This window comes from Tenebrio molitor, chromosome 4, assembly GCF_963966145.1.
Source record: "Tenebrio molitor chromosome 4, icTenMoli1.1, whole genome shotgun sequence".
NCBI lineage: Eukaryota > Metazoa > Arthropoda > Insecta > Coleoptera > Tenebrionidae > Tenebrio > Tenebrio molitor.
The window spans coordinates 12,933,834-13,005,922 of record NC_091049.1 but is presented as its reverse complement, the minus strand read 5'-3'; the positions used below and the strand labels follow the sequence as shown (position 1 = coordinate 13,005,922).

The 72,089-nt window shown below is 37.4% G+C and overlaps 3 long non-coding RNA genes across 3 annotated transcripts; 1 reads left to right on the top strand and 2 right to left on the bottom strand.

Annotated features, from left to right (window-relative positions):
* Positions 1 to 17,950: 17,950 nt before the first annotated feature.
* Positions 17,951 to 19,473, bottom strand: LOC138128953 (uncharacterized). The gene is made up of 2 exons (XR_011158966.1): positions 18,518 to 19,473; positions 17,951 to 18,465 (listed from the first exon to the last, which is right to left on the bottom strand). It is a non-coding gene; the product is annotated as an uncharacterized lncRNA (long non-coding RNA).
* A 9,856-nt stretch (positions 19,474 to 29,329) lies between these two features.
* Positions 29,330 to 30,993, bottom strand: LOC138129162 (uncharacterized). Its single transcript, XR_011159126.1, has 4 exons — positions 30,959 to 30,993; positions 30,335 to 30,911; positions 29,912 to 30,279; positions 29,330 to 29,855 (listed from the first exon to the last, which is right to left on the bottom strand). It is a non-coding gene; the product is annotated as an uncharacterized lncRNA (long non-coding RNA).
* A 2,099-nt stretch (positions 30,994 to 33,092) lies between these two features.
* LOC138129951 (uncharacterized) lies at positions 33,093 to 35,095 on the top strand. The gene is made up of 2 exons (XR_011159442.1): positions 33,093 to 33,907; positions 34,324 to 35,095. It is a non-coding gene; the product is annotated as an uncharacterized lncRNA (long non-coding RNA).
* The last annotated feature ends 36,994 nt before the right edge of the window (positions 35,096 to 72,089 follow it).

Below are 72,089 nucleotides of genomic sequence, written 5' to 3'. Positions count from 1 at the left end.
ACGTGAGTTAATTTTAACCATTGGAGAACTCGCCAATTCATGAAACTTTTCTCTATAACATTTTTACGGAAAAGCTTTACAAATTGATTTAAAATTGGGAATAAATTAGCCATCAAGGTGTATACTCGTCTATGGGTAAGGGCGAAAATTTTCTGTTGTGCTAGAAATGGAGAAGTTATATAATTAAAATTTAAATTCTTATCTTTGAATACTTTTGCGAATTTTGCAAAATGTTATAGAGACAAGTTTTATAAATTGGCGAGTTCTTTCACTGGTTAAAATTAACACAGGTATTTCAGATACACACTGTATGTATTCACACTCAAATATTCAAGTGCTTGCTGCAAGGCCTTGCAAAACACTTGCCCTGAACTTTCTTCGAATATAATTCCAGATGTTGTTACATCCAAGCAAAAATTGATTCAGATATTTTCGGCATATTGTTTTTAAAGGCTTTTCGTTACGACTAGGACTAGCAGACCGTTTGTGATTGAATGTTGCAAAATGCAAATTCACGATAGCGATTAAAATTCTTCCAAAAAAAAAGGGTCGACATCGTTAGCAGGAAGTTTTAGAAACAGGAGATCTCTTCATTCATTACGCTCTACCAAGAAGTCCTATGGTTTTAAAGCAAGCCCTCTATCCCTCTGTCCCTCTATCTGCACCATGTAGACTTGCAAGGTTCAATAAATGAATAAAAAAAATCTGGAAAATTGCAGAAATATGCACTAATATGCATTTTTCGCGAAAATATGCTCAAGATGCTTCAAATATGCAAAATATGCATTTTTGAAATGACGTAATTTCATTCAAAATTTGTTAATATGCCCAGAAAATCCAAAATTTTGTCTATATACGCCATAGAAACAAATATGCAATTTGCATAGAATCCGAGCTTTATATCATGATACATGCAGTGAATATACTATTAATTTTTACGTAATTTAAGAGAAGTGACCTCAGTGAACATTATTGCTGTGTATAAAAAGGCATGAAGAATCATATTCGAGTTATATGGACACATAAATTATTTTACAATTGCCCAAATTTACAGATTATTCTTAGGTATCTCTTATGTATTTCTTATATCTTATGTCCATTGTGAATAAGCACTAATGAATGTATTCTAGTGCATTTTGTAGTGTAGTGACTGGACGAAGTTTACTTGCATTGCTAGAAGAAAATCTAAACATTCTTCTTCTAACGCTTTGCCGAACATGTTGAGGTCGGGTTCAGGGTTGAGGTATTGATTTAGAATTGGATCCACTTGTCCACGTTTTTTGTCTCGATTGATACTTCTACTGTCTTTTTTAAACTTATGCTAGAAACAGTTGGCAAGTCGTCTCCACTACTCTCATCGTCTGTTCGCTACCAGAATCTTCATAAGGTTCATATTCAACATTATCCTATTCAGAATCACTGCAATCACTTGCCGTATCGTAAAAGTCAGGTGCATTTATTATTTCCTCAAGTTCTTTGTTAGTCATCTATTTTCAGCCATTCTTATTTTATAATAAATGTTATTTGTATTAACTACATGACTTCTACATACCGGGACATTTTTTTAACTCTGAACATAGTCCATACTTATTCCCTATGTTCAATTTTAAAAAACACAGATCAATGCATTGTGAGTTGCTATGCAACTAACTATACCGAATACCAGAGATTTTGAAATAATGTTAAAAATTGTTCCGATTGATGGAATTGGTCTATCATGTGTTGCATTGGAAATGTCACGCACATTTCTAATGCTCTGATTGGCATAGAATAACTGCAGTATGTGTATTTCTTCATCAAACAACTTGACCATTTTGTTAAACTGTCAAGTACTTATTTTCGTTACCTTGGTTACGTGATTACATACATGCATTGACCTGTGTTTTTTAAAACTGGACATAGGGAATAAGTATGGGCTATGTTCAATGTTAAAAAAATGTCCCGGTATTTTGTCATATGGAATTGGGTATTATGTTCGGGATGTTTTATGTTAATGCAGTTTCTGTTTTATCCTCGTATGAGGACGGTGTAGTAATATTAGCACTGTTAAAAGAAACTGATGAATTTACATTTTTGCTGCTGAGTGAAGCAATACATACTGTGACGCAGTTATCGGTCGGTAAAATCGCCCGCTAACTTGCGCCCCCACTACCACCATTTCCCCCCTGCAGAGCGCCAACGCAAATCGCAACGGTACGAGCACAGAATAACTAACAATTGTTAGTTAACTAACTATTGTTAGTTATTCTGTGGTACGAGTACTTCCTCTTTTCCTCGCCAAAGGTCGACCGAACCACCTCGAGTACCGTTTTCGCTGTGTTGAATCAGTGTCCGGACGCTCCTGTGTAATAGCGTCCCGGAGGCGAAGGTCCATCGACCAATAAATCGACCGGCGAAAAGCCAGGGATCGCGATCCACTGCGGGATCGGACTGGATAAGGTCCAGAGACGGATCAAATACGGTATTTCGCGACGCAAGTAAGTACGACCTCGAAACACCAAAATGGCGGCTCTCGCAGCTAGAAAATTTTTCATTTATCACGCAGGGCCACCAACAGGATTCTTCTTCAGGATTTTTCTCCGACTTCTCTTCAAACTTTCTTCGGATTCTCCTCAGATTTCTCCCGGATTCTCCCGGTCAGTCAGATACCAGCCCCGCACCACCTCGTGGAGGCACCACAGGGCACCACGCCGGCCAGGGAGGAGGCGAGCCCCGACTCCGGAGGAGCTCCGCCAGGCGGCCATACCACCAGCCAATACCTCCTCGAGTCCACTTTTCTCAGCCCCACTAAACCGAACCGACAAGATCGAACGTCCGAGCGAGGAGCGACCGGGACTCAAATTGTACCTCACCCTGCAAGGTGCCGGAACCGGGCAAGCCGCTCCTGTAAAAAGGACCAATAAATGTTGTGTTGTCCCCACAGTTTTTGGCGTCTTTCTCTCCCATTCCCCACCCCGATCCGGACAACTGAAGTTTTCTTTATGGCCGGCCCCTTTGGGTCGTATTGTTTCTTTCGTTACTCATTTGAATTTACTACATATTTTCTTGGCATAAATATACCAGATTCCGAATGTTTATTTGTGTACTTGAAGGGCATATTTCCAAGCAGTAGTTTGTTTATAAATTCATCCTGAAATTATTGCAAATATACCTAAGTATTTTAAGTTTATTTTTGTATATTTGCAGCTTACCTCTTCTCTTAACTTGATTTTTTGCTGGCTTGAGCTTTCTTTTTTTGCATGGATTATTCTCAAGAAAGTCGTGAGAATCATCTGTGTGATCAGAAGCTATAATGAATGAAGAATAAGGAAAAAACCACTTGTTTACGCAAGTGCTGCTACTGTGAATTCACCACCGTTATCACTTTGTAATAAAATATATGGGACATTAAATTGGAGGAAGATTTGTAAAATGTTTAGTTGACTGCAAAAAAAGTGGAACATCAACATCAGTCTCTTGATTTTTAATGTGAAATGACCCTTATCTGTTTCTAACCCTACTTTCAATTGATTGACGTTGGCATTAAGTATTGTAGGTGGTAGGGAATGGGTTTAAATAAGCACATAGTGAATATTTATTTAATGCTAAGTCCCAACCAAAATCCAAATGGAAGGACGAAGTAATAAAAGGCCTGGAAAAAATTGTAAGCACAAATTGGAAAAAGAAAACACAGGAGAGAAAAGCTTGGAAGAAAATTGCCCCAAAAGCCAGGAGCCAACTGGGTCCGGAGTGCTAATGATTTACATAATTAAAAACTAGGTAAGAAATTTAACAAAAGCATTAATAATAATCAATATTTCGTTAAGCCCCCGTTCGCATCGATTACTTTGTTGAGTCTGTTGGACATTGATAAGCACAGATTAACATGGTAGTCTTGAGGTAATGAATGCCAAGTTTCAGTAATGGCAGCCAAGCGCTCATCCCTATTGTGAAAAACTACTTCTGGTCGTTGTAAAAATGTAACCGAAAGTCCCCACATATTTTCAATAGGGTTGACATCTGGGCTACAACTAGGCCAGTCCAGGACATTTATATTATGGTTCTCGCACCTTTCCACCACCCTGCACGTTGTATGAACTGCACAGTTGTGCTGCAAGATGAAATTCTCGTTGCAATAAACAGCTTCCACAGAAGGCAGCATGATGTTTTCGAGAACCCAAATGTAAACATCGCTAGTCAGCCTCTCGTCCACATGGATCATTACCTCAGGACTAGCAGCGCAAATCCATACCCACATGTTGACGGAAAAGCGACCGCTACATTGGATAGTCTGAACCTCGGGTTCTTCAACCCGACTGTTCCTGGGTCTATAAACTTAAGCGCAAGATTGAAAGACCTATTCGTCAGAAAAAACAATCTGTCTCCAAAATTCTTCCTGCTGGGCAACATGCTCAAGGGCAAACCCTATCCTCATTTCTCGATGCAATGGGGTGAGCAACGTAGCTACGTAGTTCAATTTTACTTTACCCCCAAGAATTTTCTCACACTTACAATTCTTACTTCTCTCGAGCTTATCGGAGTAACAAAGTGAAATAACATATTTGCCAGACACGTGTTGTCGGGAGGATAATACTATCTGAGTTCGATGCACCACCTGTCGGCGGACCACGTGGCCCGTACCTGTCCGCGGCGAACACGTGTCACCTCCGCGACTGATGTTTCTAATCCGATTACAAAATTACCACAATACACTAAAAATACCCGTTGGGCAATTAGTCACAATAACACTCAAGGCCCCACTAAGGCAATCAGGTGATCTTTTGTAAACACGTCCACACAATCGAAAAACTGAAAATCGAGTGAGTGCATTACCCATACCAACAGGAAACAGTCAAATCCCATCGTCCTACTCCCCCGCGGCTGGATCTTCCCGATGGTTTTGCGCGTCTTCCTGCACTCCTAGTTCCCTTCCGTTGTTTCGAGAGCGGCAATTTAAATTCAAATTGGTGTCTTACAAGTGTTGGCGATGATTTTTGTTTTCATTTTGTCGAAAACACATTTCGCAATTTAATAGTTATTTACATAATTAGTGGGATAATAGTTATTTACACAATTAGTGGGATAAAAGCATTATTACAGGATTCGAGTGTGAAGATTGCAGATGACGAGGGCGTTAGCCCGAGTTCATCTGTAATCACACGAGTTTCCTGTAATATGCTTTAGCCCACGTGTTATGTACAAAATTTTATCTAAGACCGCCCCGAATTAAAAAAAAATGGTAAATCTTATTTATTTCCGCCAGTTTCATTACACCACTCAGTGGAATAATGACTTACTTATCCCACTGAGTGGGGTAATGAAGCTCACTCATCCCACTGAGTGGAGTAATGAAATGCGTCCGGTAATGAAGTTCCTTATTCCACTCAAATGAGTGGGATAAGTGTCATTTATCCCACGGGATTAGATAAAAGCAATATTACAGGACTCGAGTGTGAAGATTGCAGATGACGAGGGCGTTAGCCCGAGTTCATCTGTAACACACGAGTTTCCTGTAATATGCTTTAGCCCACGTGTTATATACAACATTTTATCTAGGGCTGCGAATTATTATTAATTAAAAAAATCAATTTTTGGCAAAAACGTCAAATTTGACATTTACAAAAATATATTTTGATAATTGTTAAATGTCAGTTTCAATCGTTTTAATTCAAAATCAAAGCAACAAGATTGAAACAATTTGCTCAATACCAGGACAACCAGCTAATTCTGTTTGTAAACAACGCGTTGTTTAAAATTTTTCATAATTGAAAACCGGGTCGTTTACGTCTTATCGCGGCTCTCGGAAGTAAAGTGACTTCGAAAAATGTACATTGGGGTTACTCCGACGTCAAGTGAGAAAAGTACCAGAACCTGGAATGGAAACGTGTGTGATCCTGTTTCGAGGACGACCTGGAGTGCAAGAGACGAGCGTCTCTGGAGGTGTCACTGCAGTTTGCGTCGTTTTTCCAGTATGACGTGTATTACAAAGTGGTCTCTTGTGCGAGTAACCCAAAAGAGAGTAGTAGATGATATTATTAAAAGTGGAAGTGAGTCTTTTTTGCCAAGCCCAGAGATTGAAGAACGAAACGAAGTCGATGCCGGCTACTGGGCGAACAAAATGTAAGGACTGTGTTATGTGTTTACAATAAGTACCTAGCTTTTCTTTTGTATTGTTCTATTTCAATAAATTTTGTCTGTTTGCTTCTAAATAAAAATGCGTTACGTAATGAAACCAGTGCGGTAATGAACTACATTACGCAACTCAAATGACTGTAAATGAGTGTGGTAATAACGACTTATCCAAGCAGCCGTAGATAAAATAATAAAATTATATACAGGTTAATCCAAAAGTATGTAATGGGCGGTTTATTTCCGTAAATATGAACTTTATAACAAAATGTCTTTAACAAAAGTTTTTTTACTCGTTTTTGTATGTCAACGCATTTCCATGGAAACGTATTTTTTTTAATGGCAAGCAAATGATTGTTATTCCACCTACATTTCTTTAAATGACTTTATATTTTTTCCTATGCTTTAATAACAAAATTTTAGAGAAAATGCTCATAATCCTTTATGCACTCAAATAATATTTAACTCAAATTAAATGTTCAAACTGAAAATCCCTCAATAACCTAATCAATCACAAAAATTACGCAACGAATTTTGCAGCCAATTAGGTGGTATTTCTTCAATCTCATGCCTGATTCTGGCTTCCAGGTTTTGCAAAGTTTGTAGTTTTTCTTTCTAAATTTTATTTTTTAAATGACCCCAGAGGAAAATATCTAGGGGACTCAAATCAGGCAACCTGGTAGGCCATTCAATAGATCCCCGGCATCTTATCCAACGACCTGGAAAGATGTTATTCAGAAATAGGTGAACATCAACTCGGTAACGTGGTGGAGCGCCGTCTTGCTGAAACCAAACATTGCGATTTGGCATTCCTTGTCGATCTTCATCCGGAAATAAAAGTACAATGTCAGGTACAATGTGATCAGTGATCACGCAATAGGTTTAGATCTATTTGCTGTCAAATTTCCATCTATAAAGTATGGACCTATTATGTGGTGCTCAATAATATCAGCCCAGATTTTGTGGATGCTATATATGGTGGTCCATCATCTAATGAAGATTTTCACTGGACCAGGAGTGACAGTTGTGCCTGTTTACAAACCCATTTAGACAAAACGTGGCTTCATCAGACAATAAAATGTGGTTTAGACAGTTTGGATTATTATTGGTCATTTCCATCATTATTGCACAAAAGTGCATTCTTCTGTCAGGGTCATCTTCGTTTAGCTCATGGAGAAGGTGCATCTTGTAGGGTTTGTGTTTGTTCTTTTGTAATGTTCAAACAACCGACGAATGACTAATATCATCATCCAAAGCAAGTGGCGTGGTTGACGTAATTGGATCATCCATAACACTGAGTAATACATCAAGAGATTGATCTCGATTTGTGGCTGATTTTGAACTTCCAGACCTTGGGATACCTTTTACATTTCCAGTTTCTCTAAATTTTCTAACCAATTTAGATACTGTGGATTGTACAATTGGATTTCTCTCCGAATGAACGTTATTAAAAAAATGACAAACATCTTGGTGTGAACGTTGTCGATCTCCATAACCAACCATCATTAAAATTTAAATTCTTTCAGTTTCACTAAGTTTTACCATGTTTACAAATTAAAATGAAAATATTCTTATTAAATTAACCTGTTGAAAGGTACTTATTGAAAGGTACTTCACAATGACATGAACAATTACATTAAGAAAACAGAGGCCACTATCATTTTTTGTAGAATTATCTTCACATGAATAAACAGGACTATTAAATACCGCCCATTCCATACTTTTGACTAAGCCTGAATATCTAAAGTAGACAATTTTAATAGATCTTTTTTGTACTCTTTCAGGTGAACAAAGAAACTTAAATTTAGAATTTCTCTGCTAGCAGGATTTGTATTGATAGAATTCAGGCATAAATTACAATGGGTAAAATTATTTTCAATTTCATGCACTAACGAACCTAATAAATAATATATCGAAGCCTGAACTTTGTCGGATAATTGTTCCAGATCTGCTGCCAAAAGTTTAAAGATACTTTCATTTGCATCCACAAATTGTTCTGCCAAATTTTCAGAAGTGTTTTTTATGGATTTGCAATATCGTATGAGGTATTCACTATTCACTGTCAGATTGGGAGTAACTTCAATGGCGATTTTGTGTTTCAAACTGAGATAGGGCGATTAATCGAAGTGCTCCTTTAAAGTCTCGACCATCGGGAACTGCTCTTCTACATCTTACATCAGAAAAGAGATTTTCCAGGGCATCTTGAGTTAATCGCCCTAGCAACATATATTTGAAATTGTATTTCTCTAAATATTCTTTCTGAAAATTAAGTGCGGTTTGCGTACACCTGTCTGAAATGGTTTCTACGCACCAACATTGAGTTTTCTGGTAACATCCATAAAACTATTTAGAAAAGCTATGGTGTCCTGCCATTGTTTATCGTTGTGTGACAGACCAAATGTATAATGTCGGGTAGTCATTATTTTAAACCATTTCTGCATGAAACCATGCAGTTGTTTCATGGTATCTCTCAATGTTGTTGCGACTAATATCAAACAATATAGCCGCTGCTACGTCATGGCTAAATAACCTCACACTTAAGCGGACAGCTGCCACCCGACTCTAAGTCACTAGCTAACCTACCTTCGTCCACGGGCTCATGGTGACAAAGTTGCTCCGACTAGCACAGCCATCGGTCGAGGTATCGATGTAGAGAATAATCAGCGCGAGTGGCCAACAGCTTTAATAAAAATGAAACACAAAAGAAATAAGGGCGCCAAGGTCCTATCCCTTTCACTATATACGTCGGGCCTAAACGTACAGGGTAGACCGCGTTCGGAATACGCAAGCAGAGCTGGAACGAGTGAGTATAGCTAATTGAAAACTCTGGAGTCAACAGTAACTGGAATTTAATAAATATGAATCACAGTTACTAACTTACTAACTTAAAATGAGACTACCGTACCTATACTTCTGTTCACGGAAAAAGCATAAAAGTCTTGAGAGAGATTTTTGCAATTTTTTGCCTGTGTAAATTTACTTGATATTTGTTTTCATGTTTACCCATATCATCAGGTACTTACAAACCAATTTTGATTATGCTAGACTTAAAAGAACCCTGTAACACTGTAGTGCTTAGATATGTTTATATTTTGAGGTCGAAATTCAAAACCAATTTAGATAGGTATATACAGGTGTCCCCAAAAAAAAGACAATTCCATAGCTCCCTTATTTATAGGCGGATTTTAATTATCTATACTTCGAATTAAATGGTTGTGAATAGGCTACAAAATGGCTTAATAAATCACATATAGCCCCAAGGACCTTAAGGCTAAACTGTCAAAATATTTTTTTTTCAAATGGGAACACATACTTTTTTTTTAGTAATTCTGATAGATATTTTTATTCTGAAAACAACAGTGTATCACAAGTATAACTCCACATAAGAAGAATTAAATAAAAAGAAAAAAACACTATTTAGCATTGTGTTACAATGCAATAACCAAATTAAGTTAGCTGAAAAAGCAAATTACAAATAATAATCGCATAACTTGTCAAGTTCAACTTAAAAAATTGCTAAAATGAACGAAGAATATTTAGACATGCTTCGAGTTTATTTTGAGTGCGGTCATAATTCTTACCAAGCTTCACAACGTTATCAGCAGCTCTATCCGAGCAGAGATCATCCAAATCGATGCAAATTTCAGCGGTCAGCAAACAATTTACGGAGATATGGGGCCTTTAAGAAACCGAAGCGGATTCGGCGTCAACTACGAGATGAAAACGTAGAACTTAACGTACTTCTAAGTGTTGAGGAAAAACAGTGGACTTCCGTCAGATAGCCAACAATTTGGAAACTTCAAAGAATTCTGTTCAAAGAATTTTGAAAAAATAAAATAAAACCGTATGTTCCACGCAAAATACATGCATTAGAGGCTGGTGACCCTGTCCGCCGTTCGACATTTTGTCTTTTTTATTTACACAAAGTTCAAGAAGATGTCATTTTATCAAAGAATTTTGTGGTCCGATGATTGCAGTTTTTCCAACAACGGTATATTCAATCGACACAATGATCGATGTTTGGCTCAAGAAAATCCGCATGTAATGGTAGTAAACAACTTTCAACGTAGATTTTCGGTAAATGTGTGGTGCGGTATTTTACATAACAGACTCGTTGGACCAATTTTTATTGATGGTAACCTAGACCAATATAAATGCAACACCATTCTTCGTGAAGGCGTGGAAAATTTTCTTGACGTGCTACCCCTAAATGAGTTTCGAAGAGTAATTTTTCAACAGGATGGCGCTACCCCTCATAACGCCATTCTGAACAGGGAGCTTTTAACAAGGAGGTTCGGAGATTCTTGGATTGGAACATATGGACCCATACCTTGGTCGGCACGCTCGGTAGATATTACCCCAATGGATACTTTCTTTTGGGGATATTTTCAAGATCAAGTTTATGCGCCACCTCCAGAAAATGAGGCTCAATTAAGAGATAACATTATCGAGGCGGCTTGTCGAATACTTCCTGCTGAAATGTTGTCCAGTGCAACATATGGGGTTTCGCAGAGATGCCGCCAATGTTTAGCGCAAAATGGAGAGCAGTTTGAGCATAGACTATAGTAGTGTTTTTTAACTTTTTTTTTTTATTTTTTGGTTATGTAAGTGTATACTTGTGATACGTTGCTGTTTTCAGAATAAAAATCTCTATTAGAATTACTAAAAAAAGTATGTGTTCCTATTTGAAAAAAAAATATTTTGACAGTTTAGCCTTAAAGTCCTTGGGGCTATATCTGATTCATTCGAGCATTTTGTAGCCTATTCACAGCCATTGAATTTGGTGTATATATAATTAAAATCCTCCAATAAATAAGAGAGTTATGGACTCGTCTTTTTTTTTGGGACACCTGTATATTTTAATACTACTAGAACAGTCCAGTGGACGTGGAAGGCTCTAAGACCACCGACAAGCCATCAGTCAGGGTGCGCAAAGCGCTTCACTAATCGTCTGGTAAACCTCGGATTTTCTCAAAATGACCCCGGGTGTACCTAGTCGGTGGTGCTGTCTTGGGTGAGAAAGCGAAGTGTTCTGTCTTCTGGTCGAGGTGTCGCAGATCTTATAGGGGTGGATCCTCTTGCGCAGCCTAGAGAGTCACAGCGGTAGGCTGAGGGTAGCGCGTAAGCAGCTACTCTGACGCCTAAAGTCGGAACTACGCGTACGGTGGTTACAACGTCCCCTGTCAGAACCGCCAGGCGTCCCGACGGCGGTTATGAATCTAAGCTTGATTCTTGCAGGGGCGTCCACGGCGTCGTAGAGGCATCACTGGTTCGACGGAGGTATTCGTGGGCTCATACTTCTGCAGGACGAAGGCGTGATAGGTTCCCAAGGGTTGTTGTGGGTTGTCCTGAGCGGCAACTTCGAAAGAGCAAGATCCCTTGACGGTGAGAATAACATAAGGACCGTCACGGTTAGGGGTGAATTTTGCGGTTTGCCCCTATTTAGCTTTACTGAGAAGGTGAGTTTTTACCAGTACAAGATCCCGGGCTGGTACGCGGGGGTTTCTTGACGGGAGCGGTCGGCGTAGACTTTTTGTCGATCTTGCTCCTTTTTGTGGCATTCCTTGGCATCCTGAAGATGTTTAACCATCTACAGCAACTTGGGACTGTTCTCGGGAATAAAATTCTCTCTTTGGATGACCGCCCCAATATCGTGCTGAACCTCGAATGGTGTGCGTGGGCTTCTTCCAAACGTGAGGTAAGCGGGAGAAAACCCAGTTGACTGGCAGCGTGCAGTGTTCAGAGCCGTACGGATGGCAACTTGTTTGGCCACTGCGTGTGGTCGGTGCCCACCAGGACGGCGAGTAAGGTCTTCAGATTGCGGTTCTTTCGTTCCACCATGTTCGAGGACGGATGATAAACCGGAGTGTACTTCTGTTCCATGTTCAAACAGAAACAGATCTGCTGCATTATACCACTAATAAATTGAGTCCCATTGTCTGAAATAATTCGACGGGAAACTCCATATCGTAGAAATACTCGTACTTCACTAATGAGTCGTTGAGCACATGCTTCGGACGTGGTTTGGAGAAGAGGATATTTCTGTCCAATCGGTTGCAGTATCTTCGATAATTAATACGCATGTTTTTCCGCGTAGGCCCTTTGGAAGTGGGTCGAACAAGTCGATGGATATTGTAACGGTCCGAATAGGTTCGATAAATTAAGAATTTTTATTTTTAAAATAATTTCAACGAAATGTTTTAAATAGCGTTTGTTTACGACGGAAATGCTGGTCAGTTGTAAATTTTATTAATGCCCTTGTCCGCAAGAGTGGTACCACATTCCTCAAGTGAAATCTGCCAACCTTTCTTTGAAAATGCAGATACGCGCCCGGTCCGAACACAACACAAAGATAACAGTTTTCATGGGAAAAGAAACATTGTAAAATTTACTCATTCGACAATTTGGGGAGTCCAGTTAAAATCAGGGGATAATTGAATTAATGAATTTGATGTTAGCATTAGGTTAATTTACCTTTTTTAGCATTCTCAAATTTGTGGCAGATTTGTAATTAAAGGGCGAGAATTGCAAATTAGAAACAGAGCGCTTTATGGTAGAAAATAACTAGGATCGTTTGCACCTTTAGTTAGAAAAGTAACAAGGCAAAGTAGAAAGGGAGTCGGTAGAAAACAGAGACAACAGGGTAACGGTAAAGCCAGGGAGTCGTAGAAATCAGAGGTGTGAGGTAGAGAGAGAGAATGAAAATTACGAATTAATTAGAACAGTTTTGGGAATCAAACCAATGTAGAACAATTTTTAGAAGTAGCAGGTCAATGGAATTTAATTGCATGATATGACACTTACCTAACAGCGTTTCAAGCCCAATTTTCGTTTCAAAATAAGGTTAATTTGTTTCATTTTAATTCTGTTTGTGTCATTTTAGTTCTGTTTGTTTCATTTTAATTCTGTTTGTTTCATTTTAATTCTGTTTGTTTTATTTTAATTCTGTTTAATTCTTGGTGTTGATTTTTATTATTGTATAGACTCAGGAATTCAGTGTTCTTGTTAATTCTATTTGTTCCATTTTTTAGATTGTGTTTGTTTCTTGATGTTGAGGTTTATTATTGTATAGAGTCAGTAATTTAGTGTTCTTTTTCAGAGTTCTAATTCAACAACAAATTATGTACATTTGGTCTGGTCCTAACAAAAGCCTAAATTTCAACATTTAAAATAATGGTGGAAAAGGGAAACTGTAATTTCAAAAGTTCTAGAAATATCGAAAAGGTGTCGCGATCGACGTAAAGTAGAACCGAGCTGTTTGGTCACTTTGGTCAAGTAGGGGTTGCGAAAGTGGGGTGCGCCAGAAATGATAAAACCGAATGCGGAACGGGAAACAAGGCTTTTTTGATTCACTCGGGGTTTGATCTCCAAAGTAGCCGGAGGTACGTTCAGTACTTCCAGCAGCCATTTTGTAACCACGTGCTTAACATTTACAAGGTAAATTATTTCTCTAATTCTGGTACATTAGTCAAACAACGTGGGTGTAGATCAGCTCTTCGGTGTTCAGTTCTGACCTTACGCGGTGGGGCCGCTAATCCGCAGTCCGCGCTTGGGTCTGGAATTCCTGAAGAATCGTCGCTCCAGCGACTTCACCACGATACCACACCAGCACCTACTGCACTCTAAATCACTCCCTTTAGGACACCCATAAAAGCCTTTAAACAAAAGGTCGTAAACTGTCCTGCTCGTCGCTGGTTCCTTCTATTTTTAAGTTTCCTCCTCTCTCTCCGCTGAGGTTTTTGGCGGAAACGGATACGACTTCGGTGGTGCGATGGAGTTCTAGCACGTTCTAGAATATTCGCAAAGATTTTAAAGCGCGCGGCAATTTAAATCGTAACAGTACATACTCTGTCATATTTTATAGCGGATGTTCGTTTTTTCTAAAAGTTGGCATTGAAGAGTCGATCGTAATCCGTGGTGCCTTTACAATGGACTCTTCAACGCCAGCTTTGAGGAGAAATTTAAATGAACACCGAAAATAATAAAGAATTCAAAACATTTAGGGCGAGTTGTTCGTTTACAAATAAATCACAGTTATAAGGTTTATTTTTTGGAAGTGTGTTGTTCGTTTAAAATCAGTAGGCTTGATCCGTCATTAACTTGAACTGTCAACATTAGCCGTTTAGTACTTGACGCGGTTTTCGCTTTGCAAAAGTTTTAAATAATATAGAGAAGAAAAATTATTTTTTATGAAATAACCGAAGAAATGTAATAATTAACCATTTTACGAAGTGGAATGATGCAGAATTTAAACAAAGGTTTTGATTATCTAAGCCAATAACGAGATACATCATCAACAAAATTTCTGGAAGAAATATGCCTTCACAAAGGTACCATATGCATGCTTTATCAGCAGAAGAGATAATGTTAACAACTTTGATCTTCCTAGCTACAGGTTCATTTTTAAGGGTGATTGGAGACTTAGGTGGACTTGATAAACCTACAATCAGTCGAACAAGTTAGAAAATAATTAAAGCTATTGCGAGACTTCGCCAAAAGTTCATATGTATGCCAGGTAATGAAGAAGAGGTTATTGAAGTGAAGCAAGGATTGTATATAACACCTAAATTTCCTAATTGTATTGGCGCATTGGACTGTACTATGGCGGCCAAAAAATTTTAGCCGCTATTTTCTGTAACTTCAAAAAAAAAAATTTGTAAACCATACTTTATTGTCATTATGGTTACCGTCTTGATTATAATTGGTATTTTTTGGGTGGTAAGTTTCAAAACTCGAAATTATTTTGTCATTTTCAACTACACAAGACGTTTACCTCAGGTTATCTATGTACGACTGCTCTAATTTTGTTCATTCATGTCGGATTTTTGAAATAACTTAGCTTTCAACAGTTTAAATTGATTGTCAGAATAACAATATACATGTCAAAATGACAAGAATCGAAAGTGGGGTTCCGGTTCGTAAAGGTTTATTTACACTTTACATGAATGTCAAGATAGTGACGGCTAAAATTTTTTGGCCGCCATAGTACGCACGTAAAAATCTTGTCACCCGGTGGAGAAAATGCAGAATTATATAGAAACCGGAAAATAGTATATTATATCATTAAGAGTAGAAGTGTCTCTTTTTGTGCTAAGCCCAGAGATTGAAGACCGAAACGCAGTTGAGGTCGACAACTGGGCGAAGCACAAAAAAGAGCTCCTATTCTGAATGATATATACTATTTTATCTTCAAGCGAACTCACTTATTTATTTTTCTTTTCCTGCTGTTACAATCTTCAAATTTTGAGGCACTAGTAATTTCTATTTCCCTTGTTATTGGTACTTGAAGTTTCGATGATAGGTATTAGTAAAGTCTACAAGGCTGTTCATTCTGTCTGATGTACTTTCTGCAAATTCCCACGTAAAACTTTCCAAAAATGGTGAATGATCGCGATTTGTAATTTTTAGTATCCTGAACTTTTACTACGATAGCAGAGCCCAAATCTTCGATATCTCTCATTGTCAAATTGATGATTTAATTGCATCGAAAGCGGTCACACTTAGTGACACTTTAATAAGACCTAACCTACAATAATAATTTATCATTCTTTCTCTAGCAAACTAGAAATTTTACCTATGTAGCCAGAAACTTTTCATCAGGAGCAATTATGTATAAATCATACACTTTTCGCCCGGGACTATGGTCGGATTAGGTCTACGTTGATTTTGCCGCGCTCTACATCAATTTTGTAGCTGTCGCAGTGCATTTAGTTTTCTTGCAGTACACATTTACTTCAAATGTTCGCTAAATGCAACAAACGTTATCAAAACGATTACAACTTACAACTGTGTACTATTGGGGACAAATTACTTTGGTCGTCAAAGTCAGTTGACTGACATAAAGTTGTAAAGCAAGCATTAGGACGGTTAACCTTATTTTTTACTACTGTCAACCACTGTCACTGTCAAACTCATCATTGCAAAATGTTAAATACCGAAAAATGGACAACTGAAGGAGATATTCCTAGGAGGAAAAATTGAAAAGGTTTCCACAAGGCAATTTGGCCCATGGGCAATCCCCCAGAAACAAGGGAGATGATTCTAAATTTTTGAATGGTGGAAGGTGCCATATTTTTGACAAGAGAAAAGTCAATAATTTGAAATTGTCATCACTATTGACTTGACGTTAATGCTTGGTTTACATTAATTTGTTTTGAAGTGACAGCAAAATGACGACCAAAGTATTTTGTCCCCAATAGTACCTATTAACACTGAAAGGCAATCTTGCGCTATTTTTTACATTTGTTTGACATCTGATCTGACATCCATGAACACGCCAACAAGTCGCACAGCGGGCGGCTCGTCTTTAGTCACAATCGAATCGGTTAAATATTGGATAATAATTTCGTTATTTCGCTTTTTTAGAGGCTTTATCTTAATTGAGATAATTTATTTATTAAATATTTCGTGTAAGTAATTGATAAATAAATCGTAACAAATACTTCAAATGACCTTACATTTGACCCGGTCGAGCCGCCTGTGGGACACTTCTACTCCTATACTAAGGACAACGTAACATTTTATCTGCCCCGCCCATTTCATCTTCTTAGTTACCAATCAAATAGGTTGTTAAGACGATCTGATTTACACCGTAAAAATTTCTGACATTCAAATTGTCTTAATTTTATTTTTTAGAACCTAAAACAATAATTGTGGACTTGACAGCAAAATTCTAACCTTAACTTTTTTACGTGGCAAATGTGATGAAAAGTTGTACAGATTGAATCTGGCTTTGATTCTGATTGGTCAATTTTAGTGGGCGGAGCAGATAAAAAGTTATAACGGCAATACTATAGGACTTGAAGTACTTCTACTCCGTTCAGAAAAAAAATGACAGTTTAACCGTCTCTATGGAGATACACAAAGGGGCGATTTTCGAACCGCTTGAAGATAAATTTCTTTTTTCTAATTTTGACATATAAAGTGACACTTTTCAAAATTAATTGACGTTTGGAAACGTCACACTTTTCGTAACTGGTTACGAAAAGTAAAATCTTTCCTAACTGGTTAGGAAAAATTTATTGTATCACCAGTGGACACTGTCATATTTTTTGTTTTTAAGCAAAATAACCGTGCCTACTTACCTACTTGATATTTTAACACAATAATAATTTATTATTAATGAAATTCATTACTTCGTTTAACGTATGAAGAAACTTTTTTTTTGTCAAAATTAGAAAAAATCTTGTATGTAACACGTTAGGAAATGCAATTTTGTGTAACTCGTGTGATTTTGCGGGATCTCGCTGCGCTCGTCCCGCAAATATTCCACTCGTTACACAAAATAACGCATTTCCTAACTGGTTACATAAATAACGTGCCTTCAAATAAATTTATATTTGGAGCAACCTATGGAAGTTCAATTGTTTGCAACATTTTTACAGCGTAGAAAATGACTGGTCTGACATTTAACGAAATAAAATTAGGTTAGAAAATATTTTTAATTTTTGTAGTGCATTCATTCCAGATTATTGAAATTCACATTAATAAATAATCCAAACATTATTCCAATCACAAATTTTTTGCTAACTAATGGCTTTTCGCCAATATACGGAAGATGATGTTTCAGCTTTCGAAATCTTTGTGAGGCATTGCTGCAAATTTTAGTTAATCTTCGGGAGAAAAATACCCCAAATTCGAATGGAAAGTCGAATAAGATCGCAAAATTTCAAAAGCACCAAAGTTAAGTAACCGTTGACATAAAGAGAACAAGTAAATGGGATGTTACACGGTTAGTTCATATTCTCCATTCGTATTTATATTGAATGAAAACTGAAACTGAACATGGAACTAAACAGACAGTCTGAAAGTACCCACCTTAAGGAAATTGACAAATAGTTAGTCATATCAATTCATTTATTTCTTTAAACCATAAAAGAGAACATAACATTAACATTGCTGTGAACACTAATAAGAATTGTAAATTAAGTATTGCACATAGACATAACCTCACACAACAGGAGATAACAATTTTATACATAATTTAGAGTAAGTGTTGAAAATGTGCACCCTGTTCTTGTAAACACAACCTAGTCCTTCATCTAATTGCATTAGTTACATTTTCTAAAACAATAGGATTTCACTAATTTTCTGTGTTATCCTATTTCGTAGTTCTGCCAAATCATTTATGGGTGTTGTGTGGCCACAAGAAGAAATCACAAGGAGTGAGATCACATGATCTAGGGGGCCAGTTGTTTGGTGTATTACGGCTTATAATTCTATTATCATAAAATTCGACCAAAAAATCTATTGTAGCACCATCCTGCTGAAAGTAGCCATAAACTAACTAATCATCATGTAGCTGATTTAAAAATGGAGTGAAAATTTCATTTCTGTATCTTGCAGCATTGATATTTCCTAAAAAACATTGATTATTATTTAATTACTAAAACATTATTACAATTGTTACCTTAAAAAAAGATTGGACCAATAATTCTGCGTTGGCTAATAGCAGCCCAAATACCTACTTTCTGGGGGTACTGGGGTGTTTCAATGAAAAAATGTGGATTTTCTGAACTCCACATTCTTGTATTTTGAGAGTTGACATATCCACTAAGATGGAAGTAGGCTTCATCAGTGTAAAAGGTTTTATCAAGGTGAACATCTAAAGTATTCAGAAACCATTGACAATATTCTAATCTTTGGGGGAGATCAGCTGGATGTAATTCTTGAACAGATGTGAGACGGTATGGAAATAGGTGAAGATTATTTTTCACAATTGAATGACAGGTACCAACAGACACACCAAGTTGTTGTGATAAATGTTCAATTGAAGTGCCTGGGGCTTCTTCCATTGCTTGTCTCGCCTCTTCAATCACTTCTGGAGTTTTTTTCTTTGGCCTGCCGCTTCCAGGTTTTCGTCCCACAGATCCATTTTCTTGGAAATTCTTTAAGGAAATGTTTAAAGTTTGTCGAAACTGCGTATATTCCACTGCAATGTCTGGGAATTCTCCAAACTCTTCCATACATAACGCAAGGGAATACTGCCAAACTCCATCGATTTTCACACAATTTCGAAATAAGACATTAACATGAAGACTTTATGTTGTGCCATTGTTCACAAAAATGTCGGAAAACAGTAAAACACTGACGCAGATTTCGTTTTAGTTCCGACAAGAACTGATTTTTTGTACGCAAGACGAGGAATAAAACGAGTAAAATCACAAACACAGCTCAATGTGAAAACGGGAAAGAGAACGAATGTCAAATGTCAAAATTTTAATATGAAATTGGGTAATTGGGACAAAACTTACTATGTAACCTGTGTAACTCCGGAGAATAATTGGTTGCCTACGAAATTATCTACACTGTTAACAAAATTAAAATGTCGTCAACGCCTACTCTAAATATAGTTATTTTTGAAGGCACCATGCTATTCTATAAATGTTCAAGCTGTATGCGATTCAAACCTAATTATCAAAAATGTAGTCTGCCGATGGCCTGGATGGTCTCACGACTATACAATATTTCGAAACTCGAGACTGAGGGCATATTTAGAGAATCGAATATACGGCGAAGGCAGTGTTGTTGTGGGTGACAGTGGCTATAGATTAAAAAGTTATAACATTACACCACTCGCAAATCCAAGAACTGCTGCAGAGAACCTCTTTAAAGGAGAGATAAACTTTGCAAAAGCGATATACCGGTATTACATTATTATAATAACACGTTTTATTGTGAATATTTTCGCGAAAAAATTTCTCGGTTATCCTAAGTGATAAGAAAGTTATAAATTTATTTGTAAATGGCTGCATGTGCGAGTGACGTCACTACTACCCAAGCATCGCTTCGGCTCCAGCTGCCTTGCCTGCATTTAGTTAGTGCATTTGTAGTCTGAATCTATCTTGTTATGTTAGACATACGGCTCGTTACAGTAATTGTTTATCATATACCTATTGATATTATTTTAATTATGGCTACGCAAAAACCTTATCAATATGAACCAAGATATGAAACTGAAGAAGGCCCTCAAGATATTGATAATACCGAGGCGATGGGTAGTAATCGAAAAGAAGGATTAAATTGTTGCAAATGTGGCTGCTGTGTGCTGATGTCTTCAGAGGCTGAATGTCATTGCTGCCAAGATTCAACAATTATTTCAAATAGGATTGAGCCAAATACTACCTGTATTGTTCATCACAGCTCTTTTGAGAACGTGGTTATAAATATTGAGGTTCTCAACACGGCCCGCCATCATATGATATTACACGAGAAGGATGTTATAAAAAAGAAAATTTACATGGAAACCAACAACAGAATCTGGCGGCACGTAGCGTATAAACAATTCGTTTATTGGATTAATTCTTGGGTGACTTTAGGAAAAAATAATAGAAAAGTAATACCATCATGTGTAGTTCATGTGATTAGAGAAACATTTCCTGATGAGGAAAATAATTATACAGGATTTAAGCGGTCTCAGGCTACTAATGGTTTTGAATATTTTGATTAAGAAAATACTTATACCTATAAACACTTTATTGTTATTATTTTACATAATAGATTGAAGAAAACTCTTTGTACATGTTGATTTTTACAAGATTTTTACCAAGTCACTCTTAAAAAATCTGGAGAAGTTTGCTTCTGCCGAATCGCCTTCCGGTTTTGGTATATCATAAATATTATCAGGTATATCCAGTGGAAGTCTAAGACTATCTCGGAAAGCAGGTATTGTTATCTCTCCTTTCACATACAAAACCACTGTATCTACTAAATGCATGCGCCAATCGTCGTAATGAACATATACATTTTTTTAAACCCACTGTTTTGTTGATTTGGAAAAATTCCAATAAGAATGCATTACTTGCCTTTCGCTATTTGCATTAAAATTGTGGTCTAAAATTGCAATTTCAGACCTATAAAGCATTGAATAGTAGGAAAAGTGCAATCGTTTGGGCATGTATTTCAATCGCTTATTATGGTAACTCTCTAAGCTTCCAGTATGACAATAATTTTTTATACGATCTAGGTCTTTCAAGAACATTTTATTGGTAATAATTTTGTTTAAAATAATATATTCCGGTGAAGTTTTCTGTATCCACTTTGTTGTTTGAATTTTTTCCGCTGTAAATTCACCGTGTGCACATTTTTTGAATATTTTTTTGGTGGAATCATTTTCCCATGAATGCTGATTAGAGTGATTAGTTATGTGATACAAGATCGAAGTAAATTTTTCAATAAGAAGCTCTCCACTTCCTTCACAACTTTCAGCACACCACCACCATAAATGGTTTATAATGCTGCATTTCCAAGCACCAATCACCTCATATTTTTTTTTCGAAGAGCGAAGGAAGACTTGGAGGACCTCTCCGCTTATGCGGGCGGCGTAGCCAAATAGCGACGTTACGTAGGATCAGTCGGCCTTCCTCCTTCACTAAAGAAGGGAATTTTTTTTACTGTTTCGCCGGTACTCGTTCGTTGAATATCTGGGACCCGGAGGACCCTCCGAGGAGTTAGGGTTATTCAATTTTGTACACGCCATAGGGCTAGTCAGGCTTCGTTGTTTTCTTTTTCATTATATCATTATTTTCATTGTTGACATCTGAATAAACGATTAGTTGGAAGATTGTGTATCATTTCCCGTACTCCGGGCTGTTCTCACCAATTTTTCAGCTTCAGTCGGCGTTTCTCGTGGTTCGCATTGTAAACCGAGTCGAAGCCACGACTTGTTCGTTATACCCCTGAACATTCCGGATTTGTAACCGGTAACAGGGTTGCCCAGCTTCGGGAGCGTAATTTATAACGTAACAGTACGTATATGCACCATACAGGTACCTACCTTTATTTTTTTTGCTAAACTTTTAGCGAGATGCCATACATCATATTCGTGAACGATATCCTTATAATTCGTTCTCATCAATAAACCGATACCGCGGTGGCGATCGGTGACCAACATTTTGACAGAAACATTATCTTCTATCAAACGACCTAGAACCATATTGCAAGCTTGCTTTTCTAGATCACCAGTGACAATTTTTTTCTGAAGTAGAACAAAATCCACATTTTTGTTGGTATTGACTTCCATTAATGTATAGCAGAGATATTTTGCACAATGACCTGGTGAATCAAATTGGCCGTCACCACAAAGCCGCAAGTCATAATTTTTATTTTCCTGCAATGTTCCTATGTACTCGTCTCTTTCATTATTCCATGTGTCATGAATTACTGGAGCCACATATTCGTTGATAATTTTGTAATACGTTGTGTGTGAAATAAATTTTAGTTTTAAACATTTGGCAACATTTTGCATTGTTGTATAACTGGAACCTATAATAATGAGATGAATAATAAGCTGCAAATATTTTAGCGTCGATTAACCTGATAGTAACATCGCGCTTGCTAGATTTATGTTGCCCAAAGGTTGTTTCCTAATATAAGGCTGCGATTTCCAGGCATATTTGTGATTATTTTCGCAGATCGAAGTAATGGACAAGGCACTGCCACAATGTCTCTTGTCAATGTTTTTAATAATGGACCCACATTTCTGACATAATTGAAATAACTTGACAATTTCATCCATGTAAACCAAATATACTTCAGAAGTGTAAGAATCCTCGCCGTTTCGATGTTTCGGTTCATTTTTTCCCGCACTAACTCTGATGTTTTCATCATCGATATCATTCTCCGAATCGCTCTGATTCAATTTAGGTGTACACCTAGGATCCTTATTACGGGGTGATCAAATAGGACTGTTTAAGTTGGTAACACTGAATTGTATTTTAAATCGTATAACAGGAGTAACTTTCGGTTGTTGATGGCTTGTCGTTGTTAATGCTATACCTACATCAGATATTTGTCAAATAAACCAACAAAACATATCCGGTTGCAGTGTTATAAATAACCGAATTAAAAATTTTTCTTAATTGTACTGCCAACTTAAACAGTCCTTCTTGATCACCCGGTATTATTAGTATCATCAATTAGCTGTTCAGTATCTGATGCTGATGTACTCATACTTTCCTGTATCAAAACGGTTTTAAACATTTCGACACCTAATTCACATTGAATTCCAATATCCGTACAGAGGCTGACATCACTTACGGCAGTTGAAACATCCTCAAACGTTTTTTTTTTTCGGGAGTTTTTAATAGTGAATCGAGAAAGTTTTTCCTCACATAATTGGACGTTTTTCGTTTTTTATTAATAGTTCCGGTTCCGGAAGTCGAAGCGGTAGTTCCATCATGTTCTTGCGTCTCTTCTTGATGTTTAGGTTTCAATAATAATGTTGGGATTGCTGCCTTTTTTAGGTGAATTTTATTAACATTCAAAAATCTTTTTTTCAACACGGTTGTCTCATCAAATTCACAGGCGGCAAAATGTTTGGAACAAACACAGGCACTTTTACTAGGATAGAAGTTTTTTCGATTAATTTGTTTAAGCCAAGTCTTGAATCTTTTCGGCGACTTTTCTCTATTGGGAAATTTATGATAACTCACAGTTTTATTATTATCTGGCTTATTATTACACCCAAAGACAGAACATTGAGGCATTTTGCTCAAATCAACACTTCGCACACTAGACCCACCCCGGACGTAATAAATATCGAAGCCGACAAGCAGCACTGAAGAAAAGCAAGAAGTCGGCTGGGTAATTATGACGTCAGCGCTGTGATCCCAATATTTAAAAATCTCGTGAACGGCTTTGAATTTTTAAATACGCTTTGGACCTATGAAAATCAGAGTATATAGCGGTAATAACAAGACACTTAAAAAAAATCGATTTTTAAAGTTTATCTCTCCTTTAATGAGTCTTCAATTCGTACACGAAATCCGATTGAAAGATGTTTTGGTTGGGCATTCGATTAAATTTGGAAAAAAGACGAAGCAGTAGTTGTAGCAACTTTTATCAGCGATGAAGTTTCCCAAGTAAATGAAGAGGAATTAGCAGCTATCAAACTCATAGAAAATGTTAATGTGCGTAGAGATTTAGAAAAAAATAGAAAATTTATTAATTCCATCTTGGTTTCGTGTTCTCTTCTCAATAACGTTATCTTTTCTTGAGATTCTAACTCTAACAACTGTGCTCTTTTCTCATGTTGTTCTTTCAGAAATTATACTTTTAATGAAAACTCCTGTTCTGTAAGAAATATTGACTTGTCATGTTTCTTCTCAACATTTCTTAATTTTGTGGAATGTTCTTGCAAGAAAGTGTCCTTTTGCAATTCAGCCAGTTCTACCTTAGTGTTTCCCCAGGTACCCAGTTTGGTTTTAATACTAAAGTCTTTGCTGTGCCTTTTGCGTGTTGGTTCTTTATTAGAATTATTTCTACTTTCTGAATCTGATTTCCTTTTAAGACATCTGAGAGGAGTAGAAGGTGGTTGTTGAAGTTCTGCTGGAGTATAATCACTCCAATCATCAATGATGGCATTATCGGTACCTTGTTCTTTAGCTTCAATATTAAGGCCCATTCACAATGGCGTTAACGTTACGTCGATGTTAAGGCCCATACACAATGGCGTTAACGTTACGTCAATGTTAACGTTAGATCTAGAAATTCAAAATTACATGTATTTCATTGTGGACCGTTCACAATGACGTTATGATGAAAATGAATGTTGCATGATATTGTTAGCGTTAACGTTAGTTCTAGAAATGTTCTGGACTCTTAACGTTACGTTCTAACATTAGCCAACGGAAATAATTTATGAAAAGTACTGAAATACATGTAATTAGATCTAACGTTAACATTAACGTTTTAACATCGACGTAACGTTAACGCCATTGTGAAAGGGCTGTTAAAATGTTAATGTTAACGTTAGATCTAAAAATTCAAAATTATATGTATTTCAGTGTAAACCGTCCACAATGGCGTTATGATTAAAGTTAATGTTACATGATATTGTTAGCGTTAACGTTAGACCCAGAAATGTTCTGGATTCTTAACGTTCCATTCTACCATTAGCCAACGGAAAAATTTAAAAAAAATACTAAAACACATGTAATTACATGATATTGTAGCGTTAACGTTAGACCCAGAAATGTTCTGGATTCTTAACGTTACATTCTAACATTAGCCAATGGAAATAATTTTTAAAAAATACTAAAACACATGTAATTAGTTCTAACGATAACATTCTTACCGTTTTAACATCGACGTAACGTTAACGTCATTGGAAAGGGCTGATGATATCGGCGGGGGTGCAGACTCAGCAGAACAACTCAATGCAATCGCCGAAGAGCTGACGGCGATGTGTAAAACAGCGTGCTTACCACTTGTAAAGTGGAAGACCCATCACCCAGACTTTATCATGACATCCTCAGAACCTTCATCAGAACTTTCTCACTCTTTTGAAAATCTCACAACAAAAATATTAGGAATCTCATGGCAATGCAAACCAGACACATTCACATTCAAAGGCAACCTCAACACGCACAACACCTGTACCAAAAGAGCCATGCTCTCAGAAATTGCTTAACTGTTCGATCCTCTCGGTCTCATCTCACCTGTTGTTATCCAAGCAAAGATCCTCATGCAACAGTTATGGGACGACACACTCACACCAGAGATCATCAACAAATGGCAAGAACTTCGCCAAGATCTACAACGACTCTCTCAACTTCAGATACCCCGCTGGCTGAAATTGCATTCAGAAATCTCGTCAGCACAAATTCATGGCTTCTCAGGCGCATCTCAACTGGCAATGGCTGCAGTAGTATACATCAGAGTAACAAATCAAGACTCATCCATCGTGACATTAGTATGCTCGAAGACGAAGGTAGTCCCTCTGAAACGTCTCACAATTCCTCGGCTGGAATTATCAGCTGCAGCGTTACTCGCAAAACTTGTGAAACGAGTCCAGGTCACTCTAGAGCTGCAAGAAGTACCCGTATTCACATGGACAGATTCATCAGCAACTCTTGCTTGGATCAAGAGCAATCCAATGCGTTGGAAAGAATTCGTCGGCAACGGAGTCTCATTAATTCAGGAAACATTGTCTGAAGCTCACTGGAAGTTCATTTCAGGGAAGCAGAACCTGGCTGACTGTGCGTCACGGGGTCTCAGTGCATCTCAACTCATTCATCATCCATTATGGTGGACAGGACCTACGTGGCTATCTCAACCGCCAAAATTCTTGCTATCTAGGATACCCCCAGAAAATCTCCACGACGACCTAGAACAGAGACCAGGCCTCTCGTATGCAGCAGTTATTCCAGGATCACCTGCAATTTGGGATCTCATTGAACTGAAAGAAGTCAAGACTTTCAACAAAACACTCACGAAACTTCTCAGACTAACAGCGTGAGTGTAACGTGCCTGCTCATGCTTCAAAAGGATTCCCAACTCAAAACAGTCCATCTCACCTATCAACCCAGCGGATCTAGAAAATGCCAAGCTTCTTTGGATAAAGACAACTCAACAGGCGTATTACTCATCGGAATTCAAGACTCTTCAAGTTGGAAAACGTCTTAAGAAATCTCACGCATTGTCAAGACTGACTCCAATCATTGATCATGCAGGCATCCTGCGTGTCGGTGCTCTACTCCAAAACTCACATCTAGATGCAGACAGTAAGCACCCAGCTATTTTGCCCAAAGAAAGTTAACTTGCTGAACTCATCATCTCCCATGCTCACTCCAGAACAATGCACGGAGGTACCCAACTCACCCTCTCCCTGATCAGAAAAAGTTGTTGGATCGTAGGAGGCAGGGCTCCTGTAAAGTCATTCATCCAGAAATATCTCACCTGTGCTCGTATTCGTGGAGTTCGAGCTCAACAGTTAATGGGTCAACTCCCTGCATCACGTGTCACACCTTCACCAGTATTTGAAAACACAGGAGTTGATTACGCAGGACCTGTGTCGTTAAAATTCAATCAAGGTTTCTCAACATCAGCGATTCATTTAGAGGTTGCAACAGACTACTCATCGGAAGCATTTATCAAAGCGTACAGACGGTTTATCAGTCGACGTGGAATTTGCAAAACCCTACACAGCGACTGCGGATCGAACTTTAAAGGTGCTGATGTACTGCTCAAAAAACTTTTCGATCAGTCAACGCATCAATTCAAGGAACTTCAACGTCTTCTCACCAATGATGGGACAGGGTGGATATTCAATCCTCCAGGTGCGCCCCACATGGGAGGCAAATGGGAAGCCGCCGTCAAGTCGATGAAACACCACCTTCGACGCACAATCGCAGATACTGTGCTGAGCTATGAAGATTTCTCAACATTGTTGGCCCAAGTAGAAGCGATTCTCAACTCACGACCTTTCAGTGCACTCTCAGATGACCCAGAAGACATCTCAGCACTCACCTCAGGGCATTTCATTCATGGTGCTGCTCTCACCACGATTCCAGAGTCAACTCTGACTCATTTGCCAGACTCACGATTTTCTCAACTTCAGAGGATCCAAGCAAGACTGCAAACATTTTGGGACAGATGGTCCGCAGAATGTCTGCAAGCTCACCAGTTAACCTCAAAATGGAAACACTCTCACAGCGACATCAAGCAAGGCTCATTAGTTCTCCTCACAGACGAGCGGTACCCACCGTCCAAGTGGCCGCTTGCCAGAGTAACTCAACTTCACCCAGGTGTGGACGGATTAACTCAGGTAGTGACGATCAAGACAGCTACCGCCACGCTAACAAGACCAGTAACAAAGCTCGCTTTGTTACCAATTTCTGGAAAATCATCATCATCAAGAAGAACCAGATGTCTCATAGCTGCAAATCATTCCCCAAACCTGTTGGAGAAGGAGGGGAGAATGTTTGAAATTCCCGCTAATTTCAATTGGCGCGGGCTAAAAGACGGCGTCGGTAAAACAGATACCATTATCATTATCGACCCACAAACCGATCGAAGAAGACAAAGTCATCAGAAAATCATCATACAAGGCAGTAATCATAGTCAATCATCATCATCAGTAGTTAAAAGAAAATCATCATGCAGTAAATCAGAGTGTGTGTAAATAGTGTAAATACAGGTGTCTCAGTTAAGACTTTCGAGCCCAATATCTCGGTTATTTGCCAACGGATTCTTATGAAATTTAAAATGCAGATATTTTAGACCGTGAAGGTTAGTAATAATAAAATTGCCTCAAGTTAAAAAATGTAATTTTATCTACGATCATGTAAAAAGTAGGCACTTTTTGCACTAAAAATCGTTGCTAAAGTTGACGTTTAGTGAATTGACGGAATCGTGCCATAAAACTTTTAGTCCACGATTATGTCAAACAAGAAAATAGTGTTATAAAATTTTTAGTGCACGATTATGTCAAAAAAGAAGAAATCTGTAATAACGATTTTTATATTTATCATGGCCTACTAAATTTGAACTGCGCTGCGCTTATTACGGCCGTAACAAACTAGCTGAATGATTGATTCGGCTAACCTCAAAAAATCTACCCTTAACTAGCGCCATCTCTTTTAAGATATTAAACTACAAATCAACTAAATTGCCACAATAATTTAAATTTCCTAGAATTTCATCAAGGTTGAAGTACTAACATGGGAAAATAGTGTGTTGCATGTGGAGAAAATAACAATAGTTATTTTCAAATTCCCAACAACCTCCAAACCAAATCCAAAATTAATAAAATTATTAAAAAAAACTAAAGGAAACATTTCACTGTAATACATGTTTCTTCTTTATTATCTACAGCAACTCCAGGACCCTTGTTACGATTAGTTTGGCTTCAAGACCGTGGGGTCTGTAAATTTGTGGGGCGTTTAAAAGACTTGGCTAATATTGCCACACAAATTTTATCATATTTAAAACCACTGGTTACTACTTTGCATCCACATTTAATACAGAATTCCATATTTACCTGTGATAAACACAAAGATAAAATTTGTAGTTATTATCCAATTAGTAATGAAACCAATTTTAAACATTTGTTTATAAAAAAAACAGATTACATAAAAACGAAATCCATTCAGAATAAACTCACAAGTAGGAAGGTTCTAAAATTATAAACTTACGAGAAAGGTATTGTCTTCCTGCAGATAGATAGTTTTACTTTTAATTTTTCTACTGTGCTCTATCCATTTTCAGATTTTGCAATTCCATTTCATATACATATAAATATTATGTTTGATAATTTGATTATTGTAATTATTAGGTATTCTTACGTTCATGAAACGTATTCGTGAAAATTTATTTTCCGTCAAAATGACAAAATAGAAAGTGTTAACCTAACAAAATAAACACGTTATGTGATTGTGATAGGATAATTTCAATTCAAATTACATTTTTCTTTTCCATTTCGCTAACAGATGGAGTTGGTTAAGGGTAAATTTTTTGAGGTTAGCGGAATCAATTGCTCCATTGAAAATCCGAGCTTTGTTACGGCCGTAATAAGCGCAGCGCAGTTCAGATTTAGTAGGCCATGTATTTATTTAATATCACTGACCTCTAGAGGTCAGTGATTTAATATACAGAGTGTTGGTATTAACAAAACATAGATACATATTTACTATTAAAAGAATTAATTCTTCCCTATATGTACATCCACTTTACAGTTGGTGCAATTTTTAACAATAATCTTCGGTAAAGAGTTTGGTACTTGAGGCTGTGAGGATTTGGCAGTGCTTGGCAGTTGAGAAGATGTACCCATTTCATTTTCCGCACGACTAGTAGAAGAAGTACTAGGCTGATTTTCTCCTATCCCCAAAATTTTATTGGAAATGGAAATCTTATTTGCTATGGATTCCTCCACATACGACTCTGCCACGGTTGTACTCTTCCATCCTCCATGCCTCTTTAGAGATAATATGTCTCCTCCAGCATCGACAAGGATGGTGGCAGAGGATCTAATGATAATAGTAAATAATATATGAGTGTATATATACGAGTTTATAATAATTACCTTCTAAAAGTGTGACCACTATACTCATGTGGATTTGTCAAGCCAAGATATTTAGCAATGTCACTAGGTATTTTTCCAAAGGTATTAATCCCGACTGGTTGGGTGGAACATTTTCCATTTCGATAAAAAACAAATAATCGCTCATGTTTTGTATGTGAAGGTCTAAGGGAGACATATCTTCTATAAATTTCAACCATATTTTTGATGTCATGATCTCTTCCATCAATGACAAAAGTTCGGGGTTTATTGGTTTTCGTGTCAGGTATTTTCACTACTAAGATAGAACCAGTGTCTTCTATATCTTTAGTGCTCATCTTGAGAAACTCTTCCCTTCTACACGCGCCTGCAATTCCAAAAATAGACACGACCTGCAGTTTTAGAATATTATAATTAATTGAAAATAATTACAATGAAGTTATTTACCTTCATCATCAAGTATGTTTCGTCTGGTGCTTCATTAATAAATTTGTAAATTTGGTCCTTGCTGAATACTTTAGACTTCTTACATTGATAGCCTGCCGATTGCCGTTTCATAAACGCAGTTAATTTAAAAAAATGTTTAATGTCGATGTTTTTTTTTATCAGCAGCGAAGACCTTTCCATAGAGTATTCCGACCAAAGACTTGATGGTTTTACATGTTTAGCTCTGTCAGCAAAATAAGCTAGACAGACATTTTCCGTTACATTCATTTCGACCTTGTTCCTAATGCACCACTCATTGAACTTCTTGAACACCAGTTCGTACTGTTGGCGAGACTTTTGGGGTAGTAAATTTAAAGTAGATTTACGTGCAGCTTCAAGTACTTCCGGGGGAATATTTTCTTCATTGTTTTCACACATTTTTTCAAAAATTTGTTTCCACTTTACAAATGGCGTCTTAAATTCGTACACTTTGTTTACAAACTGGGTGCTAAACAACGCAGGTAGCACGTGGCGATCAACGCACGCTGATGTAGTTGTCACATTGTCACAATTTAAAAAATCACAAATAAAATAATTACTAAAAGTAAAAGGTTATGATCGTAGATAAAATGTTGTAAGACATACGTGTAAAAAGTTCCTTTGTTGCACTCACATTCTTTAAAATACTCCCTCGTACCTTGGTCGTATTTTAAACCCGTTCGTGCAATAAAGGATAACTTTTTACACTTATATCTTAAATAACTATTAACACATGTTTCCTTTATCAAAAATTATGCGCCATTATTATTAGATTGTTAAACATTAAAAAATAGGGGTCTACACAAACAATTAAGTAAATCACTTGTCTGATTCAACGAAGATATTAGATTTTGTCGTTAAAAATTTAATGTAAAATTTGAAGGTATTTGAGCAGTTACCTTTTGAAACAATTGATGATTAATTGACAAGCAACATTTTGTACACCCTTTAAAGTCTGTCAAAATTGGGCGCGCTTTATTAGAAACGTCAAATTGTAAAAATTTATTGAAAATATAAAAATAGACTACAGCGGCAGAAATTTCAATATGGTTGAAAAAGGAAAAAAAAATTGCCTATGGAGAGTGTCGTAAGAACTTCAATGACACAGTTCGTTTTCTCGTGGAACACTATCCAAATGTAGGCTTTACAAAATGTAAGGTTAAGAGAGTCGTCAATTTATCTGAAGACACAGGAAGCGTACGTGAACTAAATTACCCTGCTAAAATATCTTGATCATGTTTTAGTCCTTTATGGAAGAATTAAAGCATCCAGTATAATAAATTACGTCCAAATGTTGCCTTTAACTTCGTAAGTGTTTGTAAGGTTAGCAAGATAAACGTCAAATAGGTATGTCACCTGCATTTATTGCGAAAAGGGGTGACCAAAATTCGGCGATAGTGCGCGTTTGTTTCATACGCGTCTACGTTTTTGCATTTGCAGCCACGTTTAACATAGTTTTTTGCTTTTTTCTTGCAAACCAGACGTCTTTCAAGGACGAGTTTTTCCCTGCAGCATTTTTTATTGACGATCAATTTTTTATATAAATCTTAATTAAGTCAACATTTTAAAAAGGCATGTAAAAATTACGTTTTTAAGACTTAGGTGATTGGATTATTAGGATTTTATTCTTCACCGTCTAAAATATCTGCATTTTAAATTTCACAAAAATTCGCTGGCAAATAACTGAGTTATTAGGCTCGAAAGTCTTAGCTGAGACACCCTGTATAGTAGTGACTGAAATAAAGACATTAACAAAAAATTTAAGACTTCCAGCCACCTTCCGATCCAACAGTGTTAGTAGATCCTAAACATCACTTCCAGTTCCAGCTTTTCCTTCTCCCAGTGCACCTGCATGGTTCTTACATCCTCTCTGAGGCTCCTCATTTCTTCGTTGTTTTGACTGATGTCGTTTCTCATTTCCTTTACTTCTCTGCTCAACTCTAACAGTATTTGCTTGATTTCCTCCATGTTTTGGTCCTTTATTTTTCCTTGTTTTAGATGCGTTCTGTCCACTTGGGTACCTCCTCGGAATAGTTTCTGTTCTGTTTCTGGTGAAGAGTCGTGATCCGGTTTGTTTCTTTTGTTATTATTCATGGGTTCACTCGGTTACACGTTAACCCGGCTGTATTCTGTGTTGCCTACTAGTTTTGTTTATCTTCGTTCTTACAGACTTTTCTTAGCGCGAAGCGATAAGCACCTCCTTATCGCGGAGCGATAACGCCCCCTCCGTATCCGTCTCTCTGTGAGTCGGCTCTTTTTTCACGATGTTCTACTTTATATTATATGGCTATTTTTGACTTGAGGCTTACAGTTTTTGGTTCTGCGGCGTATCTTGTCTTTCCCTGAACAGTTACTTGGTTTATTCTTTGTGAATGTCCTGTTTTTCTCGTAAAACCACGGAGCGGTACACACTCGTTGCCTCTTTGGCAAGCTCACTTCACACTCTCTGACCTTACGATATAATTAATTTATATTTAGGTGAAATAAATTGGTCCTGTTTTAATGAAATGAGCAATCTTGAGGATTGCATTTGATACTTTTATTCAATTGTTAACTCAATCATAGCCAGATTTGTACCAATTAAGATAAAAAAAAAAAACAACAGATAGCTTTCCACCCTATATTAATAGGTACCTACACTAGATCTCTCATCTTGAAGAAAAAAGTTCTACATAAGCAATATAAAAAGTCAAATTCCATTAATGACTATATTAGATTTGTAAATCTTTGAAATCAATGTGTAAGAGAGAGATAGAGTTGTCCAAATCACGATATATTAATAACATTGTATTAATAGGTACTGTTACGTTTTAAAAAATTCCTGATCACACCAAATTGAATAGTTCGCGCAAACCCAAGCATTTCCCCCGACAACTCCTTGCGGAAAGCGCCCGCGCGTTCGAAAAGGAATTTTTTTTTGCGGGACTAGAGAGGTAGAGTTGGTGCCAAATCTCATGACAAGCGAGATGAATCTGCGCACAAGACCAAACGTTAGAGCGGGGGTTGTTCGTCTCAGGCTACTACCTATACTAATAAAGTTGTTACTTATCGTTAGCCGCTCGTAGTGCTAACATCTCTACTAGGTGCTGGGATAATACAAATATACTACAAATAACACTAAAGATTAGGTTTTTGCTGGAAGTGATTTGCCTTTTACCGAAATTTCAGAATTACAGGTAAATTATTTTGTCACAGAAGTAACTTTCCCGCTTTCTTGCAAGATTGGACGACTTTTTTAGGACAGTATTGCGACCGATCGGTTTACCCGATTGCTACCGATTTCTCTCACTAGACTCCGCCTTCCCGCATCTCGCGTGTCATGAGGTTTGAAAAGTATTCTACGCGAGTTCCGTTGAGAAGTCGAGAAGCCGTAGGATCAGAGGGTGAAGGTTGGTGCGGTCAAATAGGGGTGTCGTTTTCGGTGCAGTTCGAATCAGGTAGGAACCACCCCGCTCGTCACGGACGGTGACGGATAAAGAGACCGCGCCGCCAAAAGGTTCCCTTGTGGGACAAATCGCCTTGTGCGGATCAAAATCACTCTCCCCTTTCGGCCTGGTAAGAAATTTAGCTCAACATTTTCTCCCCTTTCGGGAACCGAGTACTGTGGCCAAGCGCCTAGCGCGCCACTTTACATTCGGGAGGTCCCGGGTTCTAACCCCGGTGCCGCCTGACCAGGTGTGGGTTTTTTTCAGAGGTTTCCCCACACCATCACATCGTGGTATGTCTCATATCACAGATAAGGCGAATGCTGGGTCAGTATCAACCTCTCAGTACCTACCACCTTCCTTTCGCACCCATCCTCACCGTACCCATCCCGAATCTTCCCGTCAGTGTGGCTGAAAAGGCTCTAGAAAGCCTCAGCAGCCCGCCCCCCTTCGGGGGGGAATGAAAGATGTACCGTTTCCTTTTTTTTTTTTCCCCTTTCGGGTGCAAGCGCTACCTCAAATTAAAACGCACGTGTACGCGAACAGGTCGACGGAAAGCGATTTTCTAACACGAGGTTCTCTGGCTGGTCCACGCTTCCCTTCGTCGGAGCGGAGCCTGTGCGAGGAGGGTCACGGAATCAAGGAGTGGTACTCTGGTGCAGACCTCATCCAGTCGTCCCCGCCGCCTCCAGAAGGACACCACTCGCCAGCAGTTAAACAGCCATTTTTTTTTCTTTTCTCGGTCTTATCACGGCGAGGCCTTGTCCCGCGATAAGACCGATAAGTTCTTTGTCATATCCCACTATCTTTTTATACTCATAAATTATTTATTTGGTTTCAAATTCAACTCATTGTAATTAGTGTCATTTTCGTACAAATTGTTAGCCCATTTATAACTTTATTGTCAAAATTTATCATCATTACACAAAACCTTGTTTAATTTTATTATATATGTCAATAATTTTTCATTTCTACATCTTGTAATTATCTTTCGTTTTATTTTTATTATTACGAGGTCTTGAGTAAGTTTGTTGTCATTCACCCCCTCCTTCAGTTTGCGTTCCAGCGGTGCCGTCTTCAATCAATTCCTGGTCACGACGCTAACGCCTAAATCGTTATTTTATTCAGCCATTGGGCCAGAGTAAAAATAAATAACGTCACAATACCTACACTAGATCTGTAAACTTAAAGAAAAAAGTTCTAGATAAGCAATATAGAAAGTCAAATTCCATTAATGACTATATTAGATTTGTAAATCTTCGAAATCAATGTGTAAGTAGTGTTGTAAATTTACCGGTCAATTATATTTTTAGCTAAATTTACTGGATTTTTTACTGGTTAATTAACCAGTCACTATAGTAAACAATAAATATCAAATTCAATAGCAGTATACTTTTTGTTTTGTTTTGTACTTCACATACATATCTTGTTATAGCTGGATGAATTCCAAAAATAATGAATTTTCGACATTCTATAATATTTTGTGAGGTTATGTTTTTATATTTAATTAAGCACAGGCAGACTATTTCCAAATAACTTCTATCTTTTTTTTATATTCTTAAGAAACTATTATTTAGAATTAAAATCTTATCTTGTTATCTACCATTTAAATAGCAGTATACTTCTGCCCATTTCAGGAATCGAATTTTTCCAAGTTGAAATGAATGAGAGGGAAAGGGTAGAAAGTAAAATAAGAGTAAGAGCTTTTTTATATTAATAATGTAAAAGACTAAAATATAATTAATATAGGTACAGCGCGTTTTTTCTAACTGTTGCCATAGGGAATTGCATGGTAAAAATTATACCCCCTGTTAACTTATGATCCAATGCAGCTTTGGTGCTAATTTTTATTTTAGTAATGAATCATTAATAAGACTACGTAATGCATACTGATTGAACAACCCAAGCAGTTTCATTTGACTAATTTTACTCTTCAAAGTTGAAATTAATTAACTTAAATAATTTGACAAGAAACGCAGTACCTAGGCTAAATGGGAACAAAAATTAGGTTTTATATTTTAATTTATTATTTATTTATTATTTACTTTAATCATAGCCTCGAGCACGTCTCGCTATTTATTTTTTAAATGAAAGTAACAAAAGTCAATTAACATTTCAGCCAGCTAAAAATGATAGTAGCAAGAAGACACTTTTACTAAAATACTTTTTTCACAACTTTTTTGACAATTTAGGAGGATATTAAATTGTACCTAATCTATCCGATAGTTTAAAAATCTTCCAACTTTTTCTCAAAAATGGTTTAAATATTTTTCATCACAACAAAAGTTAACAGGGGGTATAAGTTTTACCACGCAATTCCCTATGGCAATAGTTAAAAAAATGCACTGAATATTCAAAACAGAACAAACAAAAAATAATAAAAAACCGTAAACAGTCTTTCATCAAACATCTTCATTATCATCAGACATTTGAATCAATATTTCTTCAAATTCCTCTTCATCGATTGTATCGTCGTCACTTTGTTTTTCATTATTTGAATATCTGAGGTTAATCCCGTTAATCAAACCATCATGAGGGTAAAGTGTTCTGTTCTAATTCTAATTTTTGAGCGGCAAATTCAAAATAATTTACCGGTTGGTAAAAAATGAAAAAATCTTGACGTTATTGACCGGTTAGTTGACCAGTTAATATCCAAGTAAATAACCAGCTCACAACAATATGTGTAAGAGAGATATAGAGTAGTCCAAATCACGATATACATATTAATAACATTGAGTCAAATATTGTTAAAGATAGTTGTTCGTTTTGGAAATTTGTTAAATCAAAGAACAAAACTGGTGGTATCCCTTCCAACATGTTTCTAAATAATGTTCATTCGAGTCTGCTTATATCGCGGAAAACAACCCGTGCAATAATTTAAAATTTCATTAAAAAAAGTTGACAATTTTTCATTGATTTTAGTGTTAGAAGTATCACTTTTTTTCACTTAGTGAAAAAAAGTTATGATGTCAGCAACTTTTTTTAACTGCTTGGTTTTAATCCATGAATGAACGATATACCTACGTATTCTATAGAGAAGTGATTTATCAAAATGAAAATTGAAATAACGATTAGAACAATTAGTAACATTAAACCCACCTTTCTTTAGTCCACTAGTAATTTCAGGATCTTCATCTGAATCACTCATTTTGACTTTTATTGAGACTGACATAAAACTGACAAATTAATTTTAAAACAATAAACATATAATGTTTCCTTAGTTAACACAACCGGCTACCGCACTTGACCAAAATGGAAGCACAAATTACAGTTAAAATAGGTTTTGATTTATGAAATTTAAATTTTTTTTATAGACAACTCGTGTTTGCGTGCTTTTTTTTCATGCGTGTGGGTTATTTAACTCGTCTACGACTCATTTAATAAACTTCCACACTTATGAAAAAAAGTTGCACTTCCAACACTCGTTGTCTAAATAACTATTATCTCCTAGTTGTGAAATTACTTATTGGTCTAAACTATTTTGAAATCTCAGATGAAATTGTTCTTTCTCAATTAAATAATTTAAAATCGTCTTGTAGTATCCCACCGGATGATATTCCCGCTTTGTTTTTGCCGAAATGTGCTCACAATTTCTATTTACCACTATAAATGTTATTCACTGGGTCATTGCTGTCATCGAGAGTACCTGACTTATAGAAAATATCTTATGTCACCCCTATTCATAAGAAAGGAAGTAGATCTGACGTTAGTGTTACCTCACCGATTCCAAAGATTTTGGATTCAATTGTTTCTGATACTATCACATTCTGTTAAAAATATTATACTGAGGAGCAGCACGGATTTTTTAAAAGTCGATCTCCGGCTACTAATCGATTAATCTTCACCGATTATATTTCTTATATGGAAAATGGATATGATACTGATTGTATACTCGTATAAAGAGCGATCAAATTAATTTTTAATCGAGTTATCCATGAATCCGAAACCGTATGTCGTTGCTTGAACTCCATGCTACAATAATCACAGAGTGAAACACAGGTTAGATTTCGACATATCAATCGCAAAGACAGACGGATTCAAATCCATGGATGACTCGATTACAAATTAATTTGATCGCTGGATATACAGGTGTCCCAGAACTCGCGCCCCAGAGAAAACAGACAAGTGCCGACGACAATCTCGATTCTAAAAATGCAAACGAAGAATAATTAATGGCTTGCATAAGAGAGTTGTGAGACATCTAAGATCCACAAATTCCAGAAAGGGAACTCTGAGGTGATAATGTGAATAAAATCGGTTGCTAAGTTTATAAATTGTCACAATTAAATAATGTCAGAATGACATGTCCGCTAAATTGTCAACATCAACATGTTAGGTTAAGGCAGATGTCATTTAAGATCTCAGATTCGCCATCGATCACATGAATCTATGTATTTTTATTTTTTAAATAAAACAACAAATGGCGGTTCTGAAAATAACCTTATTTATTCTAATACACGTGAGCTTATCGTACAAAACAGGAAGAAAAGGTATAACACAAGCCAAAAGGGATTATGAAACGAAAAATAAATACAATCAGACGAAGTGCTCAAAGTGGTCACCATTCATTTGCAAGCATAACCGTGCCACTCGCAAAAGATTTAGTTTAGAATTCGTAACTATTTCGGGAGTAATTGCGGCAAAAGCTTCCTGAACGCAACTCCTGAATTGTTCTACTGTAGCAATAAGGCAATAGGAGCGCACAGGCCAGTGTCGTGGACCACCACAACTTATCCAAAATTTCTCGAACTTGTCGACTGAAGTGTGGTAGTCTGCCGTCGTGTTGAAAGCCGGTAGCACACAAAAAAAGTGGAATGTCTTCAAGCAAATTGGAAAGTTCTGCGTTCAAAAATTCTCCATTCAAAATTCTGGGTGAATGTCTCGCGCTTACCCTGCAGGAAATTCAAAAGATCCTAACTAAAGAGGGAAGTTATCTGACATGAAAACTAATTTCTGTTGAAGACATACCACACGATTCCCTAATAGACCAACCCACAAATTTATACTGGGTGTATTATGAAAAACCTTTGGTACTATAACTTCCTTATTTTTTATCCCATTTTAATAAACGATACGTCAAACAAAATCGTTTTAAATCGGCTACAATTTGAGTTAATCCAATATTTGTTCTTGAGTTCTGTTTTTGACAAATGATAGTCAACTTTTTTTTTCAAATGGCACTATTAACTTTTTTTGCTCAGTTTTATAGAGATTTTTATTTTGAATATGAAAATATAAACAACCATGCTCATGCATAGAAACAAAAAGAAGAAATTAAAAAATGATGTATTTTTTTAAAATCCAGCAGTCACATTAAACAGTAATAAAAGTGCATTCTAATTTTGCAAAGTGACTAAGACAGCTATGTACATTCAAGACAATGTCTATTTGACTCCGGCCGATAACAGAGATGATTTAATAAAAAGCAGTATGTGAACAAATCCCACCCTAATTTTTATTAAACGCCGCAATGGGCGTCAGTGGAAGGTGTCGAATGTGCCTTAGAGAGGATGGATGTAATTTCAAACATTTGCTATAGTAAAGTTATGGTTACTTGATTTTTGGAAATTAAATTTTTTTATTAAAAACAATTTTTTTGATTTTTTTTTTAATGTTTGTATATTCAGAAGATAAACATCTATCAGAATAAAGATAAAAAAATATACAGTGCAACTTAAAAAAACAAAGTTAGCTGCGGTCTGTCAAAAAATGTGATGTTAAAAAAAATCATAGCATGTCGGGCTATAGTGTTTCTAAAACGATTTTGTTTGACGTATCATTTGTTAAAATCGGATAAAAAATAAGGAAGTTATAGCACCAAAGGTTTTTCATAATACACCCGGTATAGAATCGTTGCTGAAATGCTCTTAAAAATAGAGTACGTGGATTTACTTCATTTCCACATTCTCCGTAAATTATTAACATTTCCACATACCTAATCCGCTGCAGAATACATGATGAAAGAGCACGATTGACCACGACGGCGGTACTTAAGCGATTTGAATGAAATTTTGACACTGACGTTTCTCAAAACTTTCATAGCCGGTCAGTTTATTGAAAACGTAATAAAATATGCAACCTAGCAACAATTACGGGAAATAGACGTGGATGGCTTAAAATGCTTTAATTGGTCGAATTAAACTGTTTTCTTGAATACCGTTTAAGATAGGAAAATATTTCATTGGGATTATTTATTTGTCCTTTTATGAAGATTTCTCCTTTTTTCTCTGGGGCGCGAGTTCTGGGACACTGTGTATACAGACATGACCAAAGCTTTTGATCGTATTGATATTCATATTTTGCTTAAAAAACTAGATACACTCGGTATTGGTGATCCTCTTTTATTGTGGCTCCGATCATCTTTGTACGATCGTACACAGCACGTAATTTTAGAATGAATTAAATCTATATATGTATAGATGTGTACATGTCAATTCTGGTGTTTCCCAAGGCTTCTTGGGCCAGTCCTATTTTCCTTGTATATTAATGATACACTGCCCCCAAAAATTAAGGATATTCTCGATATGTTAATGATAACGCTCGTCTGCACAGGATACGATTGGTTTTGGAAACCTTAGATTTGAAGGAAATTCAACATTTTCAGCTACCTACACGATCTCCGGACTTCAACCCCATTGAACTCTCCTGAGACCGTGGAAACACTCTCGCAGACTATTTGCCTTATCCAGAGAATAGTCGGGAATTGAGTGACTTGTTCCCTATTTTGTGACAACAGATCCCTCACGAAAATATTAACAACTTAATTCGCCGTATTAGAGAAGTTATACGGGTTATACGAGTTATACGAGGACGAAATACCGATTATTTGAAATTAAAACAAAAATTATTTACTTTAATTTATTTTTAATTTTTTTTTTCACACAGTATAATTTTATTTATAATAATGTATATATTTTCGGATCACGAAACTACAGGATGTTGTGAGTACTTGATTTATTTAAAGCGTTCCAAAGTAAGTACCTCCAGTTTCCTGTTACTATTCAAAATTTAGCTGACCAGAGGAGAGCCATTATGAAGAAAAACTATATCCCTTCGGCAATTTTAGAAAAGATCAAAAATGATGTAAAGTTAGAATTGTCAATTAATTATTCTGACAATAATGAAGTTTCTAATAATTTACTCCAAAATTCTATTGAACCGCAAAGTTTACAAAGTTTATCTAATCATAATGACTCTTTCTGTCCAATTATCGATTCACCAAACACCATACAAACAGACATACATAATTTAGACTTGAGTTATAATGATATACATGTTATTAATAAAAAATTTTACTACCATCAAAATTTTAAAGAACAAATTGAAGATGAATTTAATAGAACTCTGAACGAATTTGAACATATAGAACCATTTAATAGACCACTATTACCTAAACAACAAAGCTCCAAAAAATTCTTTGCAATGATTGAAATTTTAAATCAATTCATTTTACCTAAATTTGTAAATAACACCACAAGTTTAAAAAAATTACACAGTATTATATATAGTGGAGCTTTAACAATTATCAGATTAAATGGATCAAAAGAAATTGGCCAGACAAATAATATAAAAACGAAAGAATTACCAAAATGGGAACAAGGACTAAATAAACGTATTAATAATTAATTTCAGACGAGATTTAGGTAGAATAACTCAATATTTAAAGGGTATAAATTCTAATCATCTAAATAATTGTATTCAATCCATTTTAAATAACAACCGAATACATTGTTTAAAATATAATGAATATAATAAAATAATATAATAAGTGTAAAACGCAATCAATATGTCGTGGTCATTACGAAAATTTAGAATATATAACTAAAGAAGGAGAAATCATTAAAAATTTAAATAAAGGAGAATTTTATAAATATTTAGGTATTAATCAATCAAATCATATTCAACATTCAATTATAAAAGAAAATTTAGAAAAACAATTTTATTTAAGAATTAAATCTATTTTAAAATCAAAATTAAACGGTAATAATTTAATTAAAGCAGTTAATACATATGCTGTTCCATTGTTGACCTATTCTTTTGGTGTTATAAAATGGTCCAAAACTAATTTACAGAATATAAATATTCAAACTAGAGTTCTCTTTACAAAATTTTGTAAACATCACCCCAAATCTGCTATTGAAAGATTTAATTTACCACGCGAAAATGGTGGTAGGGGTTTTTCAAATCTAGAAATTCTACAACACAATCAAATTGCTTCACTAAAAAATTATTTTCTCAATAGAGCTCGTGATAACACTTTTTTTAATGCTTTGGTTTCAGCGGATAAAGGTTACACACCTTTAAATTAAAGTGATAATGTAATTTCAGATATTGTTGAGCCAAATATACCTGACACTATAGCAAATATAAAACAAAAGTCTTTACATGGGAGATATTTTAAAGAGCTAGAACAATCAGAAATTAATATTCAAGCTTCTCATGCATGGCTTAAAAAATCAAATATTCATCCTGAGACTGAGGGTTTTATATTTGCAATACAAGATCGTGTTATAAATACAAGAAATTATAAAAAACACATATGCGGTTTACAATCGATCATCGATAAATGTAGGATTTGCGGAACTGAAGGGGAAACCATTGAACACATCATTTCTTCTTGCACCGTTTTGGCTCAAAGCGAATATAAAAAACGTCATGATATATTCGCAAAAATTATACACATGAATTTAGCAGTTAAATTCAATTTATTAAAGGATACACAACCACATTACATTTATAAACCAGAAAGTTGTTTAGAAAATGACAATTACAAATTATATTTTGATCGCACAGTTTTAACTGACATTCACATTCAGCATAACAGACCAGACATTATAATTTTAAATAAACAACAAAAGCAAGCATATCTTTTAGATATAGCTGTTCCAAATTCACACAATATAACACAAACATATAATACAAAAATTAATAAATATTTAGAACTATCCGTTGCTATGAGAAATCTTTGGTGTTTAGAAAAAATTTCGATTTTACCATTTATAATTTCAGCAACAGGAATAGTACCGCAATCTCTTTTTAAAAATTTAAAAATTTTGAACTTAGAGAACACATTGGTGGTTGAAATTCAAAAAGGTATATTATTATACTCATGTCACATCGTGAGGAAATTCCTTAACATTGACACAGAACATAAAACACAAAAAAGTCAAAATGTGGAGGCGAGACGCCGGTAATTATGTTGATAAGCACTGCACTATTACTTGATAGTATTATCCGTAATAGTGTATGTACTCCGGCAAAATTGCCGTGCCGCCGGGTGGAGGTGGGATAGTGCATATTTTATTTAATTTCAAAGGTTTTAATTTTTTTTTAGTTCCATTCTGTATTGATTTGGCTGAAAATGAATGGAATTACACATGTGTATCGATTATGATCCCTGTTCTTCCTTTCTTGTTCACAAACAGCAATATCCTTAACTTTTTTGGGGCAGTGTATTATAAATTAATTAATCATAGTAAAATCGTATTCTTCGCTGATGATTTACATTTTTTTAGAAGAATAGTTAATACCTCTTATTGTTTCCTGCTTCAAGCTGACTTGGATACTGTACAAATGCGGTGCAATAATAACACAGGAGAACACTAATTCTGCGGCGTGGAGTTTGAAAGTCGATTTTGGGTAATTTTAATCTTGTGAATACGAAAAGTCTATCATATCTGCCGAATTGACTCTAGTTTTTGAGATAAAGGCAACCCTCTTATGATGAACATAGAATAAAATAAATATATTGGATGTTTTAAAACTTTAATTTTCCAACGGTAGCATTGTTATAAATAATAGTTTAAATAGAATTAATCGTATAAAAAAAAATCACGAAAATAAATTAAGAAAAACGTTTTTTATGCGATCGTCTGGTTAGCAGTAGTCCACCATCATACGGCGGTCTAACTAGCCTTGATATTTCTAATTTCTTCCATATTTCTTCCATAAATTTAAATCTCCAATCAAGTCATTGAGCTCTCCTTGAGAAAAACCCTAAAGTGTAGGATTGCACCCTTCAAATTCACTTTTGCTTCTGTTTTGACTCTCAAGAGTCTAACATTTCAACATCATCATAGGAAACGTTTGATAAGGCAGTAAATATTGGCACTGGGAAATCTTCACTGTGCAACATTGATGGTTTAGCCGATTGTATATTTGGAAAAAATATGCTTCGTAAGCTTGTTTTACAAAATCGGTAATATTTCTTCGTTGTAGTTGTTGACAATATTTGCCACATATATAGCAAAAATTGTTGAGATCGTTAACACAGAACTTACGGGAAGAACTCATATTTTTTTCTGACATAAAAACACCCAATAAAACAAATGAATAAGCCAACTGATATTTTAGCAATCAAAATAATGAGCAAGACAGGACAGATTATTAAAATTTGTATCATTTTGGATAGTAGGGTTTATTGTGAGAACTAGAGTCAATTTAAACAAAAAAACTACCTCCCGACTAATTGTTACTTGAGTTACATCCAAATTCACTACAAAAGTTAATGCCGCAGAAAAAAAAATTTTTTTGTTCCCCAGTGTAATAGGTTAGAACTTGTAACCTTTCGACTTCCTTGACCTTTCCTCGATGTTTTTTTTTTCTCCCTCATTTGGTGTATTGTTGGTTGCCGCATTCCCTCGGATGAAATTTTGCGGAAAAATACGAAACAAAAATAATGAGAAAAGAAATGTTTATGGATCCTACGTTGTGTTTTATTTTTAGTTTGTTTAATTCGGTTCTAACGAGAGGCCGTACCTTCGGAGGTTTTCCAAGAAATAGAATTAAAACGATTGAGCACACTTCACTTAAATTTTATTTAACAAATAATCGAGTGTGGTGGCGTTTGGTCCCAACAAATTATAGAAATAAATACATGAATTTGATAACAGAAGTTGGTGGAAATTTGACCTAATGAGATTTGGCTCGCGGCCCTCGAATTGAGACCTGACTCATGGATAAATGACTACGCTGGGCAAATACAGAAGTTTCTGGCGCGAACAGCATTATGGAAGTTTGAGATGCGAACTATGTGACCCGATTTAGATTTCAATTACCCCAATTAAATTGAACCCGACGCGATGCCCTGGAATCTCATAGATCACCCCGGTCTACTCCGGTGGTCGAAAATAAAAAGGAAAAAAGGTTCTAACAGGGCCAAAGGGTACCTCTCTTCACGTGTCAGCTGGCCTAGTTTGGTCACTGTCCCGTTTACGGGTGACATGGCGGTTTGTGCACTTATGCCGGACCATAGCTAATTGAGTGCGACGGACACTGGCGGTAGCTTCCCGATCTCGAGACTCCAAAACTTACATAATAAATAAAAATGTTTTATAATGAATTTATACTAGTTCCCCTTGATGAAAGCACGGTTCCCCAATCGGTAAATGCAAGATCACATACTTCGCGATAAAGAAATTAATACAAGATTCTAAAGAGTCACGTGGTCATCCGATACTCACGAAAATAATATAATCTTTACTTTAGAACGATAAAGAACTAAATGCTGGTTGACTAATTAAATCACGACTACAAATAATGTACCAGAATTAGAGAAATAATTTACCTTGTAAATGTTAAGCACGTGGTCACAAAATGGCTGCTGGAAGTACTGAACGTACCTCCGGCTACTTTGGAGATCAAACCCCGAGTCAATCAAAAAAGCCCTGTTTCCCGTCCCGCAATCGGTTTTATCATTTCTGGCGCACTCCACTTTCGCAACCCCTACTTGACCAAAGTGACCAATCTGCTCGGTTCTACTTTACGCCGACCGCGACACCCTTTCGATATCTCTAGACTTTTGAAATTACAGTCTCCGTTTTCCACCATTAATTTAAATGTTTAAATTTAGACTTTTGTTAGGACCAGACCGAATGTACATAATTTGTTGTTGAATTAGAACTCTGAAAAAGAACACTAAATTACTGACTCTATACAATAATAAAAATCAGCATCAAGAATTAAACAGAATTTAAATGAAACAAACATAATTAAAATGCAACAACATAATTAAAATAAAACAGACACAATTAAAATGAAACAAACATAATTAAAATGAAACAGCTTAACCTTATTTTGAAACCTAAATTGGGCTTGAAACGCTGTTACGCAAGTGCCATTTCATGCAACTAAGTTCCGTTGTTCTGCTACTTCTAAAATTTGTTCTACATTGGTTTAATTCCCCAAAACCGTTCTAATTAATAATTACTTCGTAAATTTCATTCTCTCTCTCTCTCACTCACACCTCTGATTTCTACGACTACCTGGCTTTACCGTTACCCGGTCCTCTGTGTTTTCTACCGACTCCCTTTCTACTTTGCTTTGTTACTTTTCTAACTAAAAGTGCAAACAATTCTAGTTCTTTTCTACGATAAAGCGCTCTGTTTTTTAATTTGCAATTCTCGCCCTTTAATTACAAATATGCCACAAATTTGAGAATGCTAAAAAAAGTAAATTAACCTAATGAACATTAATTTTGTTCGCTCAATTTGAAACCTGCTAACATCAAATTCATTAATTCAATTTTCCCCTGATTTTAACTGGACCACCCAAATTGTCGAACATGTAATTACAGTAAATTTATTGCAACGCTTCTTTTCCCCTGAACACTTGTTCCCCTTGGGCTATGTTTTGCCCCGGACGCGTACCTGCATTTTCAAAGAAAGGTTGGCAGATTTCACTTGAGGAGTGTGGTGCCACTCTTGTGAACAAAGCAACAATAAAATTTACAACTGACCAGCATTTCCGTCGCAAATGAACGGTATTTAAAATATTTCGTTGAAATTATTTTAAAATTAAAATTCTAAATTTATCGAACCTATTCGGACCGTTACAAACTTAACATCAATAAGTGTAAATCATTGCGTTTTAGTCATAAGAAATATGTGGAAGCTTTTTCTTATACCATATCGGGTCGTAGGTTGGAGAATGTCTCGGATTTTTGTGATTTGGGCGTTGCTCTTGATTCAAAACTATCCTTTTCGCTGCATATTAACAATATTGTCTGTAAAGCAAAGAAAATGTTAGGGTTTGTTTCGAGAATATGTTGCGACTTCAGTAAAATGCGTGTTTTCATAATTTTATACTTTAGTTTTATACGTTCACTTTTGGAATACCTATTGTACGATAATTTGGTCTCCTTGTTACCATATGTATATTGCCAGAATTGAAAAAGTTCAAAAAATGTTTGTCAAATTTATCTGTTTCAAATTCAAATTTTTTTACAACAGAGACTCTTACCATGATATCTTAGCATATTTAGGATTAGTACCTCTTATTAATAGGAGAATCTTGTTCGATGCTTACTTTATTTTTAAAGTGTTATCTTCGTTCATAAACTCGAGTGATGTCGTGAATCTTTTTAAAGTCCATGTTCCCGGACGGCGAGTGGGAGGTTTTCATTTGCTCCATATTCCATTTCATCGCACTCAATATGGATACAATTCTGCGATTTGTAGGCTGGCCAGGCTAACGAGACAGCTTGGTAGTGTGGAGTGGGTGGGAATATCGTACTCGCGATTTAAACATCAGATACGCCAAGAAATTGGAAAATTGGGATTAATAATTATTATTGTATGAGTGTAAACCAATATGTAAATATGTAAATGGTGGTAACCGTTGAAATAAACCTACCCAGCTATTAAGTAAAAATATTTCTAAATTGGGGATTGTTTTAACCAAAGTTAGCAATACCTATAGGTAATTATTTTATAAACACGATTCGAAAACATTAATATTAGTTCATACGTTAATTTTGCTTTTAGGATTTAATTTGTACCTAAATAATAATAATACTTAATAAATTTATTTTTGGTTATAATTAAACCGAACATTGCTGTCAATTTGCTACATTTTTTAAATAAATGAACACATTAAGAACAATAATTTAAAACTTTAATTGAAATGAAACATACATACTATTATTTGTAGGGCAGTTCTCGTTTAAGAACATTCCTAATGTATTAAAATGGAAAATTATTACTACAGTCCATTCCATTTAAGAATGCAGTGGATGTCGCTTCGAAAGGAGAACGTTTCACACTGGCCAACGCGGCAAATTTGAAAACGTACATTCCAAGCAAAATTAACAATAAAAAGTCATAAAGGAACTTACGGTAGTGGTATTCTAATAAAAAAATTGTAGATTAGTGATGCGTTTGATACAAAAACTCGATAAGTTTGACATTAATAACCAAAAAATCGATCAAATATAAAAATTTGACAGTACTTATCAAAAATAGAACATTGCCTTGGTGTAAATTTTCTCTCATTTTGACGAATCAACGACGGGAAAATAGTCCCTATATTATTCTATACTGTATAATTAGATGGAATAAACTGTAGGTATGTATTATCCGTTCACTTGATATCCGCACTGTCAGGTTGACAGACTGTTGGTAATATTTAAAATCCCTATTATACTAACTTGGTAATTTACGTACAATAATGTTGCCACATTGGAGAAATATATGGGTCACTTATCTATTGCTGATGTTCCTCCTATAATTATTTCGCTTGCCGCGTCCGATTCAGAATCCTATTCTGAGGAAGATTTTGATACAATACCTTAAATAATTTGAAACACCAGTTTATAACCCAACTTCTTTCTATCTGACAGTAGTAATTTATTTATCACTTTAACATTAGGTCCCACGTTGTGGAGCCACTTTTAACAGTGTTTGTGTTGTAAATTGTTTATTTACATAAAGGTAAACAAAGTTAATAAAGGTTTGTTGTGAGACTCTTGAGGGAGTTCGAAAGATCATATGAATAATGATTGATTTGTCCATGCGTGCATCCCTTTTATAGCCTGGCTGGGGATGGTGCGGCACGCTCCGACGGCGCGCAGCTGATGATGATGGTAGGGGCCCAACGATTAGATTCTCGCTGGCGACGGTAGCGCTTCGAAAGGGTTAGTACGGGGCGCTTTGGTACTGCATCCGTGATTTATGCTACATCCTCCCCCTCAGGTCTAATAGAATCGGCCCGATTATTGGATCTGATTCTTTCGGGGTCTGCCGCGCTTCTTGATTTGGGCGCGGCGTCCTCAGATTCTGGATACGGGGTGAGTTGCGAGACGTGGTAGGTACCAAGGGCTCTGCTGGTTTGTCTCGGGCGGCTAGGTCATGGCTTGTGGGATCGTTTGAATCCATGTGCTGCGTTGCTGAGGGCATGGAGGTTGGCGTACGCCAGAACACCGGGCTGGAACGGAGCTGTAGGCTGGCGTTTGGAGTCGGCGTACTGTTTACGGCGATCTTGTTCTTTTTCATGGGTCTCTCGAGTTTCCTTCCAGCTTTCGTGGAGTTGTAGAAGTCGGAGGGTGGCTTCAGGGCGATGAACCAAGGTAATGGTCAACAATCAATGATGCTATGCTATGCTGGTCTCTTTGACGTAGCTGCGAAATTTATTAATTGTTCATACATTGGCCATTACTCCTCTTTCTCTGGTTGAGCAGTTCCTTTCCGTCTTGGTGAGAAGGCGGCTAGCGTACTCGATGGGGCATTCCTCGGGCGCCTCCCCCTGGAGTAAGGCTGCGCCAAGAGCGTAGGCGCTGCTATCCGTACGTAAGATAAATGGCTGGGTAGGATCAGCTGTCCGGAGGAGAGGGGTGCTAGTGAGCTGCTTCTTTAACGGAAGGCTTCTAACATGGCGTGAATTTCGGTCTGGGTAGTCTGTCTCTTACCCGGAGTGAGTCGATACGGGGGAGAAGCGATCAGGGTGCTGTGTCCGGTGTCGATCTGGTGCTCTGCGAAGGGGGTCGGAGGTCCAGTTTTCGCAAATAACTCGACGTGCTGGTCTAGCAGGGCGTTGAGTGGTTCTTTTTCGATCTCTGGGAGCGAGGCCCCTTCCACAGGGCCAAGGTGCAAAATGGCTAGGTAGATTCTTATCGGGCTGCCGTACCCGGAACTAGATTCCATCTCGTAATGCATTAGAGCGTCGGCTGCGTCTTGCATAATGTAGTCACTACTACCTTGAGCTTGGTATGCACTCTCGACGCTTCTTCCGTCAGGTACGGCTGGGTGCGTGATGACGTTTGTTGGAGGCAGAGGTCAATTTTCTCTGGCGTCGTTGTCGGCGAGGGTGGTTTTTACGATTACCTTTTGCGTTGGGTGGGCGGTTGCTAACAAGTGTTTGTCGAGACCGGCGCTGGCGACGCTGTAGCAGGCGACGGTATCTACGATGGCGGACTCTTGTACACCGGATATAGATACCTAGACTATGGGGCTTCGTCGTGGTACCCTGGGGTTCACGTTCAGGGAGCAGAACCCATTGAGAGCGCTGGTTCCGGAGTCGGTTACGTTGCAGGTTGGACAATTTTTCCGGTGGATACCAGGACATTGGCATCCGTAGCAGCAAACCTGTGTTGCACCAGCGGCACCCGGCGTCGTCGTCGGTCCAAGTCCCAGTCCAAGTCGAGTCATCCACTGCTGGAACATTTGGATGGCCATGGCGTCGTTCTGTCGCGGACTGCGACGTTGCAAAGGGACGGGCTTTTAGTGACGATCGTTTTTGGATTGGTAGAGTAAGACCGGTTGGACCATCGTCAGTGCCTTTCAGTGCTTAAACTCTGTCGTTCAATTTTGGACGATGGAGACTTTTAGAGTAAGACCGGGTGGACCGTCTTCAGTGCCGTTCAGTGCTTAAACTCTATCGTTCAATGTTTGGACGTTAGAGACTCTTAGTGTAAGGCCGGGTGGACCGTTTTCAGTGCTGTTCAGTGCTTGAACTCTGTGTTGAGTCGTGGGTACTTTGTAAATGTTGGAGTAAAACCGGTTGGACCGTCTTCAGTGCCGTTCAGTGCTTAAACTCGGTCGTTCAATTTTTTGGACGAAGGAGACTCTTAGAGTAAGACCGGGTGGACCGTCTTCAGTGCCTGTCAGTGCTTAAACTCTGTGTGGAGTCGTGGACTTTCGAATTTTTAGAGTAAGACCGTGATCAGTGCTTGAACTCTGTTGGATTTTTGGATTTTCAGAGTAAGACCGTGCTCAGTGCTTGAACTCTGTTGGTTTTTTGGATTTTCAGTGTAAGACCGTGCTCAGTGCTTGAACTCTGTTGGTGGGTCGTGGATTTTTGGCCCGAAGTTGGGTGTCACTTTTAACATTATGCCCCACGTTGTGGAGCCACTTTTAACAGTGTTTGTGTTGTGAATTGTTTATTTACATAAAGGTAAACAAAGTTAATAAAGGTTTGTTGTGAGACTCTTGAGGGAGTTCGAAAGATTATATGAATAATGATTGATTTGTCCATGCGTGCATCCCTTTTATAGCCTGGCTGGGGATGGTGCGGCACGCTCCGACGGCGCGCAGCTGATGATGATTAGATTCTCGCTGGCGACGGTAGCGCTTCGAAAGGGTTAGTACGGGGCGCTTTGGTACTACATCCGTGATTTATGCTACATCACTAGATTTAATGTACTGTCGCGAGCAATACATTTTGGTCGTCAATGTCATTTCAAAATTTGGTTAGATTGTCACAAATTTAAAAAATTTCCCTGCCTGATCTCCCCCACGTCAACAAAATGTCAAAAAATTGAGAAAAAAATGACAATTAATGTTATACAACATGATGATAGGTTATGATATTTACGACTGTTTTTCAATGGAACATTTTTGATTGCGTTAAAGAATGACCTTGACGACCACAATTTAGTGCTCGCGACTATACACTTAAAAGAAAAGTTGAAATTTTAATGTACTATTACGGGCAAAAAAAGTGGGACATCAACGTCATTGTCGACTTTTAATGTGAAATAACCCTTATCTGATTCTAACCCTACTTTGAATTGATTGACGTCATTAAGTATTGTAGGTTGTAGGGAATGATTGTGTAGAGAAACGAACTTTATAGAAGAACCAACTTCCTAACTCTAGCCTACTTGCTTCGAAGGTCACTGCAATTGTAAGTAAGCACGTAGTGAATATTTATTTAATGCAAAGTTCCAATCAAAATCTACCTTTATCAAAAAAGAGGCATTTGGACCAGGAAAATAGGAGTATAAAATAAATTTGTAAACTGTCAGCAGGAATAGTGTCAAAAAAATGACAATAAAGCTTTAACTACAACGAATTTTTCAAAACTGACAGAAATTTGATGTCCCACTTTTTTTGCCCGCAATAGTACATTCGACCAATTTGGATAAAAAATGACACTGTTTATGTTTATTAAGGTACACCTACTTACTGGTTTCAATATCGGTATTTAATATTAACCTGTAGATACCATATTTTAAGTAAAATATTCAAAACTAGTTTACTTTGCTTGATTGCGGGATTCGATTAGAGATTTGTCAAAAATGACAATAATCGTACGTTATAACCTCTTCAAAATACACATAACCTGAATTATTATCTGTGACATTGCATTTACAGTAGAAAAAAGTTGTATCCTATTACACCACAAAAGTTACTAAAATCACTATTTACCATTATGCCCCACGTTGTGGAGTCACTTTTAACATTATTTGTGTTGTAAATAGTTTATTTACATAAAGATAAACAAAGTTAACAAAGGTTTGTGGTGAGACTCTTGAGGGAGCTCGAATGATCAAATGAATAATGAATTATTGTCGATGCGTGCATCCCTTTTATAGCCTGACTGGAGATGGTCCGGCACGCTCCGACGGCGCGCAGCTGATGTGATGGTAGGGACCCAGCGATTAGATTCTCGCTGGTGACGGTAGCGCTTCGAAAGGGTTAGTACGGGGCGGTTTGGTTCTACTAAATGCTTAAAGCTAGAGGTAGCCTGCAACAAATGATTCTATTTCCGATGGAAAGGGGCCGCAACACTTTGGTTGTCGGATTACCTAAATTACAAGTTTAACTTATCTGATCCATTTATTCGACATTTTTTACATTAAATTCTTTACTCCAAATTTGAGTGTAACCACCAATCAGGAATTTTGAAACTTAACAATCAATTACTAATTTAGAACTAAATCGTTCCTGAATTTTCTCAACTGGTGCCCTCAAATGAGATCGAAATTTCTAGTTATAAACTTTAGGGAGATAGAATAATTGGTTGCATATTCAATATAGGGTAGAGAGAGGCTATTTCTCTCCCGCGTCGTGTTTAGGCGATCAAAGCAAAATTATTGTTTTGCACCAATTGCACCTGAAATTATAGGCGCGTTTGTCGGCCACCAACGATGAGGAGAGTCGTGGTTCTCGGGGATCCTCTTCTCCAACTTTACTAGGTCTAAGACACGGTGCCAGGTCGTAGCTTCCGGCCGTGGACTTAGAATGGGCGTCGTAATTCCCGCTCCAACGACACGTACTATGTATGTGTGGGTTACCACGAGGACAAACGAGACAAAATAACCATCCCGGTTACCTGTAATAAACTGGTGTCGCGTACGATAAAGTTCTGTACAAGTCTTTGTCGAAGCTCGTGGACGAAATTTGTGAGAGAAATGACGCCTACAGTCATTCAGATTAATTTGCGACGACTTGTGTATCCGGGTTTTGTCCGGAAGTTGTGATTGGTGTTTAGGCACGGGACTTTTACCGGAAACGGTATTTCGGCATTAGGGCGTAATAATTAGATGCCGCGAGCATGTTACCTTCCGACTCTGGTACAAGTCTAACTTAGTAAACGGGATATTAAATGTTGCTTGTGTAATATAAGTTCGAACAAGTTAACTGAAGGTTAAGGTAGATTTGCCGTACGTAAATAGGGTTGCATAAAAATGGGGGGTTACAGCAAAATCAAACTTTGTCAAATCTAAATTAGATAATCAGGTGAAGACTGACGCCTCAATCATCTGTTTAAATTCATGATCACAATTACAAAGAAAGTCTCTTACGAATTTGATTACAACCATAACCTCAACAATAATTTTAACACAGTGCAAAATTTGATCAAACCCGCAGAACTCATCCATTTTGTAAACAAGGCTTCGAAATATTTTGTAATAAAATAATTGTGGGGAACTTGTGTTTAAATCCCTTTCTCCATGCGTTTTGACACTACTTTGTCTCCGAATTTGTGTTACGACTACTGAGTATTGCTTAATAGGCCTTAAGATAAAACATCATCATCACTATAAATGTGACTATCGACGAAAAATAAACACAACGTAGGTAAGTGAAAATAATAAGTATAAAGGGTTACTAGACGAGCCAAATAGATTAGTATATCAAATTGAGAGTTTAAAGGATAGATTAACAGTTAAAAATGCGAAAATTTACGACATCATCACGATCACAATGGACGGTCTCACTACAGTACCAAGGGGCTCTGCTGGTTTGTCTCGGGCAGCTAGGACATAGCTCGTAGGACCGTTCTGCAGGAGAACGATGTAGGGGCCGTCTCGTCGAGGGGCGAGCTTGCTCTTTTTCATGGGTCTCTCGAGTTTCCTTCCAGCTTTCGTGGAGTTGAAGAAGTCGGGGGGTGGCTTCAGGGCGATGAGCCAAGGTAATGGTCGACAATCAATGATGACGACTCCGCTGGTCTCTTTGACGTAGTTGCGAAATTTATTAATTGTCCATACATTGGCCAATACTTCTCTTTCTCTGGTTGAGCAGTTCCTTTCCGTCTTGATGAGAAGGCGGCTAGCGTACTCGATGGGGCACTCTTCGGGTGCCTCCCCCTGGAGTAAGGCTGCGTCAAGAGCGCGGGTAGGATCAGCTGTCCGGAGGACAGGGGTGCTAGTGAGCTGCTTTTTTAACGTTTGGAAGGCTTCTAACATGGCGTGAATTTCTGTCTGGGTAGTCTGTCTCTTACCCGGAGTGAGTCGATACGGCGGAGAAGCTATCGGGGTGCTGTCTCCGGTGTCGATATGGTTCTCTGCGAAGGGGGTCGGAGGTCCCGTTTTCGCAAATAACTCGACGTGCTGGTGCAGCAGGGCGTTGAGTCGTTTTTTTTTCGATCTTTGGGAGCGACGCCCCTTCCACAGGGCGAAGGTGCAAGGTGGCTAGGTGGATTCTTATCGGGCTGTCGTACCCGGAACTAGATTCCATCTCGTAATCCATCAGAGCACCGATTGCGTCTTGCATAATGTAGTCACTACTACCTTGAGCCTGGTATACATTCCAGACGCCTCATCCGTCGTGTATAGCTGGTTGCGTGATTCTACTTGTCGGAGGCTGATAGTCTCTAGCGTCATTGTCGGCAAGGGGTTCTATCAGACTCGGCATCTTCATCTCCAGGTCCATAGCTTCTTTCCAGGTGCTGACGTTGCTTTTGATGCCGTTCCACCAGGGGTTGGCTTCGCCTGTCAGGAGTAGAGGTAGACCTTCGAGGGCGAACTCGTCGCTGATACCTTCTACTTTCTTATAAATGGTCGCCGCCGTCACGAACTCCTCCACTGCAGCTGCGCTTCGTGTTCCGTTGAAACGAGCCGAGCATTGGGTGAAGTGTCGTGGTATCCTGGCTTGGGATTGGCCTCCAACTCTAATCATCAATTGCTGGAATTGCTCCTCGCTCATTTGGACGGCCATGGCGTCGTTCAGTCGGGGGCTGTGACGTTGCAAAGGGACGGGCTTTTGATGAGGAATGGTGGCGATCGTTTTTTGGATTGGTAGAGTAAGACCGGTTGGACCGTCTTCAGTGCCGTTTAGTACTTAAACTCTGTCGTTCAATGTTTGGACGTCGGAGACTCTTAGAGTAAGACCGGGTGGACCGTTTTCAGTGCCGTTCAGTGCTTGAACTCTGTGTTGAGTCGTAGATTTTGGATTTTTAAAGTAAGACCGGGTGGACCGTCTTCAGTGCCTGTCAGTGCTTAAACTCTGTTGTTCAATGTTTGGACGTCGGAGACTCTTAGAGTAAGACCGGGTGGACCGTTTTCAGTGCCTGTCAGTGCTTAAACTCTGCGTTGAGTCGTGGGTACTTTGGAAACGTTAGAGTAAGACCGATTGGACCGTCTTCAGTACCGTTCAGTGCTTAAACTCTGTCGTTCAATTTTTTGACGAAGGAGACTCTTAGAGTAAGACCGGGTGGACCGTCTTCAGTGCCTGTCAGTGCTTAAACTATGTGTGGAGTCGTGGACTTTGGAATGTTTAGAGTAAGACCGTGATCAGTGCTTGAACTCTGTTGGATTTTTGGATTTTCAGAGTAAGACCGTGCTCAGTGCTTGAACTCTGTTGGTGGGTCGTGGATTTTTGGCCCCACGTTGTGGAGTCTCTTTTAACATTATTTGTGTTGTAAATAGTTTATTTACATAAAGGTAAACAAAGTTAAAAAAGGTTTGTGGTGAGACTCTTGAGGGAGCTCGAATGATCAAATGAATAATGAATTATTGTCCATGCGTGCATCCCTTTTATAGCCTGACTGGAGATGGTCCGACACGCTCCGACGGCGCGCAGCTGATGTGATGGTAGGGGCCCAGCGATTAGATTCTCGCTGGTGACGGTAGCGCTTCGAAAGGATTAGTACGGGGCGCTTTGGTACTACATCCGTGATTTATGCTACATCTAGATTTAGTTGTGTATATTGAAAATGGATGGAGTTTACTAACTAAATTAATGACGGAACTGACAATAAGGCGAATATTTAAAAACGAAACGTTATATGACAGGACCTGGCGCCAATCCAACAAAAAAATATCGTGGCCTGCTGCGCGTTTAAAACAATCGTGAACGGCTAATAATTGAAATTTTTTAATAAACATTTGCCAAAACATCATTTTGGTATGAGCCAAACAGTGATTTTCATGATAATACAATTTGTCACACTGAGTGTCAACATTTATTTAATGTAAATGACCCTGCGCCCTGACGAGCGAGAATTTATTTCAAATTCGAGAAAGATTGTAATAACCCAGATATCGCCAGTCTTCCGCCAAAATTCAAACATCTGAATTATCGAAATAAACCCGCGAAATTGAACAAATTGTCCATGTCGTGATCATCCTTGAAGCGGTAGAACCCCTACATTGTGTGTTTTCTTATACAAAATGGCGGCAGACTAGCTCGGGATGCAAATGGTGGAGCTGCAGGCTGGGAAAACTTCGAAATAAAAATGCATAAATCGGTAGGAGGACGCCTGTATTTATTTTATGAATACACGAATAAATACATTCTCGTTTTCATTTACAGTGCTGATTGATCCGGAACCAGATCACATGAGAAATTAAACAAATTAGCGGTGCGGTGCGCCTTTACATGACACAACAAGAAATACATACCAGTACAATAAATGTATCTACTAACCGCTCACAAAGAACAAAGAAAATATGCAAGTAAAATAACAACAAAACCTAAATCTGAACTTAAGGAACAAGGCGGCACCGTGAAACAAACGATATGATATTAAAAATAGGCACTGTAAATGGGATGGGCCGGCATCTTTTCCGCACCAACCATTGCTTATAATCCCCCTATAACTCTATACAATTTTTGTGTACTGCTTTTTCGCACTAGGAGTTCGAAGAATTGCTAATTGTGTTATACACACTTACAGGTCCAATAGATATTTTGCTGCATTTGCCAGTACATAACGGGTGTTTTTTTTAATTTGGCGTTGAAGTAGGCGTTACACTGTCGATTGTGAACACACTATATAGGTTACGGATCACGGATCAGCTGTTTAAATTTTACGCTTTTACACGAGTGGTGCGATCTCAATCGACTCCCCAACGCTTACTTCGACGCCAAATTTAAAAAAAAACACCCTTTATAATACAACTCAAATAAAATATCAAATGAAGGTACAGTGGCGGTCATTAAATTGGAAACACCGGCCTGATCTAGTTTACTGGATATTTATCTCTATCTCTATATACAGGGTGTCCCAGAACTGGCTCCCCAGAGAAAAAAGGGAGCCTTAGGGCGAATATATTAACGTGTATTTTGAAGGAAAAAAGTCCTATCTCAAATGATAACCGAGAAAAGACATTCTGAAGTTGACCAATCAGAGTTGAACATTATTAAGGTGGAATAATCGCAATTTTGCGTTGGGTTTCCTTTTTATCCGTAAACCTCTATAATTCTGTCTATTAGATTTGGTCCACTACATTTATTAGAATGATTGTTTACGTCAGTTTGACATTTGTTATACAATTTCGCTGCGATATGTAATTCAAGTGTATCATTTAACATGTATTTCCAAATCTGATTATTGGAAAGCAGCCTGGCAAGAAGTTGATATTTTCAATAAAAATCTAATTGAGGATCCTACAAAACAAATTCCGGGATTTCACCTACCCAGGAAAATCTGGTGTAAATTAAATCGTTTTAGAACCGGCCATGGCAAATGCAATAATATGCTGTTTCACTGGAACATTCGTGAAAACCCTTCTTGTGAATGCGGTGCAGAAAAAGAAACCATCCAACCAAGGCCCGCTCCAGCTACAGGCCAAGCTGCAGCGGGCGTGACGTCACCACAGAAGACGGAATTTCATCAACGCTCCGTACCGTATTCTTACGGCTCGCCATTGAAATGTTGACGTTTTAAAGAAATAATTTCTAAACCATACGTTTTATAGAAAAATGTTACTTGAAAGAATCGTTTCTAATTAATTCTAGTGTTTAGCTTCAACAAGCAAAAGCTAGAAGGTGGTTTAATATGAGTTTATTATTAAACAGAGACAGAATTAGAACATAAATCATAACATAATATAAAATAATTTGTTTTTAGCTTTCGAAATAATACATAATAGATAAGTAATTACCAAATACGATAGAATACGAATAAAAAAAGATAAAATAAAATATTGATTTCAAATTAAGAAAAATATAGTTTTGCAAACCGTTAGGCGCTAGACAGTTTTTTAGTTTTTTTACTATTGGCAGAATTATCTTTGCTTTCACGGTATATTTTATCCCTATTTACTTTAGAATAATTATTTAACAAAATATTAGAAAACTTTGTAATACATTTTTCAATTAATTTTAAATAGGACTCGCCACATTCACACGTACCGTATATCATATCTTTGTAAATTAACATTTCAATTGCAAGCTTTTTTAAAAGTACGCGTTGATTTCGCACTTTAATAAATTCAGTTTTTCAAAGTCTTGTCCTATTAGTACTTTAAATAACACGAACATTTGAGATACTATTTCAACAAGAAATTTCTTCGGCCACTTAAGTCCACCTCGATCCAAATGTTTTAAATAAACCAAATCTGGACGATTACATGAATCTACTTCTAGTTTTCGGTTATGGGAAATGAGACTTTTGCATTGTATGCACTTTAATGTCATGTTAGTCCTGTGGGCAATGTATCCTGCTATATATACTAGAACTTCAGCTTCATCTTGCGAAATTGCCTCATCTTCTGCTATTATTAATGCATCTTCAAACTTTTCGACCAATTCATTTTCATCTTGACTTGATTCTTGTTCACAAGAATCAAGAAACTCTTTTAACGAAAATTCACCTTTATTCGATGACTTTAGTTTTAAAACAGAAAGCATTTTCAATTTTCTTTCAGATTCCAAGACCTGCATGACTGAAATATGATAATTTCCGCCACTCATTTGTCTATATTTGCCAAAACGGTCTTCTAGGGCATCTGTTTGAAATTTGAATAATAAAATGTACTGGAATTGTAGGTCGTCAATTAAATATCTGCAAAGTGCAATTATGGATTTCAATGAGTGGGTTAAAGATAACTGAGTCTGCAAAGTTAATTTTCCATTTCTTGATTTTTTAGGTTCGCCCTGAACTTCCAAATTGTTCCACAATTCCAACCATTTCAAAAAATTTTCTAGGAAGATTAAATTTTCATCGTCGACACTTTGGATTGGTGCACACCGTGGATCGCGTAAACGAATGTCTTTGTAGAAAGAATTACAGTTAATTATTTTCCACCAGTCACCTATTAATTTTAAAAATGCAATTGTTCCTTCAACACAAGAAATATCATTGGCATACTTCATTTTTAAAGCAGCAATATTCTTCTCATCAAAAAGGCGCAAACATAATGAGAAACAAGGAGAACTACGACACGTGGAAGATGCAGATGGAAGCATTGCTGATCAAAAATGACGCGTGGAGTTACGTGAACGGGGCAACGGTGAAACCAGCGGTGGTAGTCGGCGACGTCGAATCAGAAGCTGCTGCACAACAATGGGTGAGGAACGACAGTAAAGCTAAATCCGACATCATACTGGCAATCAACCCCTCTGAGCTGAAGCAGATAAAAGGATGTGGGTCATCGAGAGAAGTCTGGCTCAAGCTCGAGGGTATATACCAGTCGAAGGGACCTGCGAGAAAGGCCACGTTACTGAAACAGCTGACACTTCAGCGCATGGAGGAATCCGGTGATGTGCGAGAACACATCGATATGTTCTTCGATGCGGTCGACAAACTCCAGGAGATGGAAGTTGAAATCAACCGAGATTTGTTAGCGATCATGTTGCTGTATAGCTTGCCTGACAGCTTTGAGAATTCCAGGTGTGCCATTGAGTCGCGGGACCACCTCCCGACACCTGATGTCCTTCGTGTGAAAATAATCGAAGAGAGTAATGCCAGGAAAACTGCAGCGAGAGGAGCTTCTCAAAATGCATTGTTCAGTAATCATAAAGCAAATTGGCGAAAGAAGAACGTGAAGAAGACTGAAAAAACGACGAACGGCGAGAACTCGAAATCCGGTACCAAGAACGACTGTGGAAATTTCAAATATCGGTGCTACAAGTGCAAAGAAATCGGACATAAAGCAGCTGACTGCAAGAACAAAGACTTCCGTGCCTCCGCGAAAAGTGCAGAAGATACTTGCCTGAGCATATCTGAATGTCATCTGACCAGTTCGAACAAGAGAAACACGTGTTGTCTGGACAGTGGTGCAACTTCTCATCTGTGCAATGATGAAAGAGCTTTCTTCGAAATGAAGTCTGAACCTGGAAAGTTAAATCTCGCAAATAATGGTTCTACAAGTATCACTGCCCAAGGAAAAGCAATGTTCACCGCCGATGTGTTTGGTGAGTCGAGGAACATTTCTTTGAGTAAGACTTTGTTTATTCCAGACCTACGTACGAACTTGCTATCAGTGGGAAAAATCACCGAAAAGGGTTGTGAGGTCATATTTAAAAGAGACAACGCATTCGTAGTCGATAACGACGGTAGCGTAAAGCTGGTTGCTGACAGGATTGGCGAATTATACTACGCGCGCGAACGAAACAAAGAGAGGTCAACGGGATCGGTTTTCGCAGCGGGACTTCCCTGTACCAAGACGTTCGAGGTGTGGCACAGGCGATTAGGACATCTAAACGCGAGAGACATGTCCGAAGCCATAAGCAAAGGGACCGTGCTTGGATTGGACGTTTTAAAGCCCATGAACTTCGCGAGAGACTCCATTGAGTGTGAGGTGTGTCTTCAGGGGAAGATGGTACGCACACCCTTCCCGAAACGGTCTGACAGAACGAGCGAATTGCTGGAACTGATACATTCGGATGTTTGCGGGCCGATGCGTGTTGAGTCGATGAGTAAAGCACGATACTTCATCGAGTTCATAGATGATTGTTCCAGATGGACTGTTGTTCGTTTCCTCAGGTCGAAAAGTGAAGCGATTGAAGCCACAAAAGACTTCATCACTATGGTCGAAAATCAACAGGGCAAGAAAATAAAAACGTTTCAAACTGATAACGGTGGAGAGTACACCAGTGAACAGTTCGACAACCTTCTGAAGGGACTTGGAATAACCCGACGATTCACCATTCCGCATAACCCCGAACAAAATGGGATTGCCGAAAGAAAGAATCGAACTTTATTAGACATGGCTCGTTGTCTGATGTTGCAGTCAGGTCTTCCACCCAGTTTTTGGGCCGAAGCGGTCAACAGGGCGAACTACATTAGAAATCGATGCCCATCCAAGAGTCTCGGTGGCAGAACACCCTATGAAGTGTGGACTGGCAAGAAACCTAATATTAGTCACTTTGGGGAATTTGGATGTCGTGTATTCCGCCTGGACAGACAACCCAACAGAGGAAAATTCGACTCTCGGGCAAAGGAAGGTGTATTCCTGGGCTACTCAGAAGAAAGCAAGGGATATCGAGTGTGGATGCCTAATGAAAGAAAGGTCGAAATCACACGAGACGTGAAATTCCTAGAAGGTACTGAGAAAAAGGCTGAAATCTTCACTGAATTTGTGCCAGATGATCTGTTCAAAGGCGAAACAGACGAAGTGGAGTCGCCTAGGTACGTGGTTATTGAAATGCGATCAGCTGAAGAAGTCGAAAACCCAGAAGAAGAGGTGCAGGATGAAATAGAGGAAGAGCCCGTAGTCAGAAGAGAAAGAGGTAGACCTAGGCTTGTTAGAACAGGAGCGAGGGGAAGACCTCGAAAAGTCTGCAGATTTCAGGAAGCAGGAACTGCCGAAATAGAGGAAGAGGCCTTTATATCTGTAATTCCTGCAAGAATAGCAATGAATTCACCAGAAGTCGACGAGTGGTATGACGCGATGGCCGTTGAAATTAGGTCCATCATCAAGAACAATACCTGGAAACTTGTCAAACGTCCTGATGATCGTGAAGTCATAGGCAGCCGAATCGTATTGAGAAATAAATACAACGCGAACGGTACATTAGAAAGAAGAAAGGCTCGACTAGTGGCTCAGGGGTTTAGCCAACGACCTGGAGTTCATTTCAAAGAAACCTTCGCACCGGTTGCGCGACTGAGTTCAGTTCGACTTTTAGCCTCTATAGCAGCTCAATACGATATGAACATAAGTCAGTTCGATGTAACTTGTGCATATCTGAATGGAGAACTAGAGGAAGAGATATTCATGGAACCTCCGAAATACCTGTTGCAAGTGCTCGAGATGATCCAATCTGAAGAAGACAGAGAAGTAGGAGACAAGGCTAGGAAGATGCTCAAGCAACTACGAGAGGGTGACCATGTTTGTTTGCTGAAAAAATCCTTGTATGGCCTACGTCAGGCTGGTCGGAGTTGGTACGCCAAACTGGATGGCATACTGAGGAGATTCGGAGCAGTTCCCACCAAGGCCGACCCCTGTGTTTACCGAATCGGGACTGGTGAAGAGTCAACCCTGATAGCTATCTACGTTGACGACATCATCGTCGCTTCGCGTGACCCAAGGATGGCCGATAGGTTGTTTAGTTGTCTATCTCAGAAATTCGAGACCAGTGATCTCGGCGAGATTGGTTACTGCCTAGGTATGGAATTTAACAGGTCTTTCGGTGCGATTAACATACTTCAGACGGGTTATATCAACGAGTTGTTGAAGAGATTTGGAATGTTCGACTCAAAACCGGTCTGCTCTCCGTTGGATCCTGGAGTGAGGTTATTGAAGAGTGAAGAACCTCCCGACGAGAATTTGCCGTACCGTGAGTTGGTCGGAGCTCTGACGTACTTGTCAACTGCTACCAGGCCTGACATCAATTTTGCTGTCAGTTACCTGGGACAGTTTAATAATTGCTATGGAAAGCCTCATTGGACTGCCGCCAAGCGAGTACTTCGTTACCTCAAAGGCACAACGAAGCTTGGGCTGACCTTTTTTAAGAAATCCCAGTTCTTGGAAGGCTTCGTAGATGCGGACTGGGGAAATTGCCCCAACGACAGAAAATCGTTCACCGGGTATGTCTTTATGTTGGGGGGTGGACCTGTTTCGTGGGATGCGAGAAAACAAAAGACTGTCGCATTATCGTACACCCAGGCTGAGTACATGGGACTGGCCGAAGCCACCAAGGAAGCTAAGTATCTCCGGTCTTTTCTCATCGAGTTGGGCCTGGATAACTTGTCCCCCGTTGTTGTATATGAAGACAACTTGGGTGCCTTGAAGCTTGCTGCGAACCCTACGTTCCACAACAGGAGCAAACACATCGATATAAAGTATCGCTGTCCAGCTTCTGTTTTTGAACTAGGTATATGTTTGGGGTACTAAAATTAATTCTGCTTCGCGCGAAATGTAGTTTAACAATAATAAGACACAAATGGGTCGCACGTGGGTTTCCACCATGTTTTACAAAATCCACATTTATCTCGACCATCCCCATGTATTACGCTTTTAACATTTATAAGCTTGCGAAGGAGCGTAGGGCAGCCTGGTTCTAGTTTTGCTAACTTTATAAAATTGACGGATCACGTTTTCCTTTTGTTGTCAAAGCAGGTTTTACAATTCACTAATTTTCCTAAAAGAAAAGGACTCCAAGTTTTAGCGTGGGTCTGTGACTTTCACTTTTTTTTATAAGCGCACTCCCTCATTTTTGATCCCCTTTTAATTATTTCGAGTGACGCTTTTGGTGTAACAAGTATCTATTTATTGCTTAACACTTTAATCAAAATTCTAAAGTTTCCACTTTCCATCCCGGTAGCAACCAATTGGGTTTATATTTCAGGTATCTGCGCGGGCTTTTCCTTATCCAGGGATCTTCTACATTTAGGTATTTCCAACGTTTAGTCCCGGGGCGCCCTCCATATTATTCAGGGGGGGGCCCTTGTCGATGATCCGGCTCTAATATGCTAGGGTCGACTGGACTGTGTTTTTTTGTTTTATTGTTATGTATTGTTATTGGTTGTTACCACTTTTCCATCCCAAACTGAAAGTGTTCTTAGATTACTCCGTCAACAAAGCTTTGTCGCGGTTTCGTTTGCATTTTCCAGTTGCTGTAATGTCAATTCCTCCTTATCGCGAGGGTCTCTCTCTGTTTGAGGGGTTTAGTTTCTCCTAACATCCAATCGTTGAACACGACCCCGCGGCCCCTCGTTTAACATGTTGTGCCCCAAGAGAGACCCGAAAACCATAACGCTTGGCGGGACTTGCTGAATGCTGGTCCGCAACGTCGCTCATGGTGTAAGTTGAATCCGAGTTCCTTGGCACAGAACTTCCGGAATGGTAATCTGTTCCCGAAGTTTGTGGTACTTGACAAGCGTCGTTTGTTTTTGCTTTGGAATAGTCATATTCAATTCAACCGATGAACTTAGAGTACCTCAATTTGTTGACTTAACGTAAAGCAGTTAGCATTTTTCCTTTAGCACTAAATCACGGGTAGGCGGGAAATGTTAAAGTCGTAAGGATAGGTACCACAGACCACCGGACCACCCAAAGCCACTCACTCCTTCTATAGCGTATCTGCCGCATTTTGTAAATTAACTTGGAAAAGAAAAAAAAGGACATGCTGAAGTTCTCGCCTAGTGCCCGCTCTCGCTCGAACGGTCCGAAGTAACTGTTTTGTTTGTAATGTACATGACCCTCCTGTTTTTCTGAATTTGAATTGTGTTGTTTATGAAATCAGTTTTGCTCAATTTTCACTAGCTGTCCCGTCCACGTTGTCACTTCGGGCTTGTTCGTATTTTCAGGAGAGGTTTTAGCAGAGCCTCATTCGGGGGTCTAGGTGAATCGCCAGAACTCACCATTTTCCTGGAGTTCTAAATGAGTAGTCTTCTCACATTTGGGGAGACTTGGGTGCCCTCTCCCGAGACGTTTATTATTCATTAATCCCAGCGTTAACAAAAATCATAACTTGGAATAAATAGCTGGTTTTAATTATTGTGTTGTTTTATTTGCACTCTTCTGTGTGGTTCACAAACCCTGTTGGAACGAATCTGGTAATGTTTAATTTGTAAAAAAAAAAACACAACGTAGGGAAATTAACGAGGTACGATCACGCGCCCTTGGCCATTTTTGAATTTCGCGGGTTTTATTTTCATTGCGTATGTTGGTAGAAAAAAAAATGAGATGGCCGCTTGGTGGGAATTTTGAATTACCCACTTGGTTCATCACAAGATTGTAAACTAATTGATTTAATCACTAAACTAGTTTAACAATACAAAATAGTCACGTGGGCTGTGCGTACAATGTAACGTGTCAAGGCGGTCTTAAGTTACAGGCCTGGACACTGGCTGTGTTGCCACATTCCCTGGTAGGCCATTCCATGACCTACGGTGTTCCAAACTTTTTGAAACGAATTCGACATTTAAAATAAATTGTGACAAGTCCTTGGTCAAATTCGTCAAACTTAATTAAAAATGTCATTTAAGTGTTGCGTACTAAATTATGCGCCTTCTTCTTCAAATTACGTAGGTAGCTAAATACTTTTATTTAAGTTTCCATCAAATGAGGAAACGAAGCCAATTTGGAAAGAGATTTTAAAATTTAAAAATCGAAGAGTGAAGAATTCGCAAAAGTAGCCATGCTTGTGCTAAAGATTTTAGCGGAACAGTTATTTATCAATGGGGACAAAATGAAGCGACTTGTGCCAAACGCGGTTCCAATAACTTTTAATTACGAAGAAATTACAGTTTGGGAAGAAATAATCAAAATTAGTAATGACGACACAATCACTGGGGAAAATCTTTTGGTTTTAAGAACGAATATTGAAATGAGACTGGGAAGCAATTTACAAGAAATGGGATGGGATTTAGGCAATGGGGAGAACAAATTGTTATATTTAAGTTGGAAATGCCCACCTCGCGTTAGTTTATAACCAAACAGTTTGAATAGCCCGGAACACAGCAGAGAATCTGAAATTTTATCAGTAATGAGCACCGTTATTTTTCTGTCCCTAAGGTGGTTTTAAACTATATGTTACAATGCGATTACGCATTTTTGAACTGTCGTAAAATTAGATCACTCATATTTGACAAATGTAGATACAATGACAGGTTTAGTGGATTTCGATTTTTTTCACTAAATGTTGGTGAAGCAATGTTGTCAGACTGTGGTAGGCCATTCCATAGCACACTGTCTTTGGTCAGTGTCATGGCCTGGTAAATGTAGATCGCCTTGAACGTGTTCAAATCAACTCTAACAAGCTCAATTGCTCAAACTTAACTAAACTTAAAACTAAGACAAGACAGCTGCTCTGGTTCAGTGCTACCACCCACTCTCCTGGTGTAGGCAACCAGACATACACATTAATATAAATATTGTCTCTCGTTACACTTGGCCTTTTTTGGAATATAACGCTCATTCTTTCGTTTGAGGAATGCAAGTAGGTACCTTTTGAAATCTACAAATATGCCAACTAAACGGCACATTTTGCCGTATCATTTTCAATAAAAAACAAACCTCCGAACTTGAACATTTTCCATATCTTGCAGATGATTTTTCTCGCAATAAACTTGAAGCAATGCTGGTGCTTCCTTAATAATGCTTCGGGCACATTCATTTTCACCAAAACAAATATAATGAACAGCAGTGGCGTAGCTACACATTCAGCGCCATGGAGCAAGTTAAATCCCTGCCCCCCCCTTTCTCGTTATTTTTTTTATATTTTCATGCAAATGCATATTAATGCATATTTCTGCAATTTTCCAGTTTTTTTTTGTTCATTTATTGAACCCTTGCAAGTCTACATGGTGCAGATAGGGGGACATCAGAAAATATCCGCTTGTTTTAAAAACATAGAACTTCTTGGTAGAGCGTAATTCCAGAGAAATTAGACCATAAATTTAACAATGGAATCAACAGATGTCCTGTTTCTAAAACTTCCTGCTAACGATGTCGACTCTTTCTTTCGAAGAATTTGAATCGCTATACGTGAATTTGTATTTTGCAACATTCAATCACAAACGGTCTGCTAGTCCTAGTCGTAACGAAATAGTATATTGTATATCAAGAGTTGAAAATGAAAGATTTCACACGAGTTTGCAGAATTGAGCCACAAGCCGTAGGCGCGTGGCTTAAGCAAACGAGTGTGAAATCGAATTTTCAACACGTGGTATACACGATATTTTTCCGACGACCACAAAAAAAAAACGCTAATATTCGGCATCCCTTCAAACTTCAAATATTATTCGACAGAGCTGCGGACAAAACATACATTGGTGGCCATGGTTACTACAACTGTGTGCAATCATTTCATTGCCGAAAATATCTGAATCAATTTTTGCTTGGATCTAACAATATCCGAAATTATTATTCAAGAAAATTCAGGGAAAGCGTTTTGGATGGCTTTGCAACAAGCACTTGAGTATTTGAGTGTGAATACATACAGGTGTATCTGAAATACGTGTGTTACTTTTAACCAGTGAAAGAACTCGCCAATTTATAAAACTTGTCTCTATAACATTTTGCAAAATTCGCAAAAGTATTCAAAGATGAGGATTTAAATTTTAATTATATAATTTTTTTCAAAACAATGTAACTTTTTAACAAGGCTCCATTTCTAGTACAACAGAAAATTTTGACCCTTACCCATAGACGAGTATACACTTTGATGGCTAATTTATTCCCAATTTTAAATCAATTTGTAAAGCTTTTTCGTAAAAATGTTATAGAGAAAAGTTTCATGAATTGGCGAGTTCTTCCAATGGTTAAAATTAACACACGTATTTCAGATAGACCCTGTATTAATTAATTTGCGAAAAAAAATGTTACTTTGCTACTAAGTAATACTTATTCTATATTCAACGATAAGGATTTGAAGTTATTTTGTTTAATTTACCTCCAATTATAACATTCATTTTTTAATATCTGGGTTTTTTTTTAAATCTTACCTTGTAGTAGGCGTTGAAGAGTCGATTGTGAATGCACCACTCGTATAAAACGTACAGTTGGTTGCAAAAAAAAAATGAAAATTGCCAGAATAAAATTGACACATTTTTATTTTTTCATAGTGTGAAACCTTCTTACGATAGATAGGTTAGAATTATGGTCAAAATTAAATGATATTTTTGATAGACATTGTCATTGTCAAGTAGACAATTAATTGACAAATGGTCAACACCAAATTTACATTATAAAAATTTTCGTTTCCCGTTTTTTTTTTTGCAATCAACTATAAGATTTAAACAGATAATCCGTGATCCGTAAGCTGTATAGTGCATTCACAATCGACACTTCAACGCCTACTACGAGGTGAAATTAAAAAAAAACACCCGATATAATTCCTATAAAGTTGTATTGACTATTGTATAATTTAAAATATATATTTTCAGTTTTGTTTTTATATTCATAAATTTTGAATAAATAGATTAATTCTGCGAAATTTGTCTTTTTTGTAAAAGTGATAAAGCATATTATAGTATATTTATGCATATTTTGTGCATATTTGTGCATATTTCACTGCATTTTTAGCTAAAAAGCGTGCATATATATGCGCATATTTTTTCTCTTTTCAGTGCATATAATCCGAACTTTAGTAATAACATATTTTGATGAGTGATATTTCAATATGTTTCGTGGGCAATTACATTTAACGCACATGCGTCTTCTGCTTAAAATCTCATGAAGTTGATGCTCAAGATTACATTTTTAAAGTGAATTGAATCACGCATGACCTTTTGGAGATGATGAACGAACGACGTTTCGCAAAATCAACACAAACTTTTACATTATTAAATCATTTATTACTGGATTACTACCAACTCATCGTTTATTGTATAATCTATATGATTCATTCTTAATCACATAAATAGGTATGTACATACGATAACTGTGGTTATAGATTGATGATTCACAATAATTTATCGGTGCTTCAAAAGTACGATCTTCTGTGAACAGTGAAGTTTAAAATTGCGTTTAATCATTTTTATTAAGTAACGGAACCAGGTTTGATAAGGTTAACGTATGTAAAATTTTGCATTGTCACTGACAAATAAGAAAACTGGGTTTCAAATCAAAAACAATTTATTTCGATTTTTTACTGGATGTAACGAAAGTTGTATTTAACTGGACAACAGTTTTTAGTTTTAAAGAAACAGAAACTTTGTTAAATATTCTGTTCAGTTAACAAAACAATGAAAATCCAATTATGAAACAAAAAATATTCATTATACAGGATGTTCGCTAACAAACGCCCCAAGCTGTAGCTCCGTTATTTATTGTCCGATTTCAATAAGCAAAAAAAGCAATAAAATTGTTAAAAAACACTACAAAGTGAATAAATTCTGTATTATTTTCTTATAATACAACGAGTAGTAATAGATTGTCGAATGGTGTTCACAAGCGTAAATGACCATGAGTGATACCACCATAAAAATATTCAGTCGTATTTGGAGGACTATTTAATGAATCAAATTCCTAAAATTTCTTTCAGTTTTTCAAATTGTACACTTCGATTAGTTAGAAAATAATATTTTTGTGTTCGTTTTTCACTTATAATTACACGAGAGCTTTTTTTGTCGAAGTAAACTTGACACTTCAATGAGAATTTTGTTGCCTGGCAATTTAACGAAAAAAACTGCCTCTGAAAAAATTACGAGTCCGTAGGATGAGTAATTTTTTCTGGCAGTTTTTTAAGTTTAATTGCCAGACAACAAAACTCGAATTATAAATGGCAAGTTTACTTCGACACACAAAAAAACTTGAGTGTAATTCGGTAAGACAATTTAATGAATACGTAAATGACTATGATGCGGACCTACTAGAATCAGACGCTTTCAAAAGTTAGGTTCCGTTTTGTCGCTGGAAAAGTTAGGGCAAACTTTTTTCGCTGTCATAATGACGAAAACACCTCTGCTTATGGGATTTTTGGTGTATGAATTATATTGTCGCTGCAAAAAAATTTTTTTATGAAGATTTTTATTTGTTTCAAATATTCACTTCGATTACTAGTACAATAGTTGCTGATATTTGTACTAGTCCAATATCCGCTGCAATTCTTTTGTAACCATGGAAATCACTAAAATTAAGTTTGTTTCATTGGTTAATGAACATTAAGTGACAGATGAATTAAATAGTCTACTATCTTTGACTACGAATTGTATTCAACAGACTATTGCTACATCACTATGTGAAATTGAAAAACACTTTTAAAATTTCTAATAGAAATACAAGATATCAAAGCATACAACTACCTAAAATCTACAAATCTGTTAGCTGCAAAAACAATGAATTTATGACTACAAGGCTCTTCAACACTCTTTCTTATGAATTAAAAATACTAAATTGCAGTAATAAAACCATAAAAAAAAACCTGTCACAATGGATAGTAGATTAAATAAGATATCAAGGAAATATTAAAGCAATAAAATGTAAGTATCAAATTGTTAGGAGAATAGAATATCTCATATTGCTTTTTTTTGGGCGCACCGGTCCAAGAGATGTATAGTTTTAAATTAATGCTAAACAATTGTAAAAAAAATGTTTTTAATTTTATTGTAATATTGTTTTTTTATTTTCTTTTTGTTTAGAATACTTATAAGCTAGCTCTAAGAATAACCAGCCTATGTACAGGTAACTTAGTTTACCTCTATAGGACAGTCTATGTAAATTGCTGTATTTTCTTCTGGTTAAATATACGGTGTGATCAAAAATGACTGAGTCTGTTGGTAACAATGAAATTTGTCAAATTTGAAATTTACCATCAAAGGTTCATTTTTGTAACAGCATAAACATAACCGTTATAACCAAAAATGTTTTTAATGTCGTCTCAAATTAAAAAATCCGGTCCGTGCCAATTACGAGACAAAAAACACCAGTATTTTTCAATTGTTTCATTGCCAACAGACTCAGTCATTGTTGATCACGCTGTATTTAATACTTAATACTTTGCACAAACGAACACGAAAAATATTATTCAATATTCCTGCGCTGTCAGTTTTCAGGTCTTCGGCCTGTTTTGCAGCACTTGGCTGACGCCTCGTGCTTCAAATTTCGGCCTCATACCTGAAAAGTGATTTGACAGCGCTACCCATATGAAAATAGCTATTTCACTTCACGCGCTTAATATAAAAATGACTATTATCGCTTTTACTTATTATAAATGTCACAACTTGGCAAAACGAAACGTCAAGCTAATTTTAAAGATTTTAAGCGGTTTGGAGCTTTTAAGGGGCTCGTCGAACAAAAAAATGTCGTATTCAACTCGCTCGTGTGTAAATTGGGCTCTTTATGGCATGAGACGTTTCACAACACATTATTATTACCACACATTTTACCTGTATTTTTCATAAACTGTAATGGCGACTAAAAAAAATTCTTTACAAGTAGGTTGTGAAACGATGTGGTTCTCAAACGACTTTGTTTATTCATAAAAAATTTAATCAATAATAACACTACCCGACATGATTTTTCTCACTGACCCAACTCTGAAAATTTCTTATACCTTTCATTTATTAGAACTATATGATACCCGATTTCCATATTCCATCACGTCACGTTTGCGAACTAGCTACCTATGAACATTTTTTATTTTTACTCGTGTATCATAATATATTCATTGTAAATTCATTTGTCTTACAAGCATGAAGAGTACACTAGAAGGTGCAAAATTAAGTAGGCTTAAGTTGTGTTTGGCATATGTACCAGAGGAGATTGTATCCCGCTATGATGGGTGATTTTTGTTGGGTTCTTCAAAAGGAAGATGATAGCACGCATAAGAGAAAAAAATACATTTGTTTTGTGCCGGATTGTACTAGTACTTAATCGTCCTTTTTGTGTTACCATTTTGCAATAGAATTATCATTGGTTTCTAAGTTTTTGTACTGTTTTGATAAAAATAACATTAATGCATATGGGTTGTCACAGG